This window comes from Phyllobates terribilis, unplaced genomic scaffold (assembly GCF_046119375.1).
Source record: "Phyllobates terribilis strain yellow unplaced genomic scaffold, ASM4611937v1 Scaffold_12__6_contigs__length_324123572, whole genome shotgun sequence".
Taxonomy (NCBI): Eukaryota; Metazoa; Chordata; class Amphibia; order Anura; family Dendrobatidae; genus Phyllobates; species Phyllobates terribilis.
The window spans coordinates 304,898,374-304,970,462 of NW_027362772.1; the positions used below are offsets into that span (position 1 = coordinate 304,898,374).

General features: G+C 49.7%; 1 long non-coding RNA gene across 1 annotated transcript; it reads right to left on the minus strand.

Annotated features, from left to right (window-relative positions):
• Window positions 1-15,878: 15,878 nt before the first annotated feature.
• On the minus strand, window positions 15,879-39,125 carry LOC141171834 (uncharacterized). The gene is made up of 3 exons (XR_012252378.1): window positions 39,017-39,125; window positions 16,055-16,247; window positions 15,879-15,982 (listed from the first exon to the last, which is right to left on the minus strand). It is a non-coding gene; the product is annotated as an uncharacterized lncRNA (long non-coding RNA).
• Window positions 39,126-72,089: the final 32,964 nt, after the last annotated feature.

Below are 72,089 nucleotides of genomic sequence, written 5' to 3' on the forward strand. Positions count from 1 at the left end.
CACGGGCCCTGCCGACCGCAACAACCACAAAAAGAATGGCTGCAGTAGGCCCTGGGGCCTCAGGTGTGGGGTTCATCTTCTGCCTCTTCAACAAGACAAGGCTGATGTGACCCGTTTGGTCACAAATATAACACTTACGGGAGTCAAATGCAGGCCGGGTGCTGGAAGATGAAGCAGGACATGCTGAGGGCCAGCTGGCTGGAACACTGGGCGTGGTTGTAGGCTTACCCCTTCTCCAGCTGGCGACGACTGACTTCCACCTCTGGGGAGTGGTTGGCCTCATAGGCATCCATGATCTTGGCTGCTTTGGTGGCTTCCTTTGGCTCCCGATCCAGCACAAACTGCCTCACTTCCACAGGGCAAAGATGAAGAAACTGGGCCTTCACCATCAGATCCTTCAGGTCCTCAAAGGTGGTGACTGACAGTCCTTGGACCCACTGCTCAAAGTTGGTCCTGAGCCCATCTACCACATCGCCATAGCTGTCATGTGGTCCACGCTGGAAGGCTCTGAACTTTTTCCGGTAAACCACCGGAGTCAGCTGGTACTTTTTTAGCAGGGCCTGCTTGATGGCTCCATAGTCTCTGTGATGAACCTGTAGCCGCCATCTTGGTAATGATAAATCATATCCAGGGATGGCCACACTTCAGCAGCCCCCACCCTTGGGACCTTCTGTTAAAACGTCAACTAGATAGTTTCCCCCCATCCAGGCTCCTGTAAGATAAGAAGCCTACTTAACACTTGAATGCTAGGAGCTTCAAAGACTTCGAGAGGAAACACAGCCAGCAGGGGGGGGTGCTTCGTCTATCTGTACCTGACCATTTGTCCCATAGGACTAGTTTCTTTGTCTGTCACAAGCATGGAGGCATAAGATATAGAAACATGAATAGTACACGCATGTTGCGTGGGATGGGCCAATAAAAAAATATCACGGCGTCCCGGAGCCATTGCGCACACAAGCCTCCGCGGTAGACGTTTGTACGTGCTCTGGAAGCCAAGATATAGCGCGTAGCCATTCCTGAGGACCGTATGGTATCATAATTGATATCAAAAGGTCGGTTACGGCGGCCCGAATCCATGGGAACCCCTGGGGGTATCATGAGACCATCCCAGAAGAAGTTATTGGGTTCCATAGAATTTGGGCTTCTGATCGAAGTTAGACCTGAGGGTGGAGACTGAGCCAGCTGACCTCACCAGCAGTGGGCGGGACGGGGCAGGTAAGATAGCAGGACAGACAAGAGACAAGTCAGTTTTTGACCCAAGAGTGGTGTGCTGAACATCTGAGCACCAGCTGAGGCCACCAAGGGGAGGAGCAGTTTGACCATGCGGTGGTAGGCCTCAGCCTGTAACAAAGAACCGTGCCTGCGACCGCAGAATCCTCTCCCTGCGTCACAAGAAAATCAAGAAACCGGTAACTGATATGCTGTGGTGATTCTGTGTGTTGTATTCCATTGTTGTATAGTTTAGCCTGACCTTATACCTGTGTATATTTAGTTGTATATCGTGTATCTAGTGTATTATTATAATCAATTACCTCAAGTAATTGTGGGCCTGCCTTTTATTCTGCATAACGAACGCACGTCCGTGTGAGCTCGGCTCAAGCCAAAAACGCTACCCAGGGTTGGTTCCTGACCCGATATAGGCCCATTCACGGACTGGGCGTATATCTAAAATAGGGACTGGTGGCAGCATACCAACTGGGGATTGGGGAAGGCTGGTAGTGACGGTCGGAGGTTCAGATATATATATTCCTGGCGCGGCCAAGGAAGATATATATACCGCCCTCACTACAGAGGGCCCCGATACCCAGTAGGTTACAGGACAGTCTCCCTGGCGACCGCTTATCCTAGGTGCAGTTCCTTGACTGACCTGAGGCTAAGAGGGCGCTAGCGAGTTGTGCTGTGTAGTGACGTTACGGTTTAGTGACGTTGAAGGGATAACACACTACCGTGTTCCCTGCGCTGGTTGCAGCTTCCTGGCACTACTTTCTCTAGGTGCAGTACCTTGACTGACCTGAGAGGTAAGGGGGCGCCAGAGAGCTGCACCCACCGGCCGGCTTTCATCACATTGGTGGCAGAGCGGTGGGATTGCAGAATAATAGTGTTGTGGGACCCCTACTCCCAGGCACTAAAGACTGCCAGTGGTAACTTCCACTGCTGGAGTCTTAAGGTCAGCCCAACGTTAGACGGTCAGGCTAAAAGTATAACAAGGTGTGTGCAAACTCAGGGTTGCAGCGGTGTCGGTTACCAAGATGGCAGACGGCACCAGGAGCAAGACCCTGCAGGAGGCTAATGCTACGGTCCGTGTGGCAGGAGGGGAGGACATTGTTACTCATGGCGAGGAGGAGTCCAGCCCGGGCACCTCAGGGAGCCAGTCCCCAGTATACGGTCCCGCAGTGGGCTGCCCACCACCTACCCAGCCCAGCCTGTCCAGATCACAAGCCCTTTTACAAGCGGCTATGGCAAGTCTCCAGTCTCATGGCGATGCCGTCTACAAAACCCTCCTGGCAGCATCAGAGAAGGCAGCGGAGGAGGAGCGCGAAGCTGCAGAGCGCCGGGAGGCTGCGGAGCGTGAAGCTGCAGAGCGCCGGGAGGCTGCGGAGCGTGCAGAGCGAGCTGCGGAGCGCCAGCACCAACTGGACCTGGCCCAGCGGGGGCTTCCGCTAGAGCAACCAACCCATCAGGAGACCAAGTCGTCCAAAGTCCGAGCTGAGGACTTCCCTCTACTGGAGAAGGATGGGGACCTGGACTCCTTTCTGGTGGCATTTGAACGGACCTGTCTTCAGCACCATCTGGCCCGGGATCAGTGGGCCAGATACCTGACCCCCCGTTTGAGGGGTAAGTCCCTGGATGCCTTGGGGGACTTACCTGCCGGGGAGGTACAGAACTACGACTGCATCAAGCGGGCCCTGATCCGGCAGTACAACCTCACTCCCGAGTCGTACCGCCAGAAGTTCCGGAGCCTGCTGCGTGGCCCCAAGGACACCTGGACCGATCATATGCGGGCGCTGTTGAGAGCCGCAGAGCACTGGACCTCGGGTCTAGCGCTTACTACCCACCAGGAGGTCCAGGAACTGTTCGTCACGGAGCAGTTTTTGTGGAACTGCCCAGAGGACCTCCGACAGTTCCTCCGTGACCGAAAACCAACAGGGGCTTCTGCTACAGCCGCCCTGGCAGACGAGTATGCCAATAACAGGGCGCCTGAGCTGAAGAAGTCTGCCAGCAGCACCTGGAGAGGGGGTAAGCCCAGTCATGCCCCTGTTTCCCCGGCCCCTAGAACACAAGGGGTGTATCCCCCTGTTGCCCTCTCCAGGCAAGGACCAGACGTAAGACGTTGTCATCTATGCAACAAACCAGGACACTTTAGGGCTGAGTGTCCCCAGCGCCAAAAGACCCCATCCCAGTCCCAGAGAGCGCCCAATGTTTTGTGTGTGGGAGGGGGTGGTGGTAGGTCCCTGGACAACATCCAACCCGTCACCATAGGCCGTTCTGCGGTCATGGGACTGCGGGACACGGGCGCTGAACGAACACTGGTACGGCCTGAGGTGGTGTCCCCCCAGGACTTGGTACCAGGAAAGACTCTTTCCGTCTCCGGGGTTGGAGGCGTGGAGCCGGCACTTCCCGTTGCCATGGTGTATTTGGACTGGGGTGCCGGAAGGGGGATGCGGGAGGTGGGAGTAACGCCAAATATTCCCGCAAATGTTTTATTAGGGACCGACTTGGGGCGTCTAGTATCGCAGTATGTACCCTCTGAACCCCCAAGTTCGGCCCCCCAAGAGTGTATTGATTTGTCTGCTGCTAATGCCAACCATGTTGTATGTAGTGTGTGTCCTGCTGAGGAGGAGGGAGTGAAACCTGAGGGTAACACCTGCACAGACACAACACAAACAGGGTTAGTGAAAGCAGGTGGGGAGTGTGGGGATGCCCGCAGAGGTGCTCAGCCGGCGTGCCGTGACCTCTTGTCCTCCGGTGAGGGAGGGGGCGGGCAGGATTCTGTAGAGGGAAGCTCAGGGATGGAGAGGGGGGCAGCTACCGGCAGTGTAGGGCTCCCAGGGGTATCCAGGCTGCTGAGTATAGGCCCACTGCAGGGGGAGGAACAGGCCATGGGAGGTGGGGGTGTCCCAAGAGAGGAGCCGCCAGGTAAGACCCCAGGGCAGGAGTTCCCCACATCCGAGATGTCCAAAGGCCTAGGAAGCCTGCCTGATCGGGCGGCTTGGTCAGAAACAGAGGGGAAGCAGGCACTACCCACGGTCACAGCGGTCATAGCCGCTGTCACCAGGAGTGGGAGCGCCGGAGCCCAAGGAGCCTTGCAGAGGTCCGACGGCTTCCCCACTTCTGACCAAGTGTCTGCCGGGTCAGACAGCGGCCAGGTGACATGCCCGGAGGGGCTGACAGAGGATGTGGCAGTTTCGTCGATTCTGGCCACATCAAGTCAGGAATTTCAGGCTGCGTTGGAAGCAGACGACAGCCTGAAAGCTCTCAAGGAACAGGCGGCACAGCCTCCCATGGAGTCAGACTGCGAGCGGGTGGTCTGGGACCAGGGACGGCTGTACCGGGTAACGGTCCAGCAGGGTTCACCGGAGGCGTGGCCCAGGGACCGACAGTTAGTGGTACCCTATCCGTTCAGGGCGGAATTGTTGCGGATCGCACACGAGATTCCGATGGCCGGACACCTAGGGATCGCTAAAACCAAGGCCAGGATAGCTCAGCATTTCTACTGGCCTGGGATGGGAGCCGCGGTGGGTGCCTACTGCCGTTCGTGTGACACCTGTCAGAGGGTGGGGAAGGCGGGGCCGCGCCCCAAAGCCCCACTGGTAACTCTGCCAATCATCGAAGAGCCTTTCTCGAGGGTTGCTGTGGATCTTATTGGACCTCTGTCCACTCCCAGCCACTCCGGGAAATGCTTCATACTCACGGTAGTGGACTATGCCACCCGGTACCCGGAAGCGGTAGCTTTGTCGTCCATTCGGGCCGACAAGGTGGCTACCGCCTTACTGGAGATCTTCTCCAGAGTGGGTTTCCCCCAAGAAATGCTCACCGACCGAGGGACCCAGTTCATGTCGCGGCTGATGGAGTCCCTCTGTAAGCAAATGCAGGTGCAACATCTGGTGGCCAGCCCGTATCACCCACAGACTAATGGCCTGTGTGAGCGGTTCAATGGCACCTTAAAGCAGATGCTTAAGATGTTGGTCGACTCCCACGGGAGAGACTGGGAGCGTTACCTCCCACACCTCCTATTTGCTTACCGGGAGGTTCCGCAGGCCTCAACGGGGTTCTCCCCCTTTGAGCTCCTGTACGGGCGACGGGTACGGGGCCCCCTGGCTCTGGTGAAGGAAGCATGGGAAGGGGATTTGGCCACCCCCGAGGTGTCGGTCATCGAGTATGTCGTGCGCCACCGGGACAGGATGATGGCCTTGGCAAAGCTGGTGCAGGACAATATGGCCCAGGCCCAGGCCGACCAGAAGCGGTGGTACGACCAGAATGCTTGTGAGAGGACCTACCAGGTGGGTCAAAAGGTGTGGGTACTGGTCCCCGTACCACAGAACAAGCTTCAGGCAGCCTGGGAAGGTCCCTACTTCGTGCACCAGAAACTCAATGCCGTCACCTATCTGGTCACCCTGGATCACGCCCGTGGAAGGAGGAAGGCCTTCCACGTGAACATGATGAAGGCTCATCATGAGCGGGAAGCGACTGCCCACCCAGTGTGCAACCTTCCCGAGGAAGGAGAGGTAGAAACCCTCCTGGATCTGCTCACCCAAGCCAAGGCGGGTGGGTCCATCGAGGATGTGGGGGTTGGCCACCAGCTCACGGAGGACCAACGGTCCCAGCTGGGGACCACCCTGCACCCCTTCCGGGGGCTGTTCAGCAGCCTGCCCGGAAGGACTGAGATGGCTGTCCACGACGTGGACACTGGCGATCACCCGCCGATCCGGCGTTCAGCATATCGGGTCTCTTTCGAGGTGCAGGGAAACAGGCGCCAAGAGATAGACGAGATGCTGAAGCTGGGGGTGATCCAGGCATCCAGCAGCGCGTGGGCCTCGCCTGTAGTCCTCGTACCAAAGAAGGACCGAACTACACGGTTCTGCGTGGACTACCGGGGGCTCAACGCTGTAACGGCCACCGATGCGTTCCCCATACCACGCATCGATGACCTGCTCGATCGGATGGCCGGGGCTAAGTACCTGACCATCATGGATCTGAGCCGGGGGTACTGGCAGATTCCTCTGACCCCCGCGGCAAGGGAACGCTCTGCCTTTATCACCCCTTTTGGACTGTACGAGTCCACAGTGGTGCCATTCGGCATGAAGAATGCCCCTGCCACTTTTCAGCGGATGGTCAATACGCTGCTTGAGGGACTTGAAGGGTACGCGGCTGCGTACTTGGACGATATTGCAGTCTTCAGTCCCACTTGGGAGGATCACCTAGAGCACCTGCGGCAGGTGCTCGGTCGGATCCACCGGGCAGGCTTGACCATCAAGCCGGAAAAGTGCCAGCTGGGCATGAGTGAGGTCCTCTACCTGGGTCACCGGGTAGGCGGGGGGGTTCTGAAGCCAGAACCGGGGAAAGTGGATGCCATCGCATCCTGGCCCACTCCTAGGACCAAAAAGCAGGTGATGTCCTTCTTGGGGACCGCCGGGTACTATAGGAGGTTCGTCCCACACTATAGCACCCTGGCCAAGCCCCTGACGGACCTCACCAAGAAGAAGCTGCCCGTCGCAGTCGACTGGACAGTCGCCTGCGAGACAGCTTTCGGGGCACTCAAGGCCGCCCTAAGTAGCTCCCCTGTACTGCAAGCTGCCGACTTCGACCGGCCGTTTGTGGTACAGACCGACGCCAGTGACTTTGGCCTCGGTGCTGTGCTAAGTCAGGTCAACACGACAGGCCAGGAACATCCTGTCTTGTACCTGAGCAGGAAGCTACTGCCCCGGGAGGTGGCTTACTCCACGGTGGAAAAAGAATGCCTGGCAATTGTATGGGCCCTGCAGCGTCTGCAGCCCTACTTGTACGGGAGCCATTTCACCGTGGAGACGGACCACAACCCCCTCAGCTGGTTACACACGGTCTCTGGGTCGAATGGCAGGTTGCTACGCTGGAGCCTCGCTCTCCAGCAGTACCACTTCTCCATTCGCCACAGAAGAGGCCGTGACCACGGTAACGCTGACGGGTTATCCCGGCAAGGGGAGGGTGCAGAAGGACGCACGGGGGAACACAGGAATGTGCTACCCCCTCGCGCCCTCGTATAGGGGGAGGTGTGATGAACCTGTAGCCGCCATCTTGGTAATGATAAATCATATCCAGGGATGGCCACACTTCAGCAGCCCCCACCCTTGGGACCTTCTGTTAAAACGTCAACTAGATAGTTTCCCCCCATCCAGGCTCCTGTAAGATAAGAAGCCTACTTAACACTTGAATGCTAGGAGCTTCAAAGACTTCAAGAGGAAACACAGCCAGCAGGGGGGGGTGCTTCGTCTATCTGTACCTGACCATTTGTCCCATAGGACTAGTTTCTTTGTCTGTCACAAGCATGGAGGCATAAGATATAGAAACATGAATAGTACACGCATGTTGCGTGGGATGGGCCAATAAAAAAATATCACGGCGTCCCGGAGCCATTGCGCACACAAGCCTCCGCGGTAGACGTTTGTACGTGCTCTGGAAGCCAAGATATAGCGCGTAGCCATTCCTGAGGACCGTATGGTATCATAATTGATATCAAAAGGTCGGTTACGGCGGCCCGAATCCATGGGAACCCCTGGGGGTATCATGAGACCATCCCAGAAGAAGTTATTGGGTTCCATAGAATTTGGGCTTCTGATCGAAGTTAGACCTGAGGGTGGAGACTGAGCCAGCTGACCTCACCAGCAGTGGGCGGGACGGGGCAGGTAAGATAGCAGGACAGACAAGAGACAAGTCAGTTTTTGACCCAAGAGTGGTGTGCTGAACATCTGAGCACCAGCTGAGGCCACCAAGGGGAGGAGCAGTTTGACCATGGGGTGGTAGGCCTCAGCCTGTAACAAAGAACCGTGCCTGCGACCGCAGAATCCTCTCCCTGCGTCACAAGAAAATCAAGAAACCGGTAACTGATATGCTGTGGTGATTCTGTGTGTTGTATTCCATTGTTGTATAGTTTAGCCTGACCTTATACCTGTGTATATTTAGTTGTATATCGTGTATCTAGTGTATTATTATAATCAATTACCTCAAGTAATTGTGGGCCTGCCTTTTATTCTGCATAACGAACGCACGTCCGTGTGAGCTCGGCTCAAGCCAAAAACGCTACCCAGGGTTGGTTCCTGACCCGATATAGGCCCATTCACGGACTGGGCGTATATCTAAAATAGGGACTGGTGGCAGCATACCAACTGGGGATTGGGGAAGGCTGGTAGTGACGGTCGGAGGTTCAGATATATATATTCCTGGCGCGGCCAAGGAAGATATATATACCGCCCTCACTACAGAGGGCCCCGATACCCAGTAGGTTACAGGACAGTCTCCCTGGCGACCGCTTATCCTAGGTGCAGTTCCTTGACTGACCTGAGGCTAAGAGGGCGCTAGCGAGTTGTGCTGTGTAGTGACGTTACGGTTTAGTGACGTTGAAGGGATAACACACTACCGTGTTCCCTGCGCTGGTTGCAGCTTCCTGGCACTACTTTCTCTAGGTGCAGTACCTTGACTGACCTGAGAGGTAAGGGGGCGCCAGAGAGCTGCACCCACCGGCCGGCTTTCATCACAGTCTCCATCCTGGGCTTGAGGGAGAGAAGCAAACACTTCCAGAGGTTTTCCTCTGAGCCCTGAAGTTAAATATTTATCCCACTGGTCTCTAAGCAGCTGGTACTGGCTTTTTCAAATCCCTGCAGAAATATGTCCAAGTCCCCATCCTTCTCCATTACAGGAAAGTGCTCAGGATGGGGTTTAAAGCAGTTGGCACTGTTGGACTCATGGGTCTGTGTGGGAGATGGCTCCTTATGAATCCGGGCTAGCTCCATCTGGTACAGACGCTCTTCTTGCCGCTCTCACTCAGCTCTCTCAGCCTCTCGGTCAGATTGGGCCCGTTGCTCTGTCTGCTCCTGGAATTTCAAGATCAGCTGCGGCGAGCTGCTCCAAGACCATCCGCAGGTGGGGGTCCACACAACCCTGGCTGCGGGTAGAGCTGGCAATCACAGGTGGGACCCCTGCAGCAGCGACATCTGGGCCTTGGCTGGCCGCCCTATCATCAGGGCTCTGCTGTTGGTCAGGCTCTGCGGCACCTTGCAACAGTTTAGCAATCAGTTGGGCCTTGGTTTTGCCCGTGGGGTCAATCTGTCCCAGCTCACAGAGGGCAGTGAGAGTGGCCTTCGACTGCTGGTGATACCCGGGCTCTCCACGTGTAGCAATTGTTGCCAAACAAAAAATAGGATAGAAAAACAAGAGAAGGGAGGGGAATACAACTGCTACACGTACAGTAATGTCCCAGATAAAAAAAATATTAAAACACTGAGTCTGGTTCCTTAAAACTTTGAACAGAATTCTCACAAGAACCGTGCCAGTTTTCAGTGACAGGCTCAATCCAGCCACTGATGTTCTGTAATATCCCACCACTTGCCACCAATTTGTCAGGGACGACACCGAGGAGATCACACAATATCCCACCGCTGCCACCAATCTGTCAGGATTGTCAGGAATTCGAGCGCACACAATCCCGATGACTCCCTACGTAGCTATCGGGAAGCGAGCAGAGCGCGTATGGCGTACACACCTCTGGATTCCAAAGCATGGAATATGTGTATATGCCCCGTATGGTCACTGCCAGCTTCACGATAGCCCAATTACGATTATTCGCTGCCACCACCGATCAGCTTTAAAATACAATACAGGCGTGATCGGACGCCTGCTTTCTGGTAGCGTATGGCTTCGGGGGAGGAAAGATTACAGGACAGAAGGAACAGACTCTTAAATAGAACACTTGCATAGAACAGGATAAGTTGAGAAAAGGGAAAAATGTAAGGAAGGACACATATCGCAACTGACAGGTAAGAACGTGGAGACAGGATTATAATTGCATACTCTCTTGGTTATTACATATTATCTAAGATGAGTTCACTTCTTAGGTCAAATAATTATTTCCATTATTTTTCCAATTAAATTGTGCAGCGTGTAATTACTTTACATTGGATGTGTCGACGACAGACTCAAGATTAGATTGAAGAAAATGTAAAATGGATAAAAGACACTCACTGAGAAATTACCAGCTCCACAAGGCACCGGGGATCTCATCCCAATATTAGTACATGAGGTGCCAGCTGGACAGACGTCACATTCACCCACATTCTGGGCACCTTGCTCGGCCCGGTAAGTTCCCCTAGAACACAAAAATCACTGAAGTAGAAAATGTACCGTAATTGCATAATTTAATATATTGATGTTATTAATATAATGTGGATGAATTCATATGTCGCACATTTTTCCAGTATAGATTTGGCAGCTGTAAATCTGCATGTAGTACATACAGGTTTTGCTGCAGATTTCCACCTTTGCATTGCAAAGTGTTACCTCATTGCCTAGTATGCAACAAAATTCTGCACGAAACACATTCATTGCCAAACCCATTGCAGAAAGCTTTGTCACATGTGAATGCACCCTGAGCCTTTTTCAGAGAGACTTTACTCACATTGGGCACAAGGCAGGTTTAGATGTTCCAGATGGGCAGTAAGATCCCACCGGACAAGCGCTGCACTCACCCACCCGGACGCTACCCAGTTTGAGGTTAAATGTCCCTGCTGGGCATGGAAATTGTGTTCCAGACTGAGAACCTTAAAATGTAGAAAAGGAATAAAAGTCAAAAATAATGCAACTTTATGTGTTTCCACATTGCAGTGTAAATAGCCTATAATATTGATATTTTTTTCTAACCCTGGTGATAGGGGTAATGTGTACAATACCTTTCCTTTGCACATACTGTATATATACAGTGGGTACGGAAAGTATTCAGACCCCTTTACATTTTTCACTCTTTGTTTCGTTGCAGCCATTTGCTAAATTCTAAAAAGTTCATTTTTTTCTCATTAAAGTACACTCTGCACCCCATTCTTGACTGAAAAAAACAGAAATGTAGAAATTTTTGCAAATTTATTGAAAAAGAAAAACTGAAATATCACATGGTCATAAGTATTCAGACCCTTTGCTCAGACATTCATATTTAAGCCACATGCTGTCCATTTCCTTGTGATCCTCCTTGAGATGGTTCTACTCCTTCATTGGAGTCCAGCTGTGTTTAATTAAACTGATAGGACTTGATTTGGAAAGGCACACACCTGTCTATATAAGACCTCACAGCTCACAGTGCATGTCAGACCAAATGTGAATCATGAGCTCATAGGAACTGCCCAAGGAGCTCAGAGACAGAGTTGTGGCAAGGCACAGATCTGGCCAAGGTTACAAAAGAATTTCTGCATTACTCAAGGTTACTAAGAGCACAGTGGCCTCCATAATCCTTAAATGGAAGAAGTTTGGGACCACCAGAAGTCTTCCTAGACCTGGCCATCCAGCCAAACTGAGCAATCGTGGGAGAAAAGCCTTGGTGAGAGAGATAAAGAAGAACCCCAAGATCACTGTGGCTGAGCTCCAGAGATGCAGTAGGGAGATGGGAGAAAGTTCCACAAAGTCAACTATCACTGCCGCCCTCCACCAGTCGGGCCTTTATGGCAGAGTGGCCCGATGGAAGCCTCTCCTCAGTGCAAGTCATACAGTTATATGAAAAAGTTTGGGCGCCCCTATTAATCTTAAGCTTAATGTTTTATAAAAATTGGTGTTTTTGCAACAGCTATTTCAGTTTGATATATGCAATAACTGTTGGACACAGTAATGTTTCTGCCTTGAAATGAGGTTTATTGTACTAACAGAAAATGTGCAATCTGCATTCAAACAAAATTTGACAGGTGCATAAGTATGGGCACCCTTATCATTTTCTTGTTTTAAATACTCCTACCTACTTTTTACTGACTTACTAAAGCACTTTTTTTGGTTTTGTAACCTCATTGAGCTTTGAACTTCATAGCCAGGTGTATGCAATCATGAGAAAAGCTACTTAAAGAGGCCACTTGCAAGTTGTTCTCCTGTTTGAATCTCCTCTGAAGAGTGGCATCATGGGCTCCTCAAAACAACTGTCAAATGATCTGAAAACAAAGATTATTCAACATAGTTGTTCAGGGGAAGGATACGAAAAGCTGTCTCAGAGATTTAACCTGTCAGTTTCCACTGTGAGGAACATAGTAAGGAAATGAAAGAACACAGGGACAGTTCTTGTTAAGGCCAGAAGTGGCAGGCCAAGAAAAACATCAGAAAGGCAGAGAAGAAGAATGGTGAGATCAGTCAAGGACAATCCTCAGACCACCTCCAGAGAGCTGCAGCATCAACTTGCTGCAGATGGTGTCACTGTGCATCAGTCAACTATACAACGCACTTTGCACAAGGAGAAGCTGTATGGGAGAGTGATGCGAAAGAAGCCGTTTCTGCAAGCACGCCACAAACAGAGTCGGCTGAGGTATGCAAAAGCACATTTGGAGAAGCCAATTTCTTTTTGGAAGAAGGTCCTGTGGACTGATGAAACCAAGATTGAGTTGTTTGGTCATACAAAAAGGCGTTATGCATGGCGGCAAAAAAACACAGCATTCCAAGAAAAACACTTGCTACCCACAGTAAAATTTGGTGGAGGTTCCATCATGCTTTGGGGCTGTGTGGCCAATGCCGGCACCGGGAATCTTGTTAAAGTTGAGGGACGCATGGATTCCACTCAGTATCAGCAGATTCTTGACAATACTGTTCAAGAATCAGTAACAAAGTTGAAGTTACGCAGGGGATGGATCTTTCAGCAAGACAATGATCCAAAACACCGCTCCAAATCTACTCAGGCATTCATGCAGAGGAACAACTACAATGTTCTGGAATGGCCATCCCAGTCCCCAGACTCGAATATCATTGAACATCTGTGGGATCATTTGAAGAGGGTTGTCCATGCTCGGCGACCATCAAACTTAACTGAACTGGAATTGTTTTGTAAAGAGGAATGGTCAAAAATACCTTCATCCAGGATCCAGGAACTCATTAAAAGCTACAGGAAGCGACTAGAGGCTGTTATTTTTGCAAAAGGAGGATCTACTAAATATTAATGTCACTTTTCTGGTGAGGTGCCCATACTTATGCACCTGTCAAATTTTGTTTGAATGCAGATTGCACATTTTCTGTTAGTACAATAAACCTCATTTCAAGGCAGAAACATTACTGTGTCCAACAGTTATTACATAGATCAAACTAAAATAGCTGTTGCAAAAACACCAATTTTTATAAAACATTAAGCTTAAGATTAATAGGGGTGCCCAAACTTTTTCATATAACTGTATGAAAGCCCGCATAGAGTTTGCTCAAAAACACATGAAGGACTCCCAGACTATGAGAAATAAGATTCTCTGGTCTGATGAGAAGAAGATAGAACTTTTTGGTGATAATTCTAAGCGGTATGTGTGGAGAAAACCAGGCACTGCTCATCACCTGCCCAATACCATCCCAACAGTGAAACATGGTGGTGGCAGCATCATGTTATGGGGGTGATTTTCAGCTGCAGGGACAGGACGACTGGTTGCAATTGAAGGAAAAATGAATGCGGCCAAGTACAGAGATATCCTGGTGAAAACCTCTTCCAGAGTGCTCTGGACCTCAGACTTGGCTGAAGGTTCACCTTCCAACAAGACAATGACCCTAAGCACACAGCTAAAATAACAAAGGAGTGGCTTCAGAACACCTCTGTGATCATTCTTGACTGGCCCAGCCAGAGCCCTGACCTAAACCCAATTGAGCATCTCTGGAGAGACCTGAAAATGGCTGTCCACCAACGTTCACCATCCAACCTGACGAAACTGGAGAGGATCTGCAAGGAAGAATGGCAGAAAATCCCCAAATCCAGGTGTGAAAAACTTGTTGCATCATTCCCAAGAAGACTCATGGCTGTACTAGCTCAAAAGGGGGCTTCTACTCAATACTGAGCAAAGGGTCTTAATACTTATGACCATGTGATATTTCAGTTTTTCTTTTTTAATAAATTTGCAAAAATTTCTACATTTCTGTTTTTTTTTCAGTCAAGATGGGGTGCAGAGTGTTACATTAATGAGAAAAAAAATGAACTTTTTAGAATTTACCAAATGGCTGCAATGGAACAAAGAGTGAAAAATTTAAAGGGGTCTGAATACTTTCCGCACCCACTGTATGTACACAACACTCGTCATTGCACTAAGGTCAGCAGTCCATTGTAAACAGCTTGAGCCCAAGCCATAGCTGACCCTGCCACGTAGCGGTGCCCCCTCTGCCATCAGCGCTTTGTAAATCTCTAGATGTTGCTGTTGTCCTGCAGTGATGAACATATGCATCTCTGGGTTTTTAATTCATATCTTCCAGCTGTATAAATCTGCTGTGCTAGATGAGACATGACAAGACCATTATACCCAAAATATCACTACAAAGCCTTCTGTATCCCTTTGAGTCTTTCCCCGTTTTGATATTAAATTCTTCAGACGCGGACTTTGATCAGATTCCTGGAAAATATTCTGAACATTATCATGCCGTGTCTCATGACGGATGAAAGTTTTTATGCATTTATCACTTATTCACTGCATTAAGCTTTTGTAATTTTTTATAAATGTTGTGTCTCAATCTCCTACCATTTTTCAGGACTTTCCTTGCTGTCAGTGAATGGAATATATGTATATATATTTTTTTCTAAGAACATGTACAGAGCAAATACTTCTCCCACCTGAGAGATGGACACACTTGCATCTAATCTAGGCAATTTTCTTAAAACATTGTACCAAACTATCAACCCAGGAGAGATGCTTTATTCACACAGAAAGGATTTTCTACGCTGGATACAGCTGTGGGCAACAATAGTTTTATATTTGGGAATGAATTACAGACAGCAACCAGAGATCTTGATAATGATAATGGATAAAAATACAGAAAAGGGAATTTTTTTTTTAGGCGTTAAAACAAAAAGGTAAGCTAAAAAATGTCGCTATAGCCACAACTGTGTCAGACTTGAAACTTGTTGCTGATTTTAGTTTCTCTCACTGCTTTCCAAAAGTGCTGCAAAATAATGGGTGCAGTTTACAGTGGGGGCGAGGCTTATTTACAATAACTTATGCCAGAAATTGGCATAAATTAAAGAGCAAATTTGTGCCAGCTCTTAGCCGGCGTAGATTGCATTTTCTGGTGCGCGAACATACAATGGCACATTTTATTCCAACGCTAATTCTAGTGAGTCCTTATTTCCCCCAGTTCCATAGAATTCACAGAATTATAAATTATGCAGTGATAAGTTTAATTCCTGTCCAAGCAGAAAACCAATTTCCCCCTGGATGTCACAGGCTGCACAAAATACATTTTCCCAAACTTTGCTGCCCATCTATTTCATAGCCGGCTCACCCTCAGGACAGAAGTATCCAGCGCTGCACTTTCCTGAAGGAGTTTCTGCTCCCGCCAAGCAGAACCAGCCAGCGGGGCACGGATAGCACTCTCGGTCAGATGCCAGGCTAGGTCTGTCGCTCCACGTCCCAGGAGGACACTTGTACTGGGAGCCATGCTTTGTTCCTGGAGGGCAGTAATGACCTCGAGGACAAGGGACTGGCGGCCTCTGTCTTCCTCCCGAACCTAAGACAATGCGTGTTTATTACGTGTGCATGCAGTCTGATCACAAAGACAAGGTATACCATACACGAATAACTGGCGGAGGTAGGGATGGGAGTACTCTGGCTCCGTATATTTTGCTAACTGAGAATACCCCAAGGTGCGTCATGACCACCAATACTTTTACACAGAAGATGTACCTGTTGAACAGAAAAATCTGGTTGGACAGATCTCGCATTGGGATTTATCGAAGAGGCTCTGGCTGTCACTGTAGGTCCCGACCGGACAGGCATTTTCGGATGATGTTGCAGATCGGGATCCCACTGGGCACACATACCTAGCACAACAAGTCACATTACTAAACACTATCAGTCTGCCATGTGCTGGTCGCACAAGGAGTCTTACCCACCCAGGAGAGCAGTCTGTATCTGGCTGGGTCAGTCCTGAACGGGTGCAGGCGCTTCCTGCTGAACATGGCGTGCAGTCTCCAGCTTCATCTTGTCCTTCCAAGTGGTTGTAGGTACCCGGAGGACATGGAATGGGGTAGCTGGTGTTTGACAGGCAGTAAAATCCGGCAGGGCACAGGCTGCATTCCTCTATTCCTTCAGAGAAAACATGAAGATGAGAAATAAAATCATGGAGCCAAGCGCATATTTGCATCGTGAGGTCGGGAGAGATGGCGGCAAGTATGGAAGGACATGAAACTGGACAACCCAACCCTGGAAATCTTAAAAACAGCCATAAGGCCCCTTACTATGGAGAGTTGTGTGATCTGCTCCGACGTTCAATCAGAAATGTGACCCCCATAAAATGTATTAGAATGACGCAGTAGCAGTCATGTAAGCGATGTGGAAGAAGTCGGGCAATTTATCTGCGATATCTCTATAACTGGCACAAGGACGTGCCCATCACAAGCAGCGGGTCCGGCTCATGCTGGCCTCCTGTCTTATAAATGGCGTCTGATGTTCCTCCACACAGTTTGGACGTTACTCCTTCTTTTGGCCGACTGTGTGTAAAGCTTTTATACTTAATACCAGAAAAGTCCTAAAGGAAAACTCAGCACAAAGCTTGCGGCTGATGAAATATGAACTATTTTTTACCCCAGGGTGATGATACGAAGAAGAATAAATGAAGCTTAATCCAGGCGCCGAAAACCTGCACAGCTGTAATACATCTCACAGCTGAGAGTTTGTGACAATGGTACTGTATCTAGTCTTTGATATTTCACTCACTGACCACAAACAATGAGCCAAAACAATAAGGGACTGAAACAAAGTAGAAGTTACTTATTTTTTTAATTTATTTATTACATTGCTTGTGTGTGAAGTGCCAGGGGCATAGTGATAGTGGATGCAGAGGTGGCAACTTGCACCCACAGGAAAGTCCTTGGTGGGCTACATGCCCAGGACCCCAGTAATGCAAGAAAATAGTGCTAACCACTGAGCCATTATGAATTTTTAATTCAAGGTTGTTACATTAAATTAAAAATCAAAAAGAAAAAAAGGTATTAAAAACAAAGCAACTATTCACTGGTTTGTGTATGCATCTCCACGTATCTCCTTCACCAGTGGGCTCCAATGCGAAAGCTCCTACGGGCCCCCCAATTATTGCAAGTCTTTTATAGTATTGGTCTTTTCATATGTGCCGGAGGGAAGTTTTGGGCTCCAGGGCCTGTGTGTGATTGTGTCCCCTGCACCTATTGTAGTTACGCCCTTATCCATCAATACAAAACGTGTGATTAGTTTTATTCTCTGCTCATGTCCTGCTGCGTCTCGCTACAGATGGCAGGTGAAGGGCAGATGCAAGAGAGTAGCACATGATTTCAGGCCGAGACCACCTACATATCAGGTGAGCCATGGAGAGCTATGTGGGAATTGCAGTACATAAAGACCACCTAACTCATCAATGTCTCTTCTGCAGCTCTACACGGTACAGAATGAAGTGAAAGACGCAAATATGGCAACAGCAGATTCTACAAATACATTGTCTGAAGAGCTGAGGCCCCTGTGCCATATCTACAGTATCGGTAAGAAATAACAGCAATGCAGCGACAGTGTCCATCACTCCCTGTGTGGCCGGGAACTCTGCCTTACATACCCATCGCACACACGACCCGTGCGCCACACACACAGGACCCCGTGCGCCACACACACATAGGACCCCGTGCGCCACACACACAGGACCCCGTGCGCCACACACACATAGGACCCCGTGGGCCACACACACATAGGACCCCGTGCGCCACACACACATAGGACCCCGTGCGCCACACACACAGGACCCCGTGCGCCACACACACATAGGACCCCGTGCGCCACACACACATAGGACCCCGTGCGCCACACACACATAGGACCCCGTGCGCCACACACACAGGACCCCGTGCGCCACACACACACAGGACCCTGTGCGTCACACACACACAGGACCCCGTGCGCCACACACACACACAGGACTCTGTGCGCCACACACACAGGACCCCATGCGCCACACACACAGGACCCCGTGCTCCACACACACACACAGGACCCCATGCGCCACACACACACACAGGACCCCGTGCTCCACACACACACAGGACCCCATGCGCCACACACACAGGACTCTGTGCGCCACACACACACACAGGACTCTGTGCGCCACACACACACACAGGACCACGTGCGCCACACACACATAGGACCCCGTGCGCCACACACACAGGACCCCGTGCGCCACACACACACAGGACCCTGTGCGCCACACACACACAGGACCCCGTGCGCCACACACACACACAGGACCCCGTGCGCCACACACACACACAGGACTCTGTGTGCCACACACACACACACAGGACTCTGTGTGCCACACAGATAGGACCCCGTGCGCCACACACACACAGGACCCCATGCGCCACACACACACAGGACCCCGTGCATCACACACACACAGGACCCCGTACGCCACACACACATAGGACCCCGTGCGCCACACACAAAGGACCAGTGCGCCACACACGACCCCATGCGCCACACAAACACACACACATGACCCCGTGCACCACACACACACAGGACCCCATGCGCCACACACACATAGGACCCCATACACCACACACACATAGGACACCGTGCGCCACACACACACAGGACCCTGTACACCACACACACATAGGACACCGTGCGCCACACACACACAGGACTCTGTGCGCCACACACACACATACAGGACCCAGTGCGCCACACACACACAGGACCCCGTGCGCCACACACACACAAGACCCCGTGCGCCACACAAACACACACACAGGACCCCGTGCGCCACAAACACACATGACCCCATGCGCCACACACACAGGACTCTGTGCGCCACACACGACCCCGTGCGCCACACAAACACACACACAGGACCCCGTGCACCACACACACACACACAGGACCCCATGCGCCACACACACAGGACCCCGTGCACCACACACACACAGGACCCCGTGAGCCACACAACACACACAGGACTCTGTGCGTCACACACACAGGGCCCTGTGCGCCACACACACACACAGGACCCCCTGCGCCACACACACAAACACAGGACTCTGTGCGTCACACACACAGGACCCTGTGCGCCACACACACACACACATGTGACACCCCAGGGGTCTGGTTGTCACAGTGATAGAGATATTACGTCTGAGAGCAGGTGGGAGGTCCTTTGGTCAGGGATCCTGTGCATGCCACACCTCCTGCCCAGCCTTGGGAGGGGAAGAACTTCCCCTGTATAAACCCGGGGCTGAGGCAGGGTTAGTGAGTCCAGGAAGAGTAGAGACAAGAGCAGCATAGGAAGCAGCAGAGTCACAAGGAGTCAGGGGCTGGCAGCTAAAGAGCTCGCCCTGACTAAGAAGATTCTTTACCGGACCCGGAGTCCGAGGCTGTGGGGACTAACTTCTACCCAGCAGCAGAATCCGTCAGGCAGGGGATTTCAGGTCCCCTGGCCCAGAAGCCCGAAGGCACGGTCACACGCGTGGGACCAGCACCGCCATCGTGGAGCGGAAGCCATTAGAAGGCCCCGAGTCACCGGCCATACGGGTGAGCACCACACGGTACACTCAGGGACGTGGGCTACTTACATCAGCTTCTAGCAAGGTAGCCAGAAGAGTACAGTCAGCTTGGGAGGCCTACAACTACGCCTGGCCAGGGGAGATCCCATCTGCTCAAGGACTGACCAGGCCCCGTTCGCTAGCAAGTACTCCGGGAGGGTCTATCGTTGTTACCAGTAAAGACCCTGAACGCTACCATACCGTCTCTGAGTGGTTCCTGCTACCCCCATCATCCACGTCGGCTGCCCTGAGGCCATACCCCTCCCGTTGGGGGTTATACTATCACGCTGCACCATCCTTCCACCGGCCTCAGCGGTCTGCCCTGCAGCAGCAGCCCCCTGGCTGCATTCAACGGGTGGCGTAGTCATCAACCATTTTCTACCGCTAACAGACTGCCGTCCAGTTTGACTCCCTGGGCACGGACCGGGTCACCGCCACGAGACTACAACCCTAAACAGATCCGGCTCCGGGTAAGCTCCCGCGTGCGCAACGCAGCGCGACACAGGCCCAGGGGCGCGTCAACTTTGGCGTAGTCGGCAGGATCACGTGCCCGCAACCACCGGGTACTGCGTGCCTGAAAAGCAAAGACTGTTCAAACTTACCAGTGGTGAAGATTCCCGCCATCGGTGAAGATTCCCGCCATCCGGCGCCATCTTCAGCCTTCTTCCCGCCATCCGTGGAGTTTTCCCGCCATTGGACGCCATCTTGAGGACGCCGCGCGGGAAGAAGAGGGGCGTAGACTCCGAAAGCGCGCGAGAACTGAAGCCCCGCCTCACGTCCGGACGTTGCGTAAGGTCCTGGAAGGAGCCCAGCAGACGCCGACGTCACAGGAGCGCGACGGAAGGTCCTCAACCCTGACGATCCACTGCGGAGCCGCGGCCTACGGAACAGGATCATCGCAAGGTAGGCCACGGTCCACTAGGGGGGAGGAAGATGTCGGATACGGAGGAGAGCTCCACTGCCTCAACCCCCGCCAGCGCTACCGCTGTTGCAGTTATGCCCTTCACCATGCCCTATATCCCGGGAGCAGCTTGGCTACCCCAGTACTCAGGGGAGTCACATACCCTGCATGACTTTAGAGAAAAGCTGGATAGCCTCTTCCAGGTGTACCCCCTCACAGAAGAGCAAAAAGTGAGCATCCTGGTGGCCCAACTAACTGGGGCAGCCAAAAGGGAAGTAAAATCCTGGCCACCTGGGAGGAAGACTGTCGCAGGGATACTAACCCGGCTGAAGGACACCTTTGATACCCGCACCTCAGCCGAGATTAAACTTAGATTCTACGGGTGCAAGCAGCGAGCGCATGAGAGTATAAGGGACTATGCACTCAACCTACAAGAGGCCCTGAGGGCCATTAAGCAGACCGACCCTAATGGAGTGGGAAACGAGGACAGGCTGTTGACCGAACAATTTATAGAGGGTTTATATTGCAATGCCCACCGCACCCAGTTGCGGGCAATGGCCTTACAGGACCCTCATCTAGAATTTGCACAGTTCAAGGACAGAGCCATCCGGGTGCTCCGAGAACCGGCACCAGGTGGCGTTGTGACCCACAGACGCCCCACTACCACTTACTACCAGGAGGCGGCGCCCTTGTCAGCAGGGCCTGTGGGAGCTGATGCGCAGGCTTTGGACAATGACCCGGCTCCAGACCTACACCATCAGGTCCAAGAGCTAGCTAAAAGCGTTACTGCGCTAACCCGAACTGTGCAGTCTTTACAGGTTTCCACTCCAGGGAAGATCCAGCTGGCATCCGGACCGGAGGACATCCCGTGGCGTCGACCAAGGAGGACCCCACCGGCCAGAGGAAGACCCAGTGACCGATACAGCGAGGACGGACGACCCATCTGCCGCCGCTGCAATCAACCCGGACATATGGAAAGGTACTGTTCTTTAAACGGGCACAACCTGGGGTAGAGGGCCAACCCCCAGGAAAAAGATCACCAGGCCCATCGAACTGGCGCGACAGATATGTGGGAGGACGTCCAGTCTTGCCTGTGGTACTGGATGGCATTCCCATGAGTGCCCTACTGGACACCGGGTCACAGGTCACCACCATCCCGTACGTGCTCTTCAAGCAGTACTGGAATGACTCGGATATTACCCGCTACCCTGACGACGACTTGAGTATCATCGCCAGCAATGGTCAGCCCGTGCCACAGATCGGATTTAAAGAGGTGACCATCAAAATTGGTAGAGTCGAACTGGCCGCACAGGGACTGATCATTGTAGATATTGACAAACATGAGAGTCACCCAAAAATAACTCTAGGAACTAATGTAATTGAAAATTGTCTTGCAGAGGTGATTTTCCTTTTACAGCAGGTTGCCAAGAATGCCAGCTCCGGCGAGCAGCGGGTGCTCCAGAAAGAGATCCGGGCACTGATGCAACGGCAACAAGTGGAACTCTCCGGCGGTGAGATTGGTAGCGTAAGAATGTGTGACCCTTTTCCTATTGCCATGCCCCCAAAAAGTGAAATGATGATTTGGTGCCGGGCAGCTATTGGTCTGAGAGGTAGAGATTACCAGGCAATGGTAGAACCAGTTTACTCAGACAGTAGGCCCACCATTTTGACAGCACGGGGGGTGGTCAATGTACGCCATGGGAGGGTGCCCGTTCGCATAATAAATATCGGGGAGAGGGAAGTGTACCTGCCCCGGTATGCCACGCTAGCCAAATTATATACCACTAATCAAAATTCTATACAATCTGTGGAACCCTTGCCTCCATCTCACCCGGAGGAAGGTAACGGCTCTAAGAAAGACATGGAGGACTGGTGTCAGCAACTACATCTGGGTACTGACTCCACTCCCTCACACCAGAAACAAGGAGTCTATCGGGTGGTTCAAGAGTATGAGAGAGTGTTTAGTAAACACCCGTTAGACTTCGGGCGAGTCAAGGGGGTAGAACACCGCATCCCCACGGGAGATCATCCTCCCATAAAAGAGAGGTATCGACCCGTACCCCCTGCACATTACCAACACGCCAAGGGGATGCTTAGAGACATGAAGGAGGCTGGGGTAATCCGGGATAGCTGTAGCCCCTGGGCAGCCCCACTAGTTTTAGTCAAAAAGAAAGACAACACCATGAGGATGTGTGTAGATTACCGGAAAATCAACCGTATCACACACAAGGATGCGTACCCCTTACCAAGGATAGAGGAGTCATTGGCTGCTTTAAGATCTGCTAACTTCTTCTCTACCTTGGATCTCACTAGCGGGTACTGGCAGGTTCCTGTAGCAGAGGCGGACCGGGAGAAGACCGCATTCACCACCCCGATGGGACTTAGCGAGTTCACCTGCATGCCGTTCGGACTCTGCAACGCCCCAGGAACCTTCCAACGATTAATGGAGTGCTGTCTGGGCCACAGAAACTTCGAGACGGTCCTGTTGTACCTGGACGATGTCATCGTATACTCCAAAACTTATGAGGACCACCTGAAACACCTGGCGGAGGTGTTCGAAGCTCTGGCGAGTTACGGCCTAAAGGTGAAACCCTCCAAGTGTCACCTCCTGAAACCAAAGGTGCAATACCTGGGACACGTGGTGAGCGCTGACGGAGTGGCTCCCGACCCCGATAAGATCACCGCAATCAAAGGATGGCCAAGCCCTTCCAGCGTAAAAGAAGTGCGGCAGTTCCTAGGGTTGGTAGGCTACTACCGAAGGTTTATTCCCGGTTTCACCAAAAAGGCAGCGCCTATGCAGGACCTCCTGATAGGCCAGTCCCGGAAGGCCAAGAACCAGAAGCCGCCCTTCAAATGGGAAGAGCTAGAAGAAGAGTCCTTCCGCCAGCTGAAGATGGCCCTCACGGGGGATGAAATCTTGGCGTACCCAGACTATAGCCAGCCCTTCATCCTCTACACCGACGCCAGTAACATCGGGCTAGGAGCCGTACTATCCCAGATTCAGCAGGGGAGAGAACGAGTGATCTCCTATGCCAGCCGAAAACTGCGACCCACCGAAAGGAACCCCGAGAATTACAGCTCATTTAAGCTAGAGTTCCTGGCCGTGGTATGGGCAGTCACCGAGCGCTTTAGGCATTACCTCGCTTCTTCCCGGTTCACCGTATACACGGATAACAACCCGTTGATACACCTGGACACGGCAAGACTCGGTGCCCTGGAGCAGAGGTGGATGGCCCGTCTGTCCAACTACGAGTTCACAATCAAATACCGGGCAGGACGCTCCAATACTAACGCGGATGCCCTGTCCAGGATGCCCAACCTGCCGGACGAAGGAGAAGATCCGGAGGGACTGGAAGAAGTTGAACTCCCTGCGTTCCACCGTCATGGGACTATCCAGTATTCCCACCGGGTAAGGGGTAAACAGGCTGCTACGTTGAACCCCTTACCCCACTACAACTGGGCGGAAACGCAAGACAGCGACCCTGCCGTCCGACTGGTGAAGGAGATGCTGACTCGGCCGGAGGCTCGACTTGAACCAGACGCTCCGGAGGAAGCCAAACAACTATGGGCGGAGAAGAGTCGACTATTCCTTTACAAGGGGAAGTTGTGCCGCAGAATGGTCAACTCCCGGACGCATGAACTACTCTGGCAAGTAGTGGTGCCACGAAGAGACGCAGCCATGGTGATGGAGGCATACCACGACGGAGCTGGACACTTCGGGTGGAAAAAGCTGGAGTTCCTGCTGCGCGAGCGGTTCCACTGGGTAGGCATGAGGGGAACCATCGAGAAGTGGTGCAGAGACTGTGGCCCGTGCAATCTGAGAAGGAAGGACCGGGCCAGCCAGAAGACTCCCCTGCAGTCCATCGTCACCCGGCAACCGTTGGAACTGGTAGCCTTGGATCATGTAAAACTGACCCCCAGCAGAAGTGGCTACGTCTACGCGTTAACCATCGTGGATCATTACTCCCGGTTTCTGGTTGTCGTCCCCGTCAAGGACTTAACGGCTCGAACAGCAGCTAGAGCCTTCCAGCAGCACTTTTGCCGTCCACACGGGTACCCGGACCAAGTGCTGACGGACCAGGGACCTGCCTTTGAAGCGGAGGTCTTCCAGGAATTCTGCAATCTGTATGGCTGCCGGAAGATAAGGACGACACCCTACCATCCGCAAACTAATGGACTTTGTGAGAAAATGAACCAGGTGGTAATGGATCTTCTAAAAACGTTGCCCCTGGAAGAACGCAGTCTGTGGCCTGAGAAGTTGCCCGATCTGGTGGACCTATACAACCACATCCCGGTAGGTTCCACCAACTGTACCCCGGCTTACCTAATGAGGGCAAGACCTGGTAAGTTACCTGTTGACCTGGAAATGGGAGTCCTGACGCCCGAGGACACTTCACCAGAAACAGACTGGGACACAGAGAGACAGCAGCAGTACCGGAAAGTACAAGAGAGCGTGGAGCGAAGTCTCTGTCAGGCTAGGGAAAGACAAGAGAAGACTTACAACCAGTATGCTCCCGCTGTTCCCCTGGTACCCGGAGAGCAGGTCTTGAAGAGGAAGAGACGGCTCCACAAGTTGGACGACCAGTGGGAGAAGGACCCGTACACCGTACTGCCCTCAAGCCACGAGAACCCGAAGGTCTGTACCATCAGTAAAGACGGAGGGGAAACCACAGCCATTGTATCCCGGGACCACCTGAAGAAGTGCCCCGAACAACTGAGGAACCCTGAGGAGGAACAGGAAGACCATCGACCCGTGGAAGAAAGGGAAGATATGGTTAGTACCGTGCTCGGGGACTTCCCTCGGTCTTGGACTCAAGTCAATGGTGCAGTTGTGGTACCCGTACTCACCTTCCTCCAACCATCATCCCAAGAACCTACGGAGCAACGGGTAGAGCTGGAAGAGCAGCCGGTCCAGGAGGCAGAAGACTCCACCCAAGCGGAACAGGAGAATCCACCCTCTGCTTATAGTGAGCCTGCCGTACCCCTAGTGAGACAAAGAGCCGGTAGACAGCTGCCCAGTTTACCCTTGACAGCTCCTACACCCTGTAGTTCAGGGCCAGACAGTCAGCTCCGTAGGTCCACTAGGGCCACTAGAGGCCAGTTACCCGCACGTTGGAGGATCTAAATGTTTAAGTTGTTTTACAATGTTTACCTGTTTATTGTTGCTTGTGTGTAATTTTGTGTTTCTAGTTGTTTTTAGGAGTCTTCGGTGGATTTACCGGGAATCCTTTGTATATAGTTGGAGCGTAACCCAGGATGGACTAGAGACTGTTAAGGACTCGGGGTAGGACAGACCCCTACCTGGTTACGTCTCCCTGTGTTGGTGAAATGGACACCTTTGCTTTTCTTCAAAGACTGCACCCGGTTGCGGACATCCGTGACCATCTTATTGTGTTTCCTTATTGTATTTTATTGTCCTTTGATATACCTTGTTATATTTTTCTAAAAAGTGTTTAGTCCCGGAGTACTAAATTTCACTAGGGGGGAGTGTGACACCCCAGGGGTCTGGTTGTCACAGTGATAGAGATATTACGTCTGAGAGCAGGTGGGAGGTCCTTTGGTCAGGGATCCTGTGCATGCCACACCTCCTGCCCAGCCTTGGGAGGGGAAGAACTTCCCCTGTATAAACCCGGGGCTGAGGCAGGGTTAGTGAGTCCAGGAAGAGTAGAGACAAGAGCAGCATAGGAAGCAGCAGAGTCACAAGGAGTCAGGGGCTGGCAGCTAAAGAGCTCGCCCTGACTAAGAAGATTCTTTACCGGACCCGGAGTCCGAGGCTGTGGGGACTAACTTCTACCCAGCAGCAGAATCCGTCAGGCAGGGGATTTCAGGTCCCCTGGCCCAGAAGCCCGAAGGCACGGTCACACGCGTGGGACCAGCACCGCCATCGTGGAGCGGAAGCCATTAGAAGGCCCCGAGTCACCGGCCATACGGGTGAGCACCACACGGTACACTCAGGGACGTGGGCTACTTACATCAGCTTCTAGCAAGGTAGCCAGAAGAGTACAGTCAGCTTGGGAGGCCTACAACTACGCCTGGCCAGGGGAGATCCCATCTGCTCAAGGACTGACCAGGCCCCGTTCGCTAGCAAGTACTCCGGGAGGGTCTATCGTTGTTACCAGTAAAGACCCTGAACGCTACCATACCGTCTCTGAGTGGTTCCTGCTACCCCCATCATCCACGTCGGCTGCCCTGAGGCCATACCCCTCCCGTTGGGGGTTATACTATCACGCTGCACCATCCTTCCACCGGCCTCAGCGGTCTGCCCTGCAGCAGCAGCCCCCTGGCTGCATTCAACGGGTGGCGTAGTCATCAACCATTTTCTACCGCTAACAGACTGCCGTCCAGTTTGACTCCCTGGGCACGGACCGGGTCACCGCCACGAGACTACAACCCTAAACAGATCCGGCTCCGGGTAAGCTCCCGCGTGCGCAACGCAGCGCGACACAGGCCCAGGGGCGCGTCACACACACAGGACTCTGTGCGACACACACACAGGACCCCGTGCACCACACACACACACAGGACCAAGTGCGACATACACGACCCCGTGCGCCACACACACATAGGACCCCGTGCGCCACACACACACACAGGACCCCGTGCACCACACAAACACACACACAGGACCCCGTGCGCCACAAACACACAGGACCCCGTGCGCCACACAAACACACATACAGGACCCAGTGCGCCACACACACAGGACACCGTGCGCCACACACACACACAGGACCCCGTGCGCCACACACACACACACACACAGGACCCCGGGCGCCACACACTTACAGGACCCAGTGCGCCACACACACACACACACACACACAGGACCCCGTGCTCCACACACACACAGGACCCAGTGCGCCACACACACACAGGACCCAGTGCGCCACACACACACAGGACCCCGTGCTCCACACACACACAGGACCCCGTGCGCCACACACACACAGGACCCCGTGCTCCACACACACACAGGACCCCGTGCGCTACACACACACAGGACCCCGTGCTCCACACACACACAGGACCCAGTGCGCCACACAAACAGGACCCAGTGCGCCACACACACACACAGGACCCCATGCTCCACACACACACAGGACCCCGTGCGCCACACACACAGGACCCCGTGCGCCACACACACTCACAGGACCCCCTGCGCCACACACACACACACACACAGGACTCTGTGCATCACACACACAGGACCCTGTGCGCCACACACACACAGGACCCCGGGCGCCACACACATACAGGACCCAGTGCGCCACACACACAAGACCCCGGGCGTCACACACATACAGGACCAAGTGCGCCACACACACAGGACCCCGTGCGCCACACACACAGGACCCCGTGCGCCACACACACACACAGGACCCCGTGCTCCACACACACACAGGACCCAGTGCGCCACACACACAGGACCCCGTGCGCCACACACACACACAGGAGCCCGTGCTCCACACACACACAGGACCCAGTGCGCCACACACACAGGACCCCGTGCTCCACACACACACAGGACCCAGTGCGCCACACACACAGGACCCCGTGCTCCACACACACACAGGACCCCGTGCGCCACACACACAGGACCCCGTGCTCCACACAAACACAGGACCCCGTGCGCCACACACACAGGACCCCGTGCTCCACACACACACAGGACCCAGTGCGCCACAAACACAGGACCCCGTGCTCCAAACACACACAGGACCCCGTGCTCCACACACACACAGGACCCAGTGCGCCACACAAACAGGACCCCGTGCTCCACACACACACAGGACCCCGTGCGCCACACACACACACAGGACCCCGTGCTCCACACACACACAGAACCCCGTGCGCCACACACACAGGACCCCGTGCGCCACACACACTCACAGGACCCCCTGCGCCACACACACACACACAGGACCCCCTGCGCCACACACACACACACAGGACTCTGTGCGTCACACACACAGGACCCTGTGCGCCACACACACACACACAGGACCCCGGGCGCCACACACATACAGGACCCAGTGCGCCACACACACAAGACCCCGGGCGCCACACACATACAGGACCAAGTGCGCCACACACACAGGACCCCGTGCGCCACACACACAGGACCCCGTGCGCCACACACACACACAGGACCCCGTGCTCCACACACACACAGGACCCCGTGCTCCACACACACACAGGACCCAGTGCGCCACACAAACAGGACCCCGTGCTCCACACACACACAGGACCCCGTGCGCCACACACACACACAGGACCCCGTGGTCCTCACACACACAGAACCCCGTGCGCCACACACACAGGACCCCGTGCGCCACACACACTCACAGGACCCCCTGCGCCACACACACAGGACCCCCTGCGCCACACACACACACACAGGACTCTGTGCGTCACACACACAGGACCCTGTGCGCCACACACACACACACAGGACCCCGGGCGCCACACACATACAGGACCCAGTGCGCCACACACACAAGACCCCGGGCGCCACACACATACAGGACCAAGTGCGCCACACACACAGGACCCCGTGCGCCACACACACAGGACCCCGTGCGCCACACACACACACAGGACCCCGTGCTCCACACACACACAGGACCCAGTGCGCCACACACACAGGACCCCGTGCGCCACACACACACAGGACCCCATGCTCCACACACACACAGGACCCAGTGCGCCACACACACACAGGACCCAGTGCGCCACACACACAGGACCCCGTGCTCCACACACACACAGGACCCAGTGCGCCACACACACACAGGACCCAGTGCGCCACACACACAGGACCCCGTGCTCCACACACACACAGGACCCCGTGCGCCACACACACAGGATCCCGTGCTCCACACAAACACAGGACCCCGTGCGCCACACACACAGGACCCCGTGCTCCACACACACACAGGACCCAGTGCGCCACACACACAGGACCCCGTGCTCCACACACACACAGGACCCCGTGCGCCACACACACAGGACCCCGTGCTCCACACACACAGGACCCCGTGCTCCACACACACACACACACACACACACACAGGACCCCGTGCTCCACACACACACACACACACACACACAGGACCCCGTGCTCCACACACACACACACACACACAGGACCCCGTGCTCCACACACACACAGGACCCCGTGCTCCACACACACACAGGACCACGTGCTCCACACACACACAGGACCCCGTGCTCCACACAAACACAGGACCCCGTGCTCCACACACACACAGGACCCCGTGCGCCACACACAGGACCCCGTGCTCCACACACACACAGGACCCAGTGCGCCATACACACAGGACCCAGTGCGCCACACACACACACAGGACCCCGTGCTCCACACACACACAGGACCCCGTGCTCCACACACACACAGGACCCCGTGCTCCACACACACACAGGACCCAGTGCGCCACACACACAAGACCCAGTGCGCCACACACACACACAGGACCCCATGCTCCACACACACACAGGACCCCGTGCGACACACACACAGGACCCCGTGCTCCACACATACAGGACCCAGTGCGCCACACACACAAGACCCCGGGCGCCACACACATACAGGACCAAGTGCGCCACACACACAGGACCCCGTGCGCCACACACACAGGACCCAGTGCGCCACACACACACACACAGGACCCCGTGCTCCACACACACACAGGACCCAGTGCGCCACACACACACACAGGACCCCGTGCTCCACACACACACAGGACCCCGTGCTCCACACACACACAGGACCCAGTGCGCCACACACCCAGGACCCCGTGCTCCACACAAACACAGGACCCCGTGCGCCACACACACAGGACCCCGTGCTCCACACACACACAGGACCCAGTGCGCCACACACACACACACAGGACCCCGTGCTCCACACACACACACACAGGACCCCGTGCTCCACACACACACAGGACCCCGTGCTCCACACACACACAGGACCCCGTGCTCCACACAAACACAGGACCCCGTGCTCCACACACACACAGGACCCCGTGCTCCACACACACACAGGACCCCGTGCTCCACACAAACACAGGACCCCGTGCGCCACACACACAGGACCCCGTGCTCCACACACACACACAGGACCCAGTGCGCCACACACACACACACAGGACCCCGTGCGCCACACACACAGGACCCCGTGCTCCACACACACACAGGACCCAGTGCGCCATACACACACAGGACCCAGTGCGCCATACACACACACACAGGACCCCCTGCGCCACACACACACACACAGGACTCTGTGCGTCACACACACAGGACCCTGTGCGCCACACACACACACACAGGACCCCGGGCGCCACACACATACAGGACCCAGTGCGCCACACACACAAGACCCCGGGCGCCACACACATACAGGACCAAGTGCGCCACACACACAGGACCCCGTGCGCCACACACACAGGACCCCGTGCGCCACACACACACACAGGACCCCGTGCTCCACACACACACAGGACCCAGTGCGCCACACACACAGGACCCCGTGCGCCACACACACACAGGACCCCGTGCTCCACACACACACAGGACCCAGTGCGCCACACACACACAGGACCCAGTGCGCCATACACACAGGACCCCGTGCTCCACACACACACAGGACCCCGTGCGCCACACACACAGGATCCCGTGCTCCACACAAACACAGGACCCCGTGCGCCACACACACAGGACCCCGTGCTCCACACACACACAGGACCCAGTGCGCCACACACACAGGACCCCGTGCTCCACACACACACAGGACCCCGTGCGCCACACACACAGGACCCCGTGCTCCACACACACAGGACCCCGTGCTCCACACACACACACACACACACAGGACCCCGTGCTCCACACACACACACACACACACACACAGGACCCCGTGCTCCACACACACACAGGACCCCGTGCTCCACACACACACAGGACCCCGTGCTCCACACACACACAGGACCCAGTGCTCCACACAAACACAGGACCCCGTGCTCCACACACACACAGGACCCCGTGCGCCACACACAGGACCCCGTGCTCCACACACACACAGGACCCAGTGCGCCATACACACAGGACCCAGTGCGCCACACACACACACAGGACCCCGTGCTCCACACACACACAGGACCCCGTGCTCCACACACACACAGGACCCCGTGCTCCACACACACACAGGACCCAGTGCGCCACACACACAAGACCCAGTGCGCCACACACACACACAGGACCCCGTGCTCCACACACACACAGGACCCCGTGCGACACACACACAGGACCCCGTGCTCCACACATACAGGACCCAGTGCGCCACACACACAAGACCCCGTGCGCCACACACACAAGACCCCGGGCGCCACACACATACAGGACCAAGTGCGCCACACACACAGGACCCCGTGCGCCACACACACAGGACCCAGTGCGCCACACACACACACACAGGACCCCGTGCTCCACACACACACAGGACCCAGTGCGCCACACACACACACACACAGGACCCCGTGCTCCACACACACACAGGACCCAGTGCGCCACACACACAGGACCCCGTGCGCCACACACACACAGGACCCCGTGCTCCACACACACACAGGACCCAGTGCGCCACACACACACAGGACCCAGTGCGCCACACACACAGGACCCCGTGCTCCACACACACACAGGACCCCGTGCGCCACACACACAGGATCCCGTGCTCCACACAAACACAGTACCCCGTGCGCCACACACACAGGACCCCGTGCTCCACACACACACAGGACCCAGTGCGCCACACACACAGGACCCCGTGCTCCACACACACACAGGACCCCGTGCGCCACACACACAGGACCCCGTGCTCCACACACACAGGACCCCGTGCTCCACACACACACACACACACACAGGACCCCGTGCTCCACACACACACACACACACACACAGGACCCCGTGCTCCACACACACACAGGACCCCGTGCTCCACACACACACAGGACCCCGTGCTCCACACACACACAGGACCCAGTGCTCCACACAAACACAGGACCCCGTGCTCCACACACACACAGGACCCCGTGCGCCACACACAGGACCCCGTGCTCCACACACACACAGGACCCAGTGCGCCATACACACAGGACCCAGTGCGCCACACACACACACAGGACCCCGTGCTCCACACACACACAGGACCCCGTGCTCCACACACACACAGGACCCCGTGCTCCACACACACACAGGACCCAGTGCGCCACACACACAAGACCCAGTGCGCCACACACACACACACGACCCCGTGCTCCACACACACACAGGACCCCGTGCGACACACACACAGGACCCCGTGCTCCACACATACAGGACCCAGTGCGCCACACACACAAGACCCCGTGCGCCACACACACAAGACCCCGGGCGCCACACACATACAGGACCAAGTGCGCCACACACACAGGACCCCGTGCGCCACACACACAGGACCCAGTGCGCCACACACACACACACAGGACCCCGTGCTCCACACACACACAGGACCCAGTGCGCCACACACACACACAGGACCCCGTGCTCCACACACACACAGGACCCCGTGCTCCACACACACACAGGACCCAGTGCGCCACACACCCAGGACCCCGTGCTCCACACAAACACAGGACCCCGTGCGCCACACACACAGGACCCCGTGCTCCACACACACACAGGACCCAGTGCGCCACACACACACACACAGGACCCCGTGCTCCACACACACACACACAGGACCCCGTGCTCCACACACACACACACAGGACCCCGTGCTCCACACACACACAGGACCCCGTGCTCCACACAAACACAGGACCCCGTGCTCCACACACACACAGGACCCCGTGCTCCACACACACACAGGACCCCGTGCTCCACACAAACACAGGACCCCGTGCGCCACACACACAGGACCCCGTGCGCCACACACACACAGGACCCAGTGCGCCACACACACACACAGGACCCCGTGCGCCACACACACAGGACCCCGTGCTCCACACACACACAGGACCCCGTGCGCCACACACACAGGACCCCGTGCGCCACACACACACAGGACTCTGTGCGCCACACACACAGGACCCCGTGCTCCACACACACAGGACCCCGTGCGCCACACACACACACACACACAGACTCTGTGCGCCACACACACCGGACCCGTGCGCCACACACACACACACACACACACACGCACACACACGCGCTCGACCCGTGCGCCACACACACACACATAGGACCATTTTTTTTAGCCTAAGTCCTGCAGATAAAAATTAGCCTTCTTGACAATGGATGTAATTGCCTAATTTCCCTACAGCGCCACTAGAGGTTAAATGAAACATTACAAGGTGACCATTTAGATCAGTGGGTTGTTTAATATAGGACCTCACTTGAGCGTGTGAGCGATGCTCTTTGTTATTACTCAAAACTCTGGAAAACAGATGAGGATCCTGAACAGGGAATACAAGGGCAGGTTAAATTGCCATTTTCCAGTAACCATGTTATTTTGCTATGCTTTGCCCTAAACAGATCGTACTTCTTTATTAACCTAGAATTCCCTAAATTTCACAGATTTGCTCAATACTACCCAATCAATGAATAACTACAGAAGCTGCTAATAGATTTGGCTATCCTGTAATACACCTATATGCCACCAGATGGCACTGATGCCCTATTGTCGTGTTTTAAGGCGCTCACTTCTTTACAGCATTTTACCTTTTCTTTGTATTTTATCTACATTAATATTCTTCTATAGAGAAAGTAGAGCAGTATCAAAGCTGCTACACAGCATTATTTGTGTGATCCGCAGGTGTTAATAATTCTTTCCGATAGCATTGGGGACCCCCATAAGACATTTAACATTCAGGTTTTAAAGATCACATACTTTTTACGAGCAGAAAAATATAAAACATTTGTAATTTTCCTTATGCCTCCCTATCTACTGTGGAACAGCTTTAGGCAGGTGTGAAAATAATGCTGCACAGTACAAATGCTTTCAAAACTAGAAGCGATAATAGTTTATTTTTATCAATTAAAAAAAATGCAAAGTGAGTGAACAAAAGAGAAATGTAAAGCCCATCAACATTTGGTGACCGATTTTGCTTTCAAACTTCAATTCTTCCAGGTACAATTGCCCACAGTGTTTGAAGGATCTCGGCAGAAGGTTGTTCTAAACATCTTGGAGACCTGACCCCAGATCTTCTGTGTATGAGGCTTGTGCGGATCCTTCTGTCTCTTCATGTGATCCCAGACAGACGGGATGATGTGAGATCAGGGATCTGTGGGGCCGGATCCTTCAGGACTCCTCTTTCTTCTTTTGTTATCTGCTGCAGAAAAAATTTGGAGGCGATCAGACTCCTCCTTGATGGTATTACATGATGGGTAAGTATCTGCCTGGATTTCACAGAGCTGAGGACACCATTATTCCTGATCCATTTGCTGAAATGCAGGGCCAGACTTGCAGGACCCTCCACTGTGCTTCATTGTTCCCGCGGACCCTCATTATTGTGCCGGTCTCCGGCCTCCAGTGAACAGACTGCTTCTGTTACAGGCAAATATTTCACATTTTGACTCAGTGCACCTGCTGCCCCGGTTCCTATGCTGTTGTGTACAGTTGAGCCATTCTGCGACATTTCCTTTTAGAAGGTATGGTTTTTGACCACAATTCTTCCATGAAAGCCACTTTTGGCCAGACTTTTCCAAACAGTAGATGAGCATAGCTGGGTCTCAACGGTTGCTGCCAAGTCTGAGCTGATAGCACTGCGGTAAATTTTACGATTTCATAGAGAAGTAGCATAATGTGTCTTTCATCCGCTGTACTAATTTTTTTTTCACATGTCCACGGCGTCTGCAGTCTTCACTTTGCCCATTTCTTAGCGATTCATCAAAAGAGAAAAGAGCTTGAACAGCACATCTTGAAACTCCAGTCTGCTATGAAATCTTTGCCTGGGAGAGACCTTGCTGATGCAGTATAACTACCTTGTGTCTTGCTGCCATACTTAGTATTGCCATAGTGTATGATCTGTGACATAAAAGAAAAACAAGGAGTCCGGGAAGTGACAATACGGCCTCCACAGATCCCAGATCTCACATTATCCAGTCTGTATGGAGGATCCGCACAAGCCTTATACACAGAAGATCTGGGGTCGGTTCTCCAAGATATTTGTTGAGTTCCTTTAAAATAACTGTGTGCAAGTGACAATGTATCAAGAAGAACTGATGCTTTAATGCTGTTCTGAAGGCAAAGTGTCATCACATCAAATATTGATGGGACTTACATTTCTCTTTTTCATTCACTTTGCATTTTGTTAATTGATAAAAATAAACTAGTATCACTTCTATTTATGAAAGCTTCTTATTTTGCAGCATTTCTTGAACACCTGCCGAAAACTTTTGAATGGTACTGTATATTCCTTGCCAATTAAAAAATCATCCAGAATGATAATGATATGGATGTACACTACATGGTATTGCCGCTCAGTCCCACTCACTTTAAAGAAGCAGAGTTTCAATTATAGGTACAACTCTTTTTTTTTTTTTAGGAGTAGAGCAGTTTTTTTCGACAGACAAGGAAAGTTTCTATTACAGGCACAACCCTTTTTTAGGAGTAGAGCAGTTTTTTTCGACAGACAAGGAAAGTTTCTATTACAGGCACAACCCTTTTTTAGGGGTAGAGCTGTTTTTTTTCGACAGACAAGGAAAGTTTCTATTACAGGCACAACCCTTTTTTAGGGGTAGAGTTGTTTTTTTCGACAGACAAGGAAAGTTTCTATTACAGGCACAACCCTTTTTTTAGGGGTAGAGTTGTTTTTTTTCGACAGACAAGGAAAGTTTCTATTACAGGCACAACCCTTTTTTAGGGGTAGAGCTGTTTTTTTTCGACAGACAAGGAAAGTTTCTATTACAGGCACAACCCTTTTTTAGGGGTAGAGTTGGTTTTTTCGACAGACAAGGAAAGTTTCTATTACAGGCACAACCCTTTTTTTAGGGGTAGAGTTGTTTTTTTTCGACAGACAAGGAAAGTTTCTATTACAGGCACAACACTTTTTTAGGAGTAGAGCTGTTTTTTTCGACAGACAAGGAAAGTTTCAATTACAGGCACAACCCTTTTTTAGGGGTAGAGTTGTTTTTTTCGACAGACAAGGAAAGTTTCTATTACAGGCACAACCCTTTTTTTAGGGGTAGAGTTGTTTTTTTTCGACAGACAAGGAAAGTTTCAATTACAGGCACAACCCTTTTTTAGGGGTAGAGTTGTTTTTTTCGACAGACAAGGAAAGTTTCTATTACAGGCACAACCCTTTTTTAGGGGTAGAGCTGTTATTTTCGACAGACAAGGAAAGTTTCTATTACAGGCACAACCCTTTTTTTAGGGGTAGAGCTGTTTTTTTCGACAGACAAGGAAAGTTTCTATTACAGGCACAACCCTTTTTTAGGAGTAGAGCTGTTTTTTTCGACAGACAAGGAAAGCTTCTATTACAGGCACAACCCTTTTTTAGGGGTAGAGCTGTTTTTTTCGACAGACAAGGAAAGTTTGTATTACAGGCACAACCATTTTTTAGGGGTAGAGCTGTTTTATTCGACAGACAAGGAAAGTTTCTATTACAGGCACAACCCTTTTTTTAGGGGTAGAGCTGTTTTTTTCGACAGACAAGGAAAGTTTCTATTACAGGCACAACCCTTTTTTAGGGGTAGAGCTGTTTTTTTCGACAGACAAGGAAAGTTTCTATTACAGGCACAACCCTTTTTTAGGGGTAGAGCTGTTTTTTTCGACAGACAAGGAAAGTTTCTATTACAGGCACAACCCATTTTTAGGGGTAGAGCTGTTTTTTTCGACAGACTAGGAAAGTTTCTATTACAGGCACAACCCTTTTTTAGGGGTAGAGCTGTTTTTTTCGACAGACAAGGAAAGTTTCTATTACAGGCACAACCCTTTTTTAGGGGTAGAGCTGTTTTTTTCGACAGACAAGGAAAGTTTCTATTACAGGCACAACCCTTTTTTAGGGGTAGAGCTGTTTTTTTCGACAGACAAGGAAAGTTTCTATTACAGGCACAACCCTTTTTTAGGGGTAGAGCTGTTTTTTTTCGACAGACAAGGAAAGTTTCTATTACAGGCACAACCCTTTTTTAGGGGTAGAGCTGTTATTTTCGACAGACAAGGAAAGTTTCTATTACAGGCACAACCCTTTTTTAGGAGTAGAGCTGTTTTTTTCGACAGACAAGGAAAGTTTCTATTACAGGCACAACCCTTTTTTAGGAGTAGAGCAGTTTTTTTCGACAGACAAGGAAAGTTTCTATTACAGGCACAACCCTGTTTTTAGGGGGTAGAGCTGTTTTTTTCGACAGACAAGGAAAGTTTCTATTACAGGCACAACACTTTTTTAGGAGTAAAGCTGTTTTTTTCGACAGACAAGGAAAGTTTCTATTACAGGCACAACCCTTTTTTAGGGGTAGAGTTGTTTTTTTCGACAGACAAGGAAAGTTTCTATTACAGGCACAACCCTTTTTTTAGGGGTAGAGCTGTTTTTTTCGACAGACAAGGAAAGTTTCTATTACAGGCACAACCATTTTTTTAGGGGTAGAGCTGTTTTTTTCGACAGATAAGGAAAGTTTCTATTACAGGCACAACCCTTTTTTAGGGGTAAAGTTGTTTTTTTCGACAGACAAGGAAAGTTTCTATTACAGGCACAACCCTTTTTTTAGGGGTAGAGCTGTTTTTTTCGACAGACAAGGAAAGTTTCTATTACAAGCACAACCCTTTTTTTAGGGGTAGAGCTGTTTTTTTCGACAGACAAGGAAAGTTTCTATTACAGGCACAACCCTTTTTTAGGGGTAAAGTTGTTTTTTTCGACAGACGAGGAAAGTTTCTATTAGAGGCACAACCCTTTTTTTAGGGGTAGAGCTGTTTTATTCGACAGACAAGGAAAGTTTCTATTACAAGCACAACCCTTTTTTTAGGGGTAGAGCTGTTTTTTTCGACAGACAAGGAAAGTTTCTATTACAGGCACAACCCTTTTTTTAGGGGTAGAGCTGTTTTTTTTGGACAGACATATTTTTCAAACCCTAGGCAACCCCTTTAATACATTGATTAAATCCTTTATGACTGGTTTGGAGAAAGTATTAAATACCAGCCAATGTATACTTTCAGACTTAGATTTGGCTTAATGTAACCTTAGAAGATTGGACATAAGGAGGCACGCCGCCAATATCCAAGACTGGTAGTAAATGGATTGAAACAATAAAAAATATAGGTATCCCAAGATGATTTCACCTTCAGAATCTAAAGAATAATAAGTAAAGGATCTGACTAATGATCTTACTGGAGGCCGCACTGTGTGGAGTGAAGGTCCCCGGAGGGCAGTCCTGTTCACGGCTGATGCCCGCTGGGCAGAACTTCCCTTTGGTACATGGAAAACCTGATACAGAGGAACCTGTGGAGACTAGATATATTTTATGTCATGCACCTAATAAGGACAGAATGCACCTTGAAAAAAGGTTGTCCAGAATTAGAAAAACATGACTTTTTTTTCTATCAGAAACAGCACCTCCTCTGACCATGGGTTGTGTCTGGTATTGCACCTCAGCTCTATTCAATTGAAGCCAAGCTGCAACACCACATGATCAGAGGTGGCGTGGTTTTTGAAAAGAAGCAGGCATGTTTTTGTAATTGTGGACAGCCCATTTATGAGTTAAGGGTGTATCCCTATGGTAAAAGGGGCGTGGTTAGATGAAATGGGGTGTGGTCAGGAGGAAAGGGGGGGCTTGAATGAATATGAGTGGGGCTTAAAATGCAAGAATATGCTTCAAATTGTGTCAACATCGAGGCAAAAATATGAGAGAACCCTTTTAACAATAGGCATCTATTAATTTTAAATTAACCCAGTAATCTGACGAATTTTAGTGACAGGAAAAGACCATCTTAGAACCCTCACCTTCTTGGCAGAAAAGACCCTCGGAGCAAATCTTGCAGCTGCCCCTGTGTCCTTGCCCAGGTTGGTCGTTGTAGGTCCCAGCAGGGCATGGATAGGCATGAGAATTTCGAGTGCCTATAGGACAATAAAAACCTGCAGGACACAGAGAAACTTCTCCTGGAGGCCGAGACATTCCCTCCAAACAGAAGAAGCCTGCAGATACACAACACTAAATCACTATCTAATGCATTACAGATGGTTCACTCAGAAGATACCAGGCTGACCTGCAGGGCAGAGGGTGCAGTCACTCTGCTGAAGGAGGCCTTCCTGCTCTGAGAAAGTGCCAGCTGGGCACGGGGTCTTGGCGGAGCCATCATTACAAAAATATCCTGAATGGAGAATAATTCATATCATATAAGAAATAAGGAGTCACTTCATACACCACATGATGGCTCAGACATATACTGCAGTGCTGCACGCACTATACTGCTAGTGGAAATACTATGTATGAACACAGTGACTGCACCAGCAGAATAGTGAGTGCAGCTCTGGAGTATAATACAGGATGTAACTCAGGATCAGTAATGTAATGTATGTACACAGTGACTGCACCAGCAGAATAGTGAGTGCAGTTCTGGGGTATAATACAGGAAGTAACTCAGGATCAGTAATGTAATGTATGTACACAGTGACTGCACCAGCAGAATAGTGAGTGCAGCTCTGGAGTATAATACAGGATGTAACTCAGGATCAGTAATGTAATGTATGTACACACTGACTGCACCAGCAGAATAGTGAGTGCAGCTCTGGAGTATAATACAGGATGTAACTCAGGATCAGTAATGTAATGTATGTACACAGTGACTGCACCAGCAGAATAGTAAGTGCAGCTCTGGAGTATAATACAGGATGTAACTCAGGATCAGTAATGTAATGTATGTACACAGTGACTGCACCAGCAGAATAGTGAGTGCAGCTCTGGAGTATAATACAGGATGTAACTCAGGATCAGTAATGTAATGTATGTACACAGTGACTGCACCAGCAGAATAGTGAGTGCAGCTCTGGAGTATAATACAGGATGTAACTCAGGATCAGTAATGTAATGTATGTACACAGTGACTGCACCAGCAGAATAGTGAGTGCAGCTCTGGAGTATAATACAGGATGTAACTCAGGATCAGTAATGTAATGTATGTACACAGTGACTGCACCAGCAGAATAGTGAGTGCAGCTCTGGAGTATAATACAGGAGGTAACTCAGGATCAGTAATGTATGTACACAGTGACTCCACCAGCAGAATAGTGAGTGCAGCTCAGGAGTATAATACAGGATGTAACTCAGGATCAGTAATGTAATATATGTACACAGTGACTGCACCAGCAGAATAGTGAGTGCAGCTCTGGAGTATAATACAGGAGGTAACTCAGGATCAGTAATGTAATGTATGTACACAGTGACTGCACCAGCAGAATAGTGAGTGCAGCTCTGGAGTATAATACAGGATGTAACTCAGGATCAGTAATGTAATGTATCTACACAGTGACTGCACCAGCAGAATAGTGAGTGCAGCTCTGGAGTATAATACAGGATGTAACTCAGGATCAGTAATGTAATGTATCTACACAGTGACTGCACCAGCAGAATAGTGAGTGCAGCTCTGGAGTATAATACAGGATGTAACTCAGGATCAGTAATGTAATGTATCTATACAGTGACTGCACCAGCAGAATAGTGAGTGCAGCTCTGGAGTATAATACAGGAGGTAACTCAGGATCAGTAATGTAATATATGTACACAGTGACTGCACCAGCAGAATAGTGAGTGCAGCTCTGGAGGATAATACAGGATGTAACTCAGGATCAGTACAGGATCAGTAATGTATGTACACAGTGACTACACCAGCAGAATAGTGAGTGCAGCTCTGGAGTATAATACAGGAGGTAACTCAGGATCAGTAATGTAATGTATGTGCACAGTGACTGCACCAGCAGAATAGTGAGTGCAGCTCTGGAGTATAATACAGGATGTAACTGAGGATCAGTAATGTATGTACACAGTGACAGCACCAGCAGAATAGTGAGTGCAGCTCTGGAGTATAATACAGGAGGTAACTCAGGATCAGTAATGTAATGTATGTGCACAGTGACTGCACCAGCAGAATAGTGAGTGCAGCTCTGGAGTATAATACAGGAGGTAACTCAGGATCAGTAATGTAATGTATGTGCACAGTGACTGCACCAGCAGAATAGTGAGTGCAGCTCTGGAGTATAATACAGGATGTAACTCAGGATCAGTAATCTAATGTATGTACACAGTGACTGCACCAGCAGAATAGTGAGTGCAGCTCTGGAGGATAATACAGGATGTAACTGAGGATCAGTAATGTAATGTATGTACACAGTGACTGCACCAGCAGAAAAGTGAGTGCAGCTCTGGAGTATAATTCAGAGGTAGCTCTATACACATTACTTTTCAGCATCACTTTGTACAATAATATTTGGGTTATAATATTATATTTCTAGTCTGTTTACAGTGAAGCAGTGCAATGACAGGAAACTTACATTAATATTAATGACCTTGATAGCAGATTTAATAAGTTTTAGGTCATATAGCTGGACTCCTGCTGAACACGTAACAGGTTGAGTTTCTCTTTCCAATAACATTTAATGGTGGAAGTATAGTTCGCTAATTAGCCGGTAGCACAATTAGTGGTCACTCCACTTCAGGCGCTAACCCAGCGAGATCTTACTGACAATTATAATGCACCATACCGAGTCTCCAAGGTCACATCTTGTGTATCATTAATTTCACCCATATAATATACTATCTGCCACTTTATTCCAGAGGGTATACATGGCACTGTGTTTATAATAATGGCGTTTTATAAATCTAACATTATTGCATACATTACAGTGCCATATTGTGCATATAAAATGCCTTACAGTTACAAATATGATATATGCATCATAAAGTGAACACATAATGGGGATGAGCAGTGTCTAATATAACTTTACCATGAAAAAAAGGAAATAAAAGTAGCATAAGGTACTGAATGACAGTACCATACAATGCTCACATAACAGTGCAATAAATGAGCATACACACAAGTCATAGCCACACAACTGTGCCACGAAGTGCCCTTATAATGCCACCACTCATACAGTACAGTGGAAAGGAATAATACTATATAATGAGAATGTGATATGACCATGTAACGCCTTCATTATAGCGTGATACCTGGGGGGCAGAGCTTGCACACTAATTGCTCTTCTGTAGTCACATAGTGCCCGGGGTGGCAGGTGACTGGCAGGTCAGTAGATTGATGAGGGTCCTCTACATCGAGGGTTGGGGGACAGTTACTACAAATGCAAGAACTTATCTGTCCGCTGCCATCCTTCAGAAATCCAGTGGGTGAAATGACTGTATGAATTGTCCCAGCAAAGGGACAATAACTACCTGGAAAATGACAAGAATGAAACTGGAGAGATGGTGGTCACAGATTACAGATCATTAACCTCTTCCCAAAATACAGAAGATCCCTCCAGACAGAAATCAGCCCTCGTTAAAGAGGTTTCTCTTTGATGAAAAGTTTGCAGATTTCTAATAAATGTAGGTACAGATTTATCAATACCATCTAATTCTTACAAAGTGCAAACTTAGGCTAGACCGTCCTAAAACGCGCCAGGTTTATCCCAGTGGTTCTTGATACATATGGCATATAGTAAGACTGTCTAGTATAAGTTTACACCATCAATTATTTGGCTTATTTTGTGGCAGAAATCTGCACCAAAATTTGAGCGCATTATTTGACCCCCGTTTGGAACAAGGTGCAGAGAATGTTTAAAACACCTGAACATGGTGCAGGTCATGAAAGACAGTTTTAGGGGCAAATTACACCAGAAATCTGGCACATTTGGCTTGATAAACATGTCCCATTATGTTTTCATTCTTTAAGATCTCTGTTTGCAAAGAAAAAATTTTTTTTTTAAGAGATTGAAAGTGAAATACTGTGTGACATGATGATAAGAACCATAAGAATAATACAAATATTAACAAGGTACATAACTTTAGGGAGATCACAAGTTTCCTTTAATATGAGGAATAACAAGTAGATGAACTGAAGTGCTCAGCCTTGCCAAGGGTGCACAATGTGCTGGGTTTGAACAGTCATTTTGTGCTGACAGACACCCTTTCATTTCCACTTTAAAAATGGTGGGTGCTAATAATAAATTTGATGCATTTTTAGATTCCTATTAAAAAAGTTGCTGAAACGGACACAGAGAACAAACAACTGATATTTAATAAAATCACAGAAAAGTAATGATATTGAGTTGCGAGCGTTCATTCAGCTTTGCCACCGCTAGCAGAATAATTAGCATACACTAAAACACAATTATATAGGCTAAAACACAGTTAAAAATTGATTAAGGGAACCCTCTGAGCCATTCCAAATAAAGATGATGTCATCAATGAAGCGGCGCCATAGGACCAGGTCGTCCCGCAGTGTGAACCCGGGTAGATGGTATGATGTTCCCACTCCCCCCCCATATAGAGGTTGACATAACTTGGGGCGAACCTGGTCTTCATGGCGGTCCCCCACAACTGGCAATAGACATCATTATTGTACCAAAAATGATTGTGTGACAGTATGAACAGTATACTTTCAATTATAAATTCATTTTGTCATGGTTGATATCTTCCACATGCTGTAAGAAAATATTGTGCTATTCCGCAGCCCTTTTCATGTGCAACGTATCTAATACAGGACTGTGCTAAATACGCAGTGAGTCATACTATGGACAATTGCTTTCTGATGATTATCTATTCATTTTATGTATTAGTATTCATGTACAAATGGCAATACTGAGGTCTAACCCTGTAGGGTGTTATTAACAATATGATCATTTATTTTGGCATATAATCAAGCGACATTTTGTACACCAAACAGGTTACATTTTTATAAGCCTATCACTATTATAATATCTAGTCACATAACCTGTTTGTTTTTTTGTATTTGCTTATGTGGGCTCCTGTGTTGTTGGGCCCCCAATATAACTGTGTTTTAGTGTATGCGACTTATACTGCTAGCGGTGGCAAAACTGAATGAACCCTCACAACTGAATATCATTGCTTCACTTTTCTGTCATTTTATTAAATATCGGTTGCTTGTTCTATCAGTGTCCATTTGATCAGCTTTGTAATAGGTGTTGTGAGGCAGTGACTGGGATCGTATACGAGGGACGTTATATATCCGCCAGAATGTGCACAGAGACCTATTAAATCCATTGGAGTGTATTGCAGTCATAGACACACCTGCTTCTGCAATGCAGGAATGAAGGTGAGCAATGACCTGGTCAGGCTATCCGGCTAAGGTAGATTAGTAAAACCCAGCAGGGCCTTCATTTCTTGGAGGAGGTCACAGGAGGCAGTGGGACGGCCTCCTCCCTTCAACCCGGGTTTTCCAGTGGCTCTTGCCACAGGTCCTTTAAAAACGTCGAGAGGCCCGGGACAAGGTTCACTCCACGTTGAGGAAGATGGGACCGGAGGACAACGTGGAAGCCTTCCTGACCATTTATGAGCGCACAGCAGAGTGGAGAAAACCTACCAGCCGGCCAGTGGGCAGAAGTGGTGGCTTCGTTTTTCGTCGGCGATGCCCAGAAGGCCTACTTTGACCTCAGTCGGGAGGATGCCCAGGACTACCAGAGGCTCAAAGGTGAGATCCTTGCCCAACTGGGGGTCAATACATAATACGTGAGGGCTCAGCGTGTATTTTCATGGGCCTATGTGGAGACCCGACCCGCCCGGTCTCAGGCTTATGACCTTCTGCAGCTGGTAAAGAGGTAGCTCCAGCCTGAGACTTTGGCTCCAGCCCAGATGGTGGAGAGGGTGGTGGTTGACCAGCTGGTGAGGACTCTGCCGGCAGCTATCCAACATTGGGTGGGGCAAGGGGACCCCGGCACACTCGACCAGTTGACCAGGCCGCCGGGTCTCAATGTATGCCCAGATCGTCTGCACGGCGAGTGCCGACCCCCGGACAGTGAACCCCAACTGTGCCAGGTACTGGTTAATGGGTACCCCACAGAGGCCCTCCTAGATTCGGGGAGCCTTGTGACTTTGGTACATGGGTCGCTGGTGGCAGGAGACAACCCCAGTGGACGGACAGTCGGGGTTGTGTGTATCCATGGGGACCTCCGAGAGTACCCAACCGCGGAGGTAGTTTTGTCCACGCCATGTGGAGACATAAAACATGTTGTGAGGGTGGTAAAAACTCTTCCCAATGGGACTATGTTGGGAAGAGACTTGCCCCTGTTCTGGACTCTGTGGAAAAACAAAATCCACTCTCCCCCCCGGTAAAAGTTATTATGGGCGCTGTACCCGAAGAACCCGAGTCACGGGTACCTGCCGTAGGGGTGTCCAACCTAGGGACAGAGTGTGACCCCGATAGGTTTCCCCTAGAGGTGCTGGCAGAAGAGGTCGAGGAGACCCCATCGATCCCCGAGCTGGAAGTGTCCCGGGACACGTTTGGGACAGCTCAGCTACAGGATCCCACCCTGACTCAGGCGCGGGAAAGGGTGTTAGAGGTAAATGGCGTAGCTCAACAGCCCGATGCAGATACTGTGTTTCCACGCATGGTGGTCAACGGTGAGTTGCTCTATAGGGTAGACAAAATCAGGGACGAGGTCGTGGAACAGTTAGTGGTACCTCAGTCGTACCGTTGGGCAGTTCTGGAGATGACACTCACCTACTGGGTGGACACTTAGGGGGTAAAAAGACGCAAGAGCGTATCTTGCAGGGGTTCTTTTAGCCGGGGATTTACACGGAGGTCCAAAAGTACTGCGAATCCTGTCCCGAATGTCAGCTGACCACACCCACCGCAAGCTTCCGCAGCCCATTGGTACCTCTGCCAGTGATAGAGGTACATTTTGAATGGATTGCAATGGACTTGGTAGGGCCCATTGTAAAATCCGCTCGTGGTCACCAACATATACTTGTGGTCATCGACTATGCCACCCGGTACCCGGAGGCTATACCGCTATGCCACACCTCGGCGAAACTGATTGTACGGGAGCTGTTTGCCATGTTCTGTCGCCTTGGGCTACATAAGGAGATCCTGACGGATCAAGGGACCCCTTTTATGTCCAAGGTGACCAGGGAACTGTGCAAACTGCTGAGAATAAAACAATTGCGCACCTCGGTGTACCACCCTGAGACCGACGGGCTAGTAGAACAGTTCAATAAAACCCTCAAGTCCATGTTAAAAAAGGTGGTTTCTAAGGACGGAAGGGATTGGGACATGTTGCTACCCTATTTGATGTTCGCCGTCCGTGAGGTACCCCAGGCTTCCACAGGGTTCTCTTCCTTTGAGTTATTGTACGGCAGACACCCTATGGGTCTGTTGGACGTAGCCAAAGAGACGTGGGAACAAGAGCCGACTCCACATAGGGGTATAATTGAACACGTGGCTAGTATGCAGGACCGGATCGCGGCGGTCATGCCCATCGTGAAAGAACATCTGTTAGATGCCCAGGCAGCCCAGAGGCGCACATATAATAAAAGAGCCACGGTCAGGTCTTTTAACAAGGGTGATCGGGTGTTAGTCCTGGTACCCACAGCCGAGAGTAAGCTCATGGCCAAGTGGCAAGGGCCATATGAGGTTCGAGAAAAGGTGGGGGAGGTAAATTACCGGGTGTATCAGCCCGAAAGGAGGAAATCTGAGCAGTTTTATCATGTAAACCTGCTAAAACCTTGGAAAGATCGAGAGTGTTTAGTTACAGACTTCACTCCGGGCATGCTGTCAGAGAGTTCTCTACCATCAGCCAGGAAAGCGTCCGGGGGAGAGGTCAGGATAAGTGATGCTCTCACTAAACAGCGGCGACGGGAGGCTCGCTCGCTGGTGCAGAGGAATAACGACGTGTTCTCAGAGCTACCGGGTAGGACTACGGTTCTCCAACATGACATTGTCACCGAACCTGGCGTAAGGGTACGAATGAGACCGTACCGGGTACCAGAGGCCCAGAGGCAAGCCATCACGGCTGAGGTAAAACAAATGCTTCAGCTAGGCGTCATAGAGGAATCACGGAGTGAGTGGGCGAGCCCCATCGTACTGATTCCGAAACCAGACGGATCGTTTAGCTTCCGTAACGATTTCCGGAAATTAAATGAAGTGTCGAAGTTTGACCTTTATCCAATGCCCAGGGTGGATGAGCTGATTAAGAGACTGGGGCAGGCCCAGTACTTTACCACGCTCGATCTCACCAAGCAGGTACCTCTCATGGAATCAGCAAAAGAAAGACCGCCTTCATAACTCCGGAAGGTCTATATCACTATGTGGTCTTACCTTTTGGGTTACATGGGGCCCCGGCTACATTCCAGAGGCTGATGAACATAGTGCTCAAGCCTCATCAGGAGTACGCATCCGCGTATCTAGATGATATTATCATCTTTAGCACCGACTGGTATACGCACCTATCCCAGGTACAAGCGGTGCTGGATTCTCTCAAAGCCATGGGGATAACGGCAAACCCAAAAAAATGTGCGATAGGGCTAGAGGAAGCCCGATATTTGGGGTATGTGATTGGCCGAGGAGTTAGCAAGCCCCAAATGAATAAAGTTGAGGCCATTAAAAACTGGCCTAAACCGTCAAGTACAAAACAGATGAGGGCGTTCCTTGGCATCCTTGGGTATTACCGCCGGTTTATACCTAATTTTGCTGGGAGAACGGCGGCCCTGACCGATCTCTTGAAAGGAAAAAAATCGGTAATGGTTCGGTGGAACCCTCAGGCAGAAGAAGCTTTTCAGTCCATGAAGTTGGCCCTGTGTGGACAGCCGGTCCTCATCAGCCCCAACTTCAAGGAAACCTTCATTGTACAGACAGATGCCTCGGAGGTAGGCCTCGGGGCGGTATTGTCACAAAAAGTGAATGGCGAAGAGCACCCGGTCACCTACTTGAGTAGAAAGCTTATCCCGGCAGAGAAAAACTATAGCGTGGTAGAGAAGGAGTGTTTGGCTATTATGTGGGCCTTTGAATCGCTACGTTATTATTTACTCGGGCGTCAGTTCCGCTTGGTGACGGACTACTCACCCCTGGTATGGATGAGGAACGCCAAAGAGAGGAATGCGCGAGTCACCAAGTGGTTCCTGTCACTGAAAAATTTCAGTTTCTCTGTGGAACATCGCCCTGGGAAGTCACAGGCAAATGTGGATGCCCTGTCCCGGGCACCCTGTATGGTGACAAATGTTCAACCCCACAAGTTTGAACAGAGGGGGGGGATATGTGAGGCAGTGACTGGGATCATATACGAGGGATGTTATATATCCCCCAGAATGTGCACAGAGACCTATTAAATCCATTGGAGTGCATTGCAGTCACAGACACAGCTGTGGCTGCATTGACCTGGTCAGGCTATCTGGCTAGGCAGATTAAGTAAAACCCGGCAGGGCCTTCATTTCTTGGAGGAGGCTACAGGAAGGCAGTGGGGCGGCCTCCTCCCGCCAACCCGGGTTTTCCAGTGGCTCTTGCCACAGGTCCTTTAAAAACCCTGCATTAAGGATTAGTGTTGTTCAGTGTTAGGACCTGCTAGGAACGTAGCAGGAAAGCTTGGCAGGTGTAACGGGCCTGGGAGGCGGAACCTCTGAGCAACTATACAAGGGGGCGGTCCTTGTAAGGAAGCGGGTGGCTCCCAGGGAAGACGGGCAGGTAGTCACGGCAAGTGACAGGGACAGTCTCTGGGTAAAAGGGCAGGTAGTCACGGCAAGTGACAGGGACAGTCTCTGGGTAGAAGGGCAGGTAGTCACGGCAAGTGGCAGGGACAGTTTCTGGGTAGAAGGACGGGTACTCACGGCAAGTGACAGGGACAGTCTCTGGGTAGAAGGACAGCAAGCAGGAGACTGGTGAGCGCTCCCAGGTGAGCGGGCAAGAGTCTCTGGACAGGCAGGTGGTCACGGCAAGTGACGGCAGAGCCTCCAGGTAGGCTAGCAGGCAGGTAGCAGGTGAGCGCTCCCAGGTGAGCAGGCAAGAGTCTCTGGACAGGCAGGTGGTCACGGCAAGTGACGGCGGAGCCTCCAGGTAGGCTAGCAGGCAGGTAGCAGATGAGCGCTCCCAGGTGAGCAGACAAGAGTCTCTGGACAGGCAGGTGGTCACGGCAAGTGACGGCGGAGCCTCCAAGCAGGCTAGCAGGCAGGTAGCAGATGAGCGCTCCCAGGTGAGCGGACAAGAGTCTCTGGACAGGCAGGTGGTCACGGCAAGTGACGGCGGAGCCTCCAGGCAGGCTAGCAGGCAGGTAGCAGATGAGCGCTCCCAGGTGAGCGGGCAGGCTGGTCCATAGACAGACTGACAGGTGTCGGAAGGCAGACCGTCGGACCGCAGGCTTGCAAGCAGGTAAACGGATATCAGGCAGGTATCAAGCAGGAATCTGACAGGTGACTGGCAGGTAACTGGTAACGGGACCTGAGGGCTGAAGCAGAGTGAAGGCTTTGCAACAACATTGCTCGGGCACCTCTATTTTGGAGGAGGTGCCTTATATATGGTGAGGTCCTCCGGCCATTGGCCGGGGACTCCTTAGGACGGCGCGCGCGGCCCCTTTAAGAGAGGGGGAGCGCGCGCGCGTGCCCTAAGCACAGTGGCCGGGAAGCAGCGCGCGCTGCCAGCAGAGCGGGAGGAGGACGCCGGGCACGGAGTGGAGAGGTGAGGGGAACAGCGTCCCTGCCTAGCAGGAGGCAGGGACGCCGACGCTACAGTACCCCCCCCCTTTAGGCCCCCCCTTTTTTAGGCCAGACAGAAATTTATCAAGGATGAGAGGGGCATGGATGTTCTCCCGGGGCTCCCACGTTCTCTCCTCAGGACCAAACCCCTTCCAATCTACCAGAAAAAAGGTTTTTCCTCTTACCCTTTTGGTGGCCAGAATGTTCTCTACCTCAAACTCGTTTTCAGCGGAAACCGGAGCAGGAGGCGTACCTATAGACTTGGAAAAAGAGTTAAGTACCACGGGTTTGAGGAGAGATACATGGAAGGAGTTAGGGATCCGCAAGTTGGCCGGGAGTTTCAATTTATAGGCCACTGGGTTGATTTGTTTGATAACTTCTAGTGGGCCGATGAACCGAGGCCCTAACTTGTAGGAAGGAATCTTGAGCCGGACATACTTGGACGAGAGCCAGACTTTATCTCCAGGACGGAATTGTGGAGGATCCAGGCGTTTTTTGTCAGCGTGTTTCTTCATCCGCTCGGACGACTGAAGGAGTGCGGATCGGGTACTCTCCCAAATGGAGGAAAATTTGCTAACGAGAGATTCCGCAGCCGGATTGTCCACCGAGGTGGAGACGGGAAATGGGATCCGAGGATGCTGACCGAAGACTACAAAAAACGGGGATCTGGAGGAAGATTCGCTCTCGTGATTATTGTAAGAGAATTCGGCCCATGGCAGGAGATCCACCCAGTCTGAATGGTGGGTATTAACGAAGTGCCGGAGGTAACTGGTCAGGATCTGATTGATCCGCTCCACCTGACCATTGGACTGTGGGTGGTATGCGGAGGAGAAGTCCAGGGTGACGTCTAGCAGCTTACATGTGGCTCTCCAGAAGCGTGAGGTGAACTGAACCCCACGATCCGACACGATGTGGAGGGGCAGGCCATGGAGACGGAAGATGTGGCGGATAAAGTCTTTAGCCAGCTCGGGTGCAGACGGGAGGCCTGGCAGGGGAATGAAATGAGCCATTTTGGAAAAGCGGTCAGCGACCACCCAAATGACCGTACAACCGGCAGAGACAGGGAGATCTGTTATGAAGTCCATAGCTATATGCTGCCAGGGGGCAGCAGGTACTGGAAGAGGAAGGAGGCGACCGGCTGGTAGGTGTCTCGGAACCTTGTTGCGGGCGCAGGACACACAGGCAGAAACAAAGTCTATTATGTCCTTGTGCAGGGTAGGCCACCAGTAGTGCCGGGTGATAAGCTGGAGGGTCTTTCTCTGACCGGCATGGCCAGCAAGCTTAGACGAGTGACCCCAGTGTAGGATCTTCTCCCGATCAGGTACCGTTACGAACGTCTTACCGGGAGGGAGATGATTTAGACTCACGGGGGCCACCTGCATTACTCTGGCGGGATCGATGATGTGTTTAGGTTCCTCCTCAAGATCAGACACCAGGAAGGATCGGGACAAGGCGTCAGCTTTGATGTTTTTGTCAGCCGGGCGAAAATGAAGAACAAAATCAAAGCGAGCAAAAAGCAAGGACCACCGGGCTTGGCGCGGGTTAAGTCTCTGGGCACTCTGGAGGTAAGCCAAGTTCTTGTGGTCCGTGTAAATTATTACCAGGTGAAGAGCCCCCTCGAGCAGGTAACGCCACTCCTCCAATGCCAGCTTAATGGCCAATAATTCTCGGTCTCCTATAGAATAGTTGCGCTCGGAAGAGGAGAAGAGTTTGGAGAAGAAGCCGCAAGTTACCATTCTCCCGGAAGACGATTTTTGGGTAAGTACCGCTCCGGCTCCAGAGGAGGAGGCGTCAACTTCCAGGAAGAATTGCTTGTTGCCGCCCGGGCGATGCAGCACCGGGGCGGAAGAGAAAGCCTGTTTTAAGGAAAGAAAGGCCTCCTCAGCTTCGGGCGGCCATTCTCTGGGATTAGTGCCCTTACGGGTGAGCGCAGAGATTGGGGCAGTCCGGGAAGAGAAGTGCGGTATGAAGAGGCGGTAGTAGTTAGCGAAGCCCAGGAACCGCTGAATAGCCTTCAACCCCTCTGGACGAGGCCACTTCTCGATGGCAGACAGTTTCTCAGGATCCATTCGTAGGCCGGTCTGAGAAATTATGTAGCCCAAAAACGGAAGCGAGGTCTGCTCAAAGAGGCACTTCTCATATTTAGCGTAGAGGTGGTTCTGCCTGAGCCTGAGCAGAACCTGACGAACATCCCTCCGGTGTGTGGGGAGATCCGGAGAGAAGACCAAGATGTCGTCCAGGTACACCACTACGCAGGAATAGAGAAGGTCCCGGAAGATGTTATTGACTAACTCTTGAAAGACGGCGGGAGCGTTACAGAGACCGAAGGGCATTACCAGGTATTCATAGTGGCCGTCCCGGGTGTTGAATGCCGTCTTCCATTCATCCCCCTGACGGATACGGACCAGGTTATACGCCCCACGGAGGTCCAGCTTGGTGAAGATTCTAGCCCCCCTCAGACAGTCAAATAATTCCGGAATGAGCGGAAGGGGGTATTTATTCTTCACCGTGATCTCTATACAGGGACGGAGTGAGCCATCCTTCTTTTTGACGAAGAAGAAGCCTGCTCCCGCCGGGGAAGTAGATTTCCGGGCCAGATTCTCCTCAATATATTCTGACATGGATCGGGTCTCAGCAGCGGACAAAGGGTAAATGCGCCCACGGGGAGGAGTAGCGCCGGGCATCAGGTCGATTGGGCAGTCATATGGTCTATGAGGGGGTAATGTCCCTGCCTCCTTTTTATTAAAGACGTCCGCATACGACCAATAAGGAGCCGGAAGACCAGGTAGATTGGCTGGAGTAGGAGAAGGACGGACAGGATGGACGGGAACTAAACAAGTCTTATGGCAGTCCTGTCCCCAGCGAAGGACTTCTCCGGTCTGCCAATCTAGCACGGGTGCATGTTTCTGAAGCCAAGGTAGGCCTAGCAATAGAGCGTGAGAGAGTCCAGGCAGAACATGAAAGAAGATGCTCTCAGAGTGCAGCATTCCCACCTGCAGGGTTATGGATTCGGTGATGAGTTGGATGGGATGTGGTAAGAGGCCCCCATCCACGGCAGCGACAGATAAGGGTACGGCTAGAGGTTTGGTGGGAATGTGGTATTTCTCTACCAGAGACTGAGAAATGAGATTTCCGGCAGCTCCAGAGTCAAGTTGGGCTAGTTCAAAATAACGGTTCTCCCCGCAGATGATAGAGACCGACAGCAACAGGGATGGAGAGGGTTTAGTCTTGTCTAGGACGACCTCTCTGAGCGATCCTAGACACAGGCGTTTCCCGACCTCTCCGGGCAGGAACGGATCCGGTGCTCCTTACTGCCACAGTAGAAGCAGCTCCCCTCGGCACGGCGTAACTCTTGACGGGTTTTGACCATCTTGGTCTGGTCGACCTGCATAGGCTCGGGTGAGTGCGCCTAGGGAGTAGCAGGAGAAGGGACAGGTTTCTGAAAGATAGGGGCTAGACGTGGAAACCTCCTCTCACGGGTGACCTCTTTGGCGCGTTCCTGGAACCGGATGTCAATCCGGGTGGCAAGAGTTATTAAGTCGTCGAGAGTGGTAGGTATGTCCCGACCAGCGAGTTCATCTTTAATACGGCCGGACAGACCCTCCCAAAAGACAGACACCAGGGCGTCGTTATCCCAGGCCAGCTCCGAAGCAAGGGTACGGAACCGTATGGCATATTGGCCCACGGTGAGATTTCCTTGATGGAGACGTAGCAGAGATGATGCGGATGAGGTCTTCCGTCCGGGTTCGTCGAAGACTTTCCGGAAAGCCGTGAGAAAGGCTGGCAGGTTGGACACCAGGGGTCTCCTCTCTCCCATAGAGGATTTAGCCAAGCCAGTGCCTCCCCCGTGAGATGGGACATGATGAAGGCTACTTTGGCCCGGTCGGAGATAAACTGGTGGGACAGGAGTTCAAAATGCAGGGTGCATTGGTTTATGAAGCCTCGAGCTTGAGCGGGGTCGCCTCCGAAGCGAGGAGGTGCAGAAAGCCGGGGTCCGGGGCAGGATGCCATGGTATTGGTGGGCAGCGGCGCTGCCGGGCTGCGAGTCATGACACTAGCGGTGGTTGCTGGTGGAGCAGTCAGAGTGTCCAGGCGAGAGTTGACATTCCGCAGATGACACAGGATGGACTCCTGTTGGGACCTCTGACGGGACAGTTCATGACATAGGTCCGAGAGCGAGGGAGCTTGGGTGCCACCGGGTTCCATGGCCCGAGCAAACTGTAACGGGTCTGGGAGGCGGAACCTCTGAGCAACTATACAAGGGGGCGGTCCTTGTAAGGAAGCGGGTGGCTCCCAGGGAAGACGGGCAGGTAGTCACGGCAAGTGACAGGGACAGTCTCTGGGTAAAAGGGCAGGTAGTCACGGCAAGTGACAGGGACAGTCTCTGGGTAGAAGGGCAGGTAGTCACGGCAAGTGACAGGGACAGTCTCTGGGTAGAAGGACGGGTACTCACGGCAAGTGACAGGGACAGTCTCTGGGTAGAAGGACAGCAGGCAGGTAGCAGGTGAGCGCTCCCAGGTGAGCAGGCAAGAGTCTCTGGACAGGCAGGTGGTCACGGCAAGTGACGGCAGAGCCTCCAGGTAGGCTAGCAGGCAGGTAGCAGATGAGCGCTCCCAGGTGAGCAGGCAGGCTGGTCCATAGACAGACTGACAGGTGTCGGAAGGCAGACCGTCGGACCGCAGGCTTGCAAGCAGGTAAACGGATATCAGGCAGGTATCAAGCAGGAATCTGACAGGTGACTGGCAGGTAACTGGTAACGGGACCTGAGGGCTGAAGCAGAGTGAAGGCTTTGCAACAACATTGCTCGGGCACCTCCATTTTGGAGGAGGTGCCTTATATATGGTGAGGTCCTCCGGCCATTGGCCGGGGACTCCTTAGGACGGCGCGCGCGGCCCCTTTAAGAGAGGGGGAGCGCGCGCGCGCGCGCCCTAAGCACAGTGGCCGGGAAGCAGCGCGCGCTGCCAGCAGAGCGGGAGGAGGACGCCGGGCACGGAGTGGAGAGGTGAGGGGAACAGCGGGCCTGTGTGTAGCTGAACCTACGCCTGGGAAGGCTCTGCACCCATCACGCTCTGAGCAGTCCGGAGCGGCCGTTGCCCACGGCAAGCGTTGCTACGGACTTATGTTAACCCGGCTGCGAACCGGAGAACTTTCTGTTTACCCATAAGTTGCTGAATAAAAGCTGTTTATGTTGGACTTGCTTGGGTCACTGCCTCAGTTACTGCACCGTGTGAACACCGCCGCCTTACAGTGTGTACTTATAGTTCTTTTAGCGCAGTGGCAATTTGTCTTTGTCTACTATCTCTGTTTTCATATACACCTACAGGGGTGTATGTTTCTACTTGCTGCTTTAACGTTTGGTTTCTTGAGGATCGAGTACACGCGGGTGCTATTGTAATAATATAGACTGCATTTTTAGATTCTCCAAGGATGAGCACAGCCGTTCTTTTTTGGAGCAGATCAATAATACATTTGTTTAAAATAATTTGCACCAAAATTAAAAAAAAAAATTCACGCAGCAAAACTTTGATGTTTATACCCTGTGCCTCATCAATGGAATTCGACATTTTTTTCTGCCACAATCAATAAGTGGGCATGGTTTAGTGCGAAAGGAGCTGGCTTTGGGTGAAGTGAGTGACTTATGCCAAAATTTACTGCAAAAGAGTGCAATCAATAAGTGGTGTAAAATTAGAAAAAAGTACCTAAAGCTGCGCCTCACCATCCAGCATGAGCCTCTGCGATGAATTAGAAATATCAGACTGTCTAGTCCGGACAGGTTTAGTAAATCTGCCCCCATGTGCTATTATAAGGGACGTGTGCAGCACTCAGGAGTCCCGCGCTCTGGCTATTACAGGCCATGTTGGGTTTCATCCGCTTAGTTACACTCTATCCTCTTTGCCTTTGTGCAGTCAATGCTATGAGCGGTGGGAGTTCTCCATTATGAAGGGTTTAGCGTAAGCCCCCTCTCCACCATCACGCAGCGGCCGGTGACTTCAGCAGAGCAGGGGTTAAGCGCAGTACCTGCTGCTCGTCAGATCCCAGGAAATCTCTTTAATGAGGACGTCTCTGCTCCGCTCATCATTTTTCCCTTCCTGACAGTTTGTGCCTCTCTGAAGGTACGCTTCATTATTTAATGAGAGGGCCTAATTATCGCCTTATTTATCTCCCTGCCTAGCTCAGTAATCGCTTCATTTTCTCGTTACATTGTTCCAGAATGGAGTGAAAACAAATCCTAAAAGAGTCCTAGACCTCGCTGTGTCAGGTTATTTACTGGTAATGAAGGCTCCTGACACCACCATCGCATGAGAGCCGCACGCTCCAGGCCTGGGTCACATCATCTCTGCTCATCTTCACTCGGGAACAAGGTGATGCCTTGTATATGTCCTAACAACTGGACTCGGGCGGTAATGCCAGCTCCCTAATTTGCCAATGGGAACGTTAGTAACTATGTTATATAGAACTAGTGGCCTTCAAAAACTCCTTACACCTGCTATTATATTTCTTTGGTGCGTTCATTACGGCCTTACTTGAGCGCTATATTGGGCAGCAACTAGGATCAGTGACTCCAGTTGAGTCACTGATCCTAGTTGCTGGGACCCGTTGAAGCCTCCGGAAGGGAGCGAAACGGCCGTCGTCCTCTCTCTCACTTCCCCGCACACCCTCAGGGATCTCCGTCCTATGCCGCTAGCTAACATGTACCGTGAGTACAAATAAAGGACATCTCTGGAACTATTGATGACTGCTACCTTTATTTTTGCTTTTGCACCATTTGACTCCAGTTTAGCTGCATTGTCTGTTGGAGTCTATGGTAGTCCGAAATCCATCTTCTGCCTTGTGGCTTAGACTGCTACCACACTTTACACTTTACAGAAATAATTATAAATTATGAGCTGCACTATTAGTTAACTATATAGCCGCCAACCACAGACCAAGGGAATGAACATTTGCAGTCATACCATCATTTTTTGGGACATTCCACAAGATAAAACTGCCCTTATTGCTTTTCATATAGGGTGTCAGGCTGCTTGTTCATAGCAACTAGTCTGTTAAAGATCCCTCCGGTCTACAGCTCAGGGGGGATATGGCGCTGCAGGACGGCCTCATTTATAAAAATAAATCATGACTGAGAAAGTAAATATCCCTATAACAATATGGAAGCTTTGTGCCACCAGGGCTGTAACTACAACCGGGGCACTGCCCTGGGGCCCCAACCACCCAAGGGGCCCCAAACTGATGGTAAAAAAAATTTCCAAACATATTCACTGAATATTTAACTTCTAAAACTTGCATCATAAACAACAAAATCTATTAAAGGTCTTGCGGAACGTGGTGAAGCCTGTGTGCTGTATACAACAATGCGTAGCAGGCTTCACCATGTTCAGCACAACCTCTAGTGATTGAAATGTTGAGGGGCCCCACTATGAAGTTTTGCCCCGGGGCCCCGAAGTTTATAGTTACGGCACTGTGTGCCACCTCATCATAAGGAAAAATAATTAAATGAAATAAAGGATAGAAAAAAAAAAAAAGACTCTCAGACACAGGGGATACCTGGCAGACAAGGCAGACATGTCGATGAGCTCCAAGTAGAGAAGAATCCAGGGGGGCAGTCAGCGCAGCGAGTGCGATTCTCTGCCGGCTCCTGTCCTGGAGGACACAGCTGGAATGAAAGAACCATCACTAAGGATTGGACAGCCCCACAGACCTCTACTGTTTCCTGTGCTTTTTTGGATTTTAATATTAGGAAAGTGTATGCATATTTTTAATTAGTTTAATTTGAGTTCCTGACAGTTTACAAGATCTCTGTTTGCTTTCAGGGAATCTGACACATTTTACTGCCATTGTAGCCAAACATAAATTAAGAAAATTCTCAGTTTTAGGTTTTGGGATGCAATGTTTCCATTCCCTGACAGCAGATATGGTGCAAACTGGAACACCTCAACATTTTTCATAAATCCAGAGTAACATTTGCATTTATCATACGCAGATTTTGCTTAAGACTGAACCCTCCTAGAGATGTAGCAGCTGTCGGATGGACCACAGCCATGCTGCGCTAATAGCAGAGCGGCCGCAGCGCTTTACGGTATTAGCATAGCACGGCTGTGATCAATCACTCTGAATGGTGTATGAGCGCTACACTAATGTCGTAGCTGACCGTTGCCTGTCAAGTTAGCAAGCTTTCGAGACAACTCAGGTCTCTTCTTCAGGCTAATAATTATTAGCCTGAAGAAGAGACCTGAGTTGTCTCGAAAGCTTGCTATGTTTACCATCTTTTCAGTTAGCCATTAAAAGGTATCAACCACTGAGGACTCTCAGATTCCAATATTGTTCTATCTACTGGCTAACACGGTATAAATATTCTTTACTACGTTTTTAGAAATCCCAATGCACTTATTAAAATACAACTACGAACCTTCCAATCTCGACCGTCAGGACACACAAATCCATCAGGACAAGGGAGACAGTGCAGCTCGCCTTCCCTGGAGTAATAGCCGGGGTGGCAGGGATTTAATAGACCTGAAGTGGGATCGCAGGAGTAGCCAGATGGGCACGGTCTGCAGGTGCGGCCTGAGTCCAAATTAATGAGACCCAGTGGGCAGTCCTATGGGAAAAGCAAAGGTGGCAGTGAGTCAGAGAACAGAATGTAGTACACATGAAATCCCATATGGTCTTCATCTTACCTGACAATCTATTAGGGCGCTCTTCCCTGGATCGGGGTTCACTGTACCCGCTGGGCATGGTCTTAATGCAGCAGAGCCTCCTGGGCAGCTAGAAAACACAAGACATTATTAGAGATGCTCTTTTATAAAAGCTATATAAAATCTTACACATTCACCCCTGCTGCGTTGATGGTACCTTCTTCTAGGACTCTTATACACTGTGGAATTTCCTCATCATAAAATCAGCAGCAAAATCCACATCGGCATAAACCGCTAAAAATTTTGTTGTGAAAATTTGGGGCTTTGCAGCGTTTCACCTTCTGGCATTGCAAACATAGATTGACATGCTGCAGATTTCACTCTGCAGAGCCATTGATTTTAAGCTGCAGATTTTATCTGTGGTTTGTGGATAGCTTTGTAAATCTGTAACACTCAGTGTATTTTCTGCATGCAAATGAAAATCTGTTTTGTGTAGGGAAAACGCCCCGAGAGTGGTGCAATCTAATAAAAATCGACAGCACTTCTGCAACAATCTACACGTCACATATCCGCAGAATGTAGATGAGATTTCGCTACCATTGGCTTCTCAAATCAGCAGCAAATCCAACCTTCATATAAAATCAGAGGCATACGGAGGTACTATAGGTCCCCATAGAAGTCCACGGTGACTAACACTATAACAATGGGAGTTTGGGAGCCTTGACGTGAATTATTAGGAATATGGAGTCAGAATGAGCGTATTGCCCCCCGCTATGTAATCAGAAATACTTTTACTCCATAAACCTTAATTTAACATTTTTTGCTGTAATGGAAGGCGGTGGAGTGGGCAGGATATTAGCGCGTCTTGTCATCTGAGCTACTTTACACATAATTACTGTGATACTAGATAAACGTATATATCTGCTGTACTCGGCAGCAGCACGTCCCCCCGGGCGCTTCCCATTATACGCATGTAAAAATGTAGGACAGATAAAATGAGAAATAAATGGGGAAAAAAAATAATCCTTCCCTCCAAGATGATTTCACGTAATCAATATCACAAGATGTCCCAGTGACCTCCGAGATATATTGTATCCATCAATCACAGATCGTGTGATTTACACCGAGAAATCCAGAAAATATGAATGAGACAAAGGGAATTTTATTAATGGAACAGAATAATATGTCAGGTTTGTGGGGTCTCTGGGGACGCTTCTCCTGCAGCTGGAGTCAAACGCAAGCGTCAAACCGAGTAACGCTGAATACTAAAATATCAGCAAGATCAATGGAAGGAGCGGTGCGATAATATGGGACACATCACGTCGTGGCATGATTGAATGGGAGCAGTTTAATACCGCAGGCAAGCTTGTAATAACCAGGCAAACTAGGCACATGTCTAGGGCAGCACAGCTATACCATCCCTAAATATATCATAAAACCCAGCATTAATGCAATTAGCAAGACATAGGAGTAATGAGTTTTATTGCACACTTGTCTATAGGTTTAATGTGGTATTGTAGCTCTCCGCCATTCACTATAAAGGTGCTGAGCTGCAATACAATCCCCGATCTGTGAACAGGGACGGAGCAGCTTATGGGACAGACCATGCATGTTTTGCTAATCCTGAGTAACCCCTTTAGTCCAAAGTGAAAAATAACCCAGCAATTTAGACTATACTTGGACTTACAGGGGATCCGGTGCTGCTCACTTCAGCCCAAGACGTTATGACCCCATACACCTGCCGAGTAGCATGCACCATGGCTGGTATTGTCCTTATGTCCTGTGCATTAGAATAGGACGTATGCGTATTGGTGCTGTTACTGGAAGAAGGCGACCATGTTTTTCTAACATCTTTAAGTTGAGCTGGAAGTGGTCTCCTGCAGAGTAGATCCATACAGTCATTGACTAGTGGCTCATTGAGTGGCACCTTGGGTAGTCACGTAGTCATTTAATATCTGCATTCCCATGTACTATTTCATATTCGAACAGTGTTGACAGCATCTTAAAGTTTTATTTCCGTCTTCATAGATGGATATTGTCGTATAGTGCTTGTAAACATAAGCACTTTTTGCAATTTACTGCTTATAAAAATTTGCAGCCATTCTTGAAATATTCACACTTTTCTTTTGTTTACAGCTAGTTGCTTAGGAGACCGACCACCGCTGCTGTTTATCTTGTAATAAATGAACAGAACCTGGCTGGGATTAGGAGGTAGCAGTGCACTCCAGCGATCCCAGAAAGGTTCAAAACATTGCTGACAAGCTCAACAGAAAGAAGCTTGTAAGCGCTGTGCATGTTCCGCTGTCCAGCAGTAGTGGTCGGTCTCCAAAGCGACTAGCTGTAAACAAAAAGAACAGAAAAGTATTAATACTTCCAAACCAGATGAAAATTGTAATAAGGAGTAAATTGCTAAATTGCTTGTTTTTACAAGCATTATCCAACAATACCCATTTATGAGAATGGGAATATCCCTTTAAGTCTATTAGAAACTGCAACAAAGTAACCAATCCAGGGGCGGACATATCATTTGAGCAGCCGCATAGGGGCCCAAGAGGTCAGGGGCCCATTTTGACCTCCAAAGCAGGTGATATTGTGCATTATAATGAGCTATTGGCCCATAAATTGTTCTTGCACAGGGGACATTTTCAGGCTGTGTTTACCAGTGAATCAATCAATATAAACAGTAAACTGTACACCTAGGTGCACACATGATATTTGTGAGTACACAGCAGTATGCAGCCCCAAGGCAGTATGCAGCCCCAAGGCACAGCAGTATGCAGCCCCAAGGCACAGCAGTATGCAGCCCCACGGCACAGCAATATCCCATGAACTCTTACATTATGATGAAAATGTGAATAAGCATTGAGGATGGTTAGAAAGAACAGATTTTCTTGCGGAGAATGTATTTGGAAAAAAAATGGAAGTAGCCAATTCTTTATATAAAACATAAATTATCTACACACTTTCCACTTACTAAAATCCAGGGGGGCACTCCCAGCAGCTGCCAGAGGAGAAGTGCGTGCCTGCCGGGCAGTCCAGGTGACAGTCACAATTGGGATGGTACCCAGTGGATTGACACCGAACACCTAAGGAACAAAGAGAGGCGTCTTCCATCTTAATATTACTGAGGATATGTCACGTAGAGGCGTCTATAAATCTCATTACCTGCCTCATTCCTCTCTGTCTCATTATACCTCATTTCTTCAAACCTCCCACCAATTGTCCCCGCTCTCCTCGCCATTCATTTCCATTTTATTCTCTATAGTAAATCCATCATTCCCGAAGATTTATGGATTTTAATATTGGTCATGCCACAGGCTGTGCCACTCATTACTGTCCTCAGGGAATTCTACAAACCTCCTTTGGGAGCCAAAGTAAATTTCACACATGAATGAGATATATCTCTTTTCCTTTAGTCTGGACGCTGTGATTCTTACAATGTAACAGGTTTTGGCATGTGGAATTGAGAGAATAAAATAAAAAAAATATATATATCTATTTGCTTCATTTGCATGAGATATACAATACACACAAACAGTTATTGTCCTACATGTAACAGTAATGTAAGAAATGAACAATGACGCTGCAGATACAATGCAGCAATTAATTACATGCAATAAAGAAGACACTGATTGCTACATGGAAACCATCAAAAAGAAGGGTAGTTTCTGAAAACAGTTCTGATATTACTTATATTCTATAATGAATTCTATGCAATAAAAAGGTATTCTATCTTGTAAAGAGAGGATATGTTATCCCGTCATAAGGGGTGGGGGGTCCGTTCTCTGGGGTCCCCAGTCATCCTGAGAATACCGCTAGTACTGGTGAAGGAGGGAGTGGTCTGGGACCCCTACAGAGCCTAAGACTAATGGGGGCACAGAGACAATTAAGAATTGCATTCCCTTATAAGTCTTGCCCGCACTGCAGCTCCTCGGCCAGAAGGGATCAGATTAAGCTGTGATGTGTATATAAATGAAGATTAACACCATTTCTGGTCCTTATATAACTCAAATTTTGCATTTTCATCATTTGTCCCTTCTGCAGGCTTCATCTCTGATTTTTACATCTCGGAGTTAGTGAGTGGAGACTAGCTGCTGTGATGTCTCCCATACTCAGCGCACACAGAGATGAGGGATTACTGTTCTCTTGTCAGTAAGTAGCAGGGGTTCAGAAGCAGCATTAGCATAGAGGACATTATACAGCAGTACTGAGCAGAGCAGCTGTGAATCCAGCTAGAAAGCATCTGCATAGTCTGTGTACATGGCCTCTGCCAGTTTCACTCTGCTCCTCCCTCCTCCGTAGACTTCAATAGGCACCTGTGATATGATCCCATCCTAAGCTTGCGAGGGGAATATAACTGGAGAAAGAAGGATAATTTTCTCACAAGAAATATTAGGCAGATTCCTATATTTGCCATTTAAGGTGTCATGAGCCATCAAACACAGAAAGATACAAGCATGCCAAATGGAAAATCACATATCCATTTACAGCAAATTGTGGACCGTTTCAGTATACCAGCAATTTTCCACATTGCACAAAATGTAAATAATATAGAGGTAAATGTAATCATTTTTCCCATGAAGTCCCCCCACTCAGAATTTACTGTCTAAGCCTGAATGGCTAGTAACTGTACAGAAGTGACTTCCTTCTGGTGGACTCAGGTTGCCTTTACATTATATGCACAACCATTCATTTTAAGGGGCCCATGATTATTATAGCACATCACTACATCTCCCCTAACAAAACGGTTTGTTTCTTAAAGCGCACCTGTCAGCAACATTGTGCTCCGTAAACCACATACACTATCAGGTGGGCGACATTACACTGATTAATATGATACCTTGGTTGATGAAATCCGTCCTGTGTTTCTTGTGTAATCTTTACTTTTTTTACATAATGCATCTAGTAGTGCGGGGCTAGGTAAAATAAGAGGCAGGTCGGTGAAGGATCAGTGAGCTGTCATAAGAGCATACAGATGATTATGTAAGCAGAGCACCAGATAAAGCGCCCCCCACAGGCCGCCCCGGAGCACGAGCATATCATTATCTCCAAACTGAAAGTAAAGATTACACAAGAACCTCAGGATGGATTTCATCAACCAAGGTATCATTTTAATCAGTTTAATGTCGCCCACCTGACACTGTAGTTTACTGAGCACAATCCTGCTGACAGGTGCGCTTTAATTTATTTTTTTTGACAATTGTGATCCTTAATTTCCTTGCAAAGATCACATCATCCTGTTGATAATATATCTACAAGCCGAACAGGAAATAAAGATATAATTGTACACATTAAAACAAGACAAGCATGAAGAGTTGTAGGAGAAAGGGGCAAGAAGTAAGGGCATCAGACATAACGTAATTTTGCAAATAGCATTGTGCACTCCGACACCTCCGCCCTCATATGTATCCCCCTCGCAGAGATTCTGATAAGTTTACTTCTTCAGTCTCTATCTATGATCTACAATATTTGTCAAAACCGATGGAGAAATGGTTTGACAAGTTTAACAAATAATAGTTCAGAACATAAATACAGAAGGAAGCAGAGACTCAGGACGATCATACAGAGAAGTGATGAAATCTCTATCTGGAGAGCGATTACACTGTACTTGTACACGTCCTAAAGCGAGACCCAGAAAACCCAATCCAACTTAATGGCCTATCAAAATAATAAATTGCCCGACCTTTGTGATGTCATGTTTGGCACCATTGATCAGTGGATGTTATGAGGCGCATTTGTCAATGTCACCCGGGAGAGGAAAGGGGAAAAATCTGGAATAAACTGATAAAGCGTAGGTAGAGAGAACGTGCTTACTACAATCAAAATCTAGATTGCATCACTGATGGAAATGCAGAAGTCTGCATCATGCCAATCAGTGTGACTCTGCCGAAATCATAGGCAAGAGCATAGAGAAAATGGGCTGGGTAGTTCCTTGATATAATGCTCGAAGCCTTACGGTGCCTGCTACAAATCACCAGAGATGATGATAATGTTTTCAGGTGAGGGCATTTATCACGCGTTTGCTAAGCATACTTAAATGGTTATTCAACAAACTTTGCAAAAAAAAAAGAAGAAAAATGCATCAACAGTAAAGTGAATAAGAAATTCTGTAACACATCTTATCAAAAAATGTGCTTCTCTCTCCATCTCTCTTCACTTATGAGCTGCCATTTCCTCCTCCTGCTGCCTCCTAAAATCACCATCCACTCTGAAAATCTGCTAAAACCCATTCTGCTTAAAGGGGTGGTCCAGGCTTGGGCTCAAGGATGCACTCATTCTACTGGTGGAGCAGGGAGATGACAGGTCCTTCATTCACAGTTCAGTCTATGAAAAGTCCTGCAAGGACCTATGAGTCACATGACTAGCAGAGATGAAGAGTGAAGAGGAGCAGGACACAGGCAAAGTGAGTTTTTGTGTCAGAGCTGAATTTATACAGGTGCTTCTCACAAAATTAGAATATCATCAAAAAGTTAATTTATTTCAGTTCTTCAATACATAAAGTGAAGCTCATATATTATATAGAGTCATTACACACAGAGGGATCTATTATATAGAGTCATTATACACAGAGGGATCTATTATATAGAGTCATTACACACAGAGCGATCTATTATATAGAGTCATTACACACAGAGGGATCTATCATATAGAGTCATTATACACAGAGGGATCTATTATATAGAGTCATTACACACAGAGGGATCTATTATATAGAGTCATTACACACAGAGGGATCTATTATATAGAGTCATTACACACAGAGGGATCTATTATATAGAGTCATTACACGCAGAGGGATCTATTATATAGAGTCATTACACACAGAGGGATCTATTATATAGAGTCATTACATACACAGTGATCTATTATATAGAGTCATTACACACAGAGGGATCTATTATATAGAGTCATTACACACAGAGTGATCTATTTCACGTGTTTATTTCTGGTAATGTTGATGATTATGGCTTCCAGCCAATGAAAACACAAAAGTCATTATCTCAGTAAATTAGAATATTTTATAACAGCTTGAAATATGTTTTTAAAATCTGAAATGTTGGCCTACTGAAATGTATGTTCAGTAAATGCCCTCAGTACTTGGTCGGCTCCTTTTGCATCAATTACTGCATCAATGCGGCAATGTGGCATGGAGGGATCAGCCTGTGGCATGGAGGGATCAGCCTGTGGCATGGAGGGATCAGCCTGTGGCCCTGCTGAGGTGTTATTGAAGCTAGCGCCGGACTGGAGTACTTGGGGACCACCAGGAAAAAATCAAACTTGGGGCCCACCAGCACCATGCAGTTACCGTATATAGGAATAACATAAGTCCACAAACTCTTTCAAAATGAATCAACTTTATTAACCAATAAATAACCAATATAATTAATAAATAACAAACTAAAGAAACACTCCTGGCAAAAGAGGAACACTGTTATCTTATTCACACCAGTGTGTGATATAGTGCCATAACAGAACAATAACAATAAATACTTTCAAGGTACATTCTCTTAAAGTATAAGTGCCACAAATTGAACCTGCATCTATCTGGCATCCCAGCAGCCAGCATCATTGTAGCAGCACCAAACTTGGCCCACTGGGAAAACTTAAAGAATTCTGTAAGTATTTTGGAAGTTTGAATTGCATGTTTTCCTCTCCTCTATAATACAATAACATTCAATTGTTAGTGAAAGGCCCAAAACAACAAATAAACTCACACTAACAGTCATTCAGCAGCAAAATTACAAAAGTTTTTTTTTTTCAGAACAGAAGATGACATTGCATACTTCTTAATAATGTCATCATAGTCTAAGTTCCTTGAAATGTCACACTCAATGTTCAACAGAAGGAGTGACTCTAAAAGCTCCTGTCCAATCAAAGACCTCAGACGATATTTTTAACAATTTTCAGCTTTGAGAACACTCTTTCACATGAAACCTGGGTGCAAGCAAGTGTAAGAAGTGTCTTATAAACTGCAAAAATGTTTGCGTAAGCAGCAGAATGTAAATTGTAGTCATATACAAGTCTGTAGCAGCAGGAAAGACAGTTTTTTTGCGGGACGAGTTGTACTTTCAGATGCAATCATTTATTTTACCATATAGTTAGTGTACAGGGAAATGGCAACAAAAATTCCAAGTGCAGTAAAATTGAAAAAAAAAGTCCAATTACACGTTTGTTTATTGGGTTTTTTAGTCACCATGTTCACTATATGGAAAAACCGACGTGACAGGGTGATGCCTTGGGTCAGTACAAGTTCGTAGATACCAAACATGTATACCTTTACTGGTATCTAAGTGGTGAAAACAAATTCATTAGTTTGAAAAAAAAAATCACACTTTTCACGCCATGTTCTGCGCACCGTAGATTTCTCATTTTTTGGATCTGGGGCTGTGTGACGGCTTATTTTTTGCGCCTTGAGCTGACGTGCATCTCTGCTGCTGTGTAGTAGTCACAACACAGGGAGAGGTTAAACATCCAAGTATTTAATATGTATTGCAAATAAAGAATGTTCCCATTCTTAATATCCGAAAAAAACAAATGACTGACAACCATCCCTAGACTAATAATATATACCATATAGAAGAGAGAAATACCGCCACACCATGACCAGAACACATACCACCACATAGTGATCAAATACTACCAAGTACAAGGTATATATACTGCCACACCATGAGAAGACCACATATTACCACCACATAGTGACTGTCCGAATAATACCACATACAAGGGACAAATGCCGCCACGCCATGACCATAGCACATAATGGCACCAGATAGTGACTGATAATGAAAATGTAAAAAAGCTCTGTATATAGTCAGTGTACAGATAATGTAGAGATTATCAGTGACATTATACACAGGAGCTCTTGTCAGTGTAGAGGTAATACAGTGATCACCAGTGACATTATGCACAGGAGCTCTGTGTATAGTGTCAGTGTAGAGGTAATACAGTGATCACCAGTGACATTATACACAGGAGCTCTGTGTATAGTGTAAGTGTAGAGGTAATACAGTGATCACCAGTGACATTATTCACAGGAGCTCTGTATATAGTGTCAGTGTATGTTATGTTCTGCTACCAAAGCTAAGGAAAGAGAGGAGATCTGTCCCTACTATAAGACTCAGCTGAATCCCTACGATGTAACAGGGAACCTGATCCTGCGATCAGACCTGCTAAAGTCCTAATCTAGTCTGTACGGAGACCTATAGATTTGGGGAGGGAATCCCTACAAGTACTAAGGACTGGGAGGAATATGGGACACCTCCTAACAGAAATAGCAGCAGACAGACGAACAAACAAAATAGATAGAACCTAGAGGTCCGTAGACCAAGCAAACTAACAGAGTTAGATACAGAGCACAGGCTAGCTAGAAAGTAGATATACAATGAAGTCCAGCAAAGCCAGAAGGGCGGAGCAGGATTAAATAGGCCAACAAGGTCATGTGACCAGCAAAGGAAAAAAAACCTAACAGCAAGGTTCTAACAGTGTACAGGTAATACAGGGATCACCAGTGGCATTATACACAGGAGCTCTGTGTATAGTGTCAGTGTACAGGTAATACAGTGATCACCAGTGACATTATAAACAGGAGCTCTGTATATAGTGTCAGTGTAGAGGTAATACAGTGATCACCAGTGACATTATAAACAGGAGCTCTGTATATAGTGTCAGTGTACAGGTAATACAGGGATCACCAGTGACATTATACACAGGAGCTCTGTATATAGTGTCAGTGTAGAGGTAATACAGTGATCACCAGTGACATTATGCACAGGAGCTCTGTGTATAGTGTCAGTGTAGAGGTAATACAGTGATCACCAGTGATGTCTCTAGGTGAAGTTCTTTATCTGCAGACCGATATATCACATCTTCTATGCAGGACTTATCTCTGCAGAAAATAACATAGTTAGCTATAACTGAACACTTCCAGAGCACAATCCACACTTTTCCCAAGATTTCTTCACTGCATGAAATGACAAAAAAATAAACATAGTGCGGCACTACACAGTAACAGTGCTCCAGTGTCATTCTGTGCCTGCTCATCTGTCAGCAGACATATTTGTCTGATGGCAAAGATGTAGCAGAGCTGAAGACGGAAGACCTATGGATTACGATGGCGTGAGGATTTTTCTTTATTAAAGATGAAGTCCCTAAATGTGTTTTATTTTTAATAAAAAAAAATAATTCTGAAATTCAAGGTGGCTATGTCTAATATGGCATGACACCATGAATTTCGGGCTTAGTACCAGCTGATAATACAAAGCTGGCCTGGTACTAACCATATTATTACCCAGGGTGCCACTCACCACCAGGGCCGCTGGAGGAGCCGGGTAAAGCACCTGGAAATGGTGCTATGATGAATGCGCCATTTTCAGGGGTGGCTGCGATTTTCAGCGTGGGGGGCCAAGAACGCTTGGGCCTTACCATGCTGCGAATCCCAGCCCCCAGATGCCTTGTTTTATCTGGCTGGCGATCAACATATGGCGGGAGCTGGGCAATGGTCATGATTATCAAATAATATATATCTGACAGGAGCCCATAGATTCTGCTGGCTCCAATAATATATACCTGACAGGAGCCCATACATTCTGCTGCCTCCAATAATATATACCTGACAGGAGCCCATAGATTCTGCTGGCTCCAATAATATATACCTGACAGGAGCCCATACATTCTGCTGCCTCCAATAATACATACCTGACAGGAGCCCATAGATTCTGCTGCCTCCAATAATATATACCTGACAGGAGCCCATACATTCTGCTGCCTCCAATAATATATACCTGACAGGAGCCCATGGATTCTGCTGCCTCCAATAATACATACCTGACAGGAGCCCATAGATTCTGCTTGCTACAATAATATATACTTGATAGGAGCCCATACATTCTGCTGCCTCCAATAATATATACCTGACAGGAGCCCATGGATTCTGCTGGCTACAATAATATAGACTTGATAGGAGCCCATACATTCTGCTGCCTCCAATAATATAAACCTGACAGGAGCCCATAGATTCTGCTGCCTCCAATAATATATACCTGACAGGAGCCCATAGATTCTGCTGCCTCCAATAATATATACCTGACAGAAGCCCATACATTCTCCTGCCTCCAATAATATATACCTGACAGGAGCCCATAGATTCTGCTGCCTCCAATAATATATACCTGACAGGAGCCCATGGATTCTGCTGCCTCCAATAATATATACCTGACAGGAGCCCATAGATTCTGCTGCCTCCAATAATATATACCTGACAGGAGCCCATAGATTCTGCTGCCTCCAATAATATATACAGTACCTGACAGGGGCCCATACATTCTCCTGCCTCCAATAATATATACCTGGTAGGAGCCCATAGATTCTGCTGCCTCCAATAATATATACCTGACAGGAGCCCATGGATTCTGCTGCCTCCAATAATATATACCTGACAGGAGCCCATAGATTCTGCTGCCTCCAATAATATATACCTGACAGGAGCCCATAGATTCTGCTGCCTCCAATAATATATACAGTACCTGACAGGAGCCCATACATTCTCCTGCCTCCAATAATATATACCTGGTAGGAGCCCATAGATTCTGCTGCCTCCAATAATATATACCTGACAGAAGCCCATGGATTCTCCTGCCTCCAATAATATATACCTGACAGGAGCCCATGGATTCTGCTGCCTCCAATAATATATACCTGACAGAAGCCCATACATTCTCCTGCCTCCAATAATATATACCTGACAGGAGCCCATAGATTCTGTTGCCTCCAATACTATATACCTGACAGGAGCCCATACATTCTGCTGCCTCCAATAATATATACCTGACAGGAGCCCATAGATTCTGCTGCCTCCAATAATATATACCTGACAGGAGCCCATAGATTCTGCTGCCTCCAATAATATATACCTGACAGGAGCCCATAGATTCTGCTGCCTCCAATAATATATACCTGACAGGAGCCCATGGATTCTGCTGCCTCCAATAATACATACCTGACAGGAGCCCATGGATTCTGCTGCCTCCAATAATATATACCTGACAGGAGCCCATAGATTCTGCTGCCTCCAATAATACATACCTGACAGGAGCCCATAGATTCTGCTGCCTCCAATAATATATACCTGACAGGAGCCCATAGATTCTGCTGCCTCCAATAATATATACCTGACAGGAGCCCATAGATTCTGCTGCCTCCAATAATATATACCTGACAGGAGACCATACATTCTCCTGCCTCCAATAATATATTCCTGACAGGAGCCCATAGATTCTGCTGCCTCCAATAAATATATACCTGACAGGAGCCCATAGATTCTGCTGCCTCCAATAATATATACCTGACAGGAGCCCATACATTCTCCTGCCTCCAATAATATATACTTGACAGGAGCCGATGGATTCTGCTGCCTCCAATAATATATACTTGACAGGAGCCCATGGATTCTGCTGCCTCCAATAATATATACCTGACAGGAGCCCATGGATTCTGCTGCCTCCAATAATACATACCTGACAGGAGCCCATGGATTTTTCTGACTCCAATAATATATACCTGACAGGAGCCCATGGATTCTGCTGCCTCCAATAATATATACCTGACAGGAGCCCATGGATTCTGCTGCCTCCAATAATACATACCTGACAGGAGCCCATGGATTCTGCTGCCTCCAATAATACATACCTGACAGGAGCCCATGGATTCTGCTGCCTCCAATAATACATACCTGACAGGAGCCCATGGATTCTGCTGCCGCTGCCTGGGGCGACGCCGGGTCCGTCCTCCACAGCGCGCACAGGAAGCAGTCCCAGGGCCATGACGTCATCACCCTGAGACTGACTTCCTGCGCACGCGCCGGCAGTGTCGCGCTGTGCAGAGGAGGCAGAGGGGCACTGCGGCAGCAGGCAGAGCAGGGAGCTCGCTCTCCCTGCTTTGCCACTGCAGAGGGCCCATCACTAATCATATCGGCAGTGCTGCCGATATGATTAGCGAACCGGGGGGGGCACTCTGTTCTCTGTAGGGAGGCGGGGCTTGGGGGTGTAGCCAATGGGACCCGGGGCCCACCGGGGGTTTTTCCTATCCTCCGGTGGGCCAGTCCGCCCCTGATGGTAGCCCAGGTTGCTTTGATAGCAGCCTTCAG